We start from the raw sequence: 72,089 nt of genomic DNA, 5'->3' as shown, positions 1-72,089 counted from the left end.
GCTGTATGAAATGATAATTATCCATGTATAACCTCTGACACCGGTGAAACTATAGGTCATTAACATGTGCTCTAAATATTTCAAGGAAACTACCAAATGACATATGATTATTTAGGGTGAGAAGGATAGATTTCAAATGTGATTATTCTCATCAGAGACACCAAAATAAAATAAAGTTATTCACAAAAATCAATGGGGTATATGGGATATTCAGAGAGACCTAGCACCTCTGATGTGAGGGCTTACCCAGCACTTTTCAGGGCTGATTATCCACCATTGATATCCCCTGTCACCCAATTCTCACCTGTGGCTCTAAGAATCTGTAGCATGTGAAGCAGCCACTCTCCAGTAAAACTTGACTTGGCAGAGGGGTTAAACCAAGTTCAGTGTAACCAACAGGCCTCAGGCCTATTGTTGAGTTAAGGAAATGTCTACTCCAAGCCTGTGAAGACTTCCCCAAGTGAAAATGGGCAGACGAGAACAATGTGTCCCAACAACCACAATGGCAGCTGAAGTAGAGACTGTGGAGCTCTTAGAGCTTGGTCAGATATTGAAGACACCAAGGACATCCACTACATTCCAGGACATTGCTAGTTGTCCTAGCCATTGGATTTGGGTGACTCTGGAAGAGAGAGTGAGGCTGACGATTTTGTGCAACTCTGCCTCACTGAAATCCAATTTACACACAAGTCATGATATGACTCTGTGATATCATTGGTTCTCTTAGAAAATGGACAAATGACAACAACAGGAAACAAGCATTTGTTTGTAAATATTCTTCAATATTATGAGCTAAAGTCAACCCCTGTTAACAATCTGGATGATTTCAGATTACTTTATGATTTATCTCCAGAATTACTTGAATATTTATGAAATTCTATTTCCTTAACCTTCTTTCCTCTCACATGTTTCTGCTTCCTAAAAAGTAAAGGAAACAACAACAAAAAAATTGGGATCACTCAATGTCTACTTGGATTATTTACACTGTATCAAAGAGAACTAAACAGGCCTTGTATTGATAAGTATTTGGTAAATATCCTTTTCAGAGGAAAGCTGCAAAGAGGAATAAAACAACATTAATTTGACTTTCATGAAACAAGAGTAAGAAGTAAAGCAAACATCTAAGAATAATTAGCTAAATATGAGTAATTTCTACACATCTAGTGATGTTAAAATACATTTTTTTCTATTTACTTGGGTTGGTGGCTATGAGAAATTTGGGTATTGATAATACTTCTAGAACTGATATAGATAGTATTTGGGTTGTAGAGCAGTAACTCCCTATTATTCAGGTTGTTATATCATAATTGGGGGAATTGGTTTGCTTTTGGTTTTATAGAAAGAAATAATTAATTAACTAACTCATTCACCAACATTTATTAAATAAATTATGTGTCCAAGTAAATCACTGTGCTAAGGGTTGAGCAAGACTTATTTCCTGCCCTTAAGAGAAGACAGATTTTAAGTGACCTGCCAGGGTCACACAACTAGCAAGTAGTTGAATCTGGAATTGAACTAAAATCTTGTTGACTCCAGCTTCAGTACTCGATCCACTGGACAACCAAGCTATGTAACTTTCCTCTATTGTTGGATGTTCAATACACCAACTCACAATAAAAAATGACTAAAATATCTGCAAAATAGCCTCAAAGAACAAGACAGTTAGGGCACAAATTCATGTAAAATTTCTGGAAGCTATGAGGAAAAAGGTTTTTGTTGTTGTTGAAGCTTAAAAGTGAATTTATAAATGAAGTGATAATACTAGAAGGAAAAAAGAAATTCTAAGGAAAAGAGAAAATAAATAGGAAATATGGAACAATGAATTGAGAAGAAAATTGGAGACAGTAAGTTTTAAAAATCTTATCCAAGCTACAGAATCCTTAAAAAAATATGAATGTTCCAAATAGGAATTAATGAGCTCGCAATACAACAAGATATATTAAAACATAATCAAATGACTTTAGAAATAAAAAAACAGAGTATGGCATATTTTAAACAATTCACTTGAAAAACGCATCAAAGAGAGATCATTTTAGGGAGTGGTAAAGATATTCAGCCTTACTAAAATATATGCATGTGTGTATGTTTGTTCGTATGTATGTACATATATATACATAAATGCATATATAAACACATTAAAGGTGATTTCTATGAACTAAGGCTGAAAAATTTATTGAAAATACATTTTTAAAAAGCCTTCCTTGAATGTCAGATGATTATATATATATATATGTGTGTGTGTATGTATACATACACACATATACACATAAATGTGTATGTATACACACATATATGTATGTGTATGTATATACATGTATATATTTGTGAAATAGAAAGCAATAATTTTTTTAGACAGCAAAATGTTGGAATAAAACCTGTATATTTGAAAGGTGAAAATGGAAGTTATGGCCTGAACAGAAGTGTGAAAATGTGAAAGTGGGGAGACCTGTTAGGAAACTAAATAGTACAGACAAGAGATAATGGCGGTTGAACTAATGGAACTGGAAAAAGAAGGATGTGCTAGTCCTTGTAGAGCTAGAAACAAGGGGACACAGGGATTTATTAAAAGGGGAAAGGAACAGGAAGGAAAAGGAGTTGGAAAAGTCAAATATAACTCCAGATATTTAAATCTGGGTGAGTGAAAGAATGGTGCATTGACATAAATAAGAAACTTCATGGCATATACATATTTCAGGGGAAAAATATTTTACAAATCAATAGGTTTAGGGCATCTGGACTTTAACCTATGGCATCCATTCCTGCAGAATATTCTGAAGTCATGTTGGAAAATATCTATGACAATCACTTTCATTATCGCATTAATTATTGATAACTACTTTTTGTCTCATCCCTATAGGGATTTTTTTTTTCTTTTAACAAGCAAAAATACCTTATTCACAAAGAAACGTTTAATAGTGGGTTTTCAGATACTATAATAAGCCAGTTGAGGAAATACTTTTGGTTGGGAAAGATAAAGTATGCAAGTGGCTTATTCCCTTCATATAATAATACAGAAGGGTAGTGACCATCTACCCCCTCTTTATCGGGGTGCCTGGATATTATCTTTGCTCTTGAAATTTGTTATGATGATGATTTTAATGTAGCATAAAATTAATGATCTGAGAGCCATCTAGCTGATTGGGTACTGTAAATATAGGACTGGGTCTAATTTCTATCCACCTTATTTTCTTGTGCCAGGGAGATTTGAAGGGGAGATGAATAAAAAGTGGGCATATTTACTGGAAAGGTGTGTTATTTGGGATATCTTTGGATATCTTCATTCATTCCTGAGACATGGATGTGGATATAGCTATACTAATAAACTACCAAATGAATTGTCTTCATAGTTAATTGCATTAATACTTTCAGCAAAAGAAAAACAAATCTATCATTCCTTCCTTCAAAAAAGGGATGCCTCCCCATCAAAGAGATGGCATATTGATAGGGCAAGGTAGGAATAGGCAGTGGCTGGGTTAACCTTGTTTCTAGAATGTTGGAAGACTTGGATGCCTTGACTGGTTTGCTTTTAGACATACACATTTATGAGATTTTTCATTATGTTGAAATCAAATTCAAAGGATAGTGTCTTACTCATTGGGACTCATACAGCTCATTTAAAATAAGTTGAAATTTTTGAACTACACATTGAATGAACTGGAGAGCACTTGTTTTACAGATGGTGACTGGGATATTTCCTTTTTTTCTTTTTCTGCTTTATGAGTACCTTCAAACATTTGCAAGCACCTTTTACATTGATTCAGCCTACTGAGAAACGAAATGTTTATAGATAAAGCACTTTCTCACTTTTTATGAAAATGATGAGCTATCAACATTTTGCTTGAAGGCACAAGATACAGCCCCATCTCCATTCAAATCCATTAAATATGCCTGAGACTCAGCTGTCAATAGCACTGTGGAGTAAATTTAATTTTCAAAGTCAATACAGAGCACAGCTGCATTAAGCATAGGATAATTCTGGCACATTATTAATTTGAATGGCCATGTAAGGCATTGTCTAGACAAGATATAAGCCCAAGTTTTCATAGGCAATCTGTACATAAAATGAAGTATGGCAGGGTTGTAAAGAATACTAATAACACAGATCTGGCCTATTAACCAATATTGATTGCTCTTACTCTGACATGGTCCAGAAGCTTTAGAGGTGAAATAGGGAGATGTTCAGCACTGGTGCTCTTGTTCAGATACAACAGTAAATATTCCACGTTGACTTGCAAGATATGAAGCTTTTTTTTTCTCCCTGTGATTCCATCAGGATTGGTGATTTTCAAAGCAATTGTCACTTTACTTGAATATATTCCTAAGGATATTGAACTTATTTCAAAATAAGATGATAAATGTTTTCATTCTCAGAAGGTCTAGCTAATTGATAATATTGCTACCAATATTAGCAAGAATTTCAACCACTATCAATTTCATTGTCTATGCTGTACTTTTTAATCATAAAAATACAAGATTTCATGGCTTTTTTTTCCTCTTTAGATTTTACCTCAATGACTAATGCTAGAAGCAGTAGAGCCTGGTAGGAAGAAAAGTGGGTTAGGTCTTAAAGGGTTTAGTTTTGAATCTGCTGGTATGTCTATATTAATTTGAGGAAATCACATAACAGCCCTGAGCCTCAGTTTCCTAATCTATCAATGTTGGGTTTCCATTAGATGGTTTCTATGTTTTCTTACATTTCTAAATCCTGAATACTGTTATCCTTGGACATAGATAATTATTAATATGATTCTATTCTGACAATAAATTTCTATTTCTATGAGTCTGTGGCCCTTCCAGTAATCATTCATATGAAAAATGTTGTTATTTACAGTAATTACAGAGATCCATAACTAAGATTAGTTTGTGGCATGACAGTCTCATTATCACCAACTTATGCCTCCCAGTTAACTAAGAACTGGGACTGAGCAGCTGAATTATTACTTAATGAGGCTGGTGGGAGGATAACTACAGAGAAAGGGTTATAACATCTGGGGCCTTTCTCTGCAGACCTAGTAGTCAGGAATTGGCTTTTGCTGACAGCTCAAATAAAAAGTCTACAAGAGGGGATGAGGAAGCATTGATGAGTTCCAAATAAAACTAGCCAACATCTTTTTGACCATAGTTCATGGCTGTAAACTTTCCCTAGTGATAGTTTATTGTCTTCTTTTTTAAAGGGAGTATTTGGAAGGTACAGATTTGTTGATAGCAGAAAGGCAAGATAGGGGATGCAAGGAGTGTGCTTACCGTTTCTCAAACAGGATCCTCTATTCCAAATTATTACCTTTGTCTATGCCATTACTGCTTTTTTTCTTCACCTCAGCTTCCTAGGTCCTCTGACTTCCTTCAAGATTCATCTTAAATCCTATCTTCTGCAGGAGACCTGTGCCCCCTTCCTTCAATACCTTCTGAAAATATTTCCTATTGGCACTCCATGTATATTATCTGTGGATTGTTGTTTGCATACATTATCTCCCTCTACAGAGTAGAATATCAACTTCTTAGGAGCAAGGATTACTTTTTGTTTTTATTTCTACATACTGCTTGGCTCATTGTAGGCACTTAATAAATGTTTGGTCATGTCTCTTCACTTGTCACCATTTGATTTTGAGCTCTTTGAGGACAGAGGTAGTATAGTTTTGCCTTTATTTCCCTAGAACTTAGCACAGTGCCTATGTTGTAAGCATTTAATAAATACTTACTCATTGAGAGACCTTCCAGACATTTAACATTTAACGTTACATCTCTTTATGTGCTCTGAAGTCCAATCCAGGTAGACTACTAAAATTCCCTGAAATCAACTTTATATATTTTCCCACTATTCATTCACAAAAGGCTATCCTTCAAGGCCTGAAATAAATCCTCTTCTCATTTCAGTTTCTCTGGATCCTTATTTAACGTCAAGTCTCAGTATAGGTACCACTTGTAGCTTTACCATTGGTCAGCACTTTTTCTTCTTCTCCCTAGACACATTGGTAAGCCCCTGTCCCCAAGGGCTCTCCAGGTTCATGACAAATGTAGCATGGACACCCAATTTACCTAGATTAATACAGTACAGAACACCTGATCTTAAGAGACCTACCAATATCAGCCTCCCTGGTAGAAGGCAACTATAATTTTGTTCTCATATCATACTTAAGGCCAGTGCTGCAGTCTTTTAGTATATCCTAAATCAGGAGAACCCTACAAATTTGATGTACCTCATTTTCTATAATATAATTCCTCCTGAAACATACAGTGTAAGTAGAATTGTAAAAATTAGGCATTATTTATAACACTCAGAGAGCTTGTGATTTTAAGCACTCACCCTGAATCATCTTGTAATATTATTAATGTTTTATGACATTAATCACAACACCAAATTAAACTACTTTTATAAATTTATATAATGCTCTTTTAAAAATGTTTTTATTGTGAAGTTATCATCTGCAAACATAAAGACTTTTTATGCAAATATTTGTTTTAAAGGATGATTTCTTCTGTGGTGGGGCAGGGTAACTTAATGGATACTGGTAGATATTAAAAAAAGAAAGATAAATAGAATATTTTAAAATTCACAGATGACTATGAAAAAGTAAAAAAGGAGACCAAATAAGTGGATTGCCTTTGTTAAATTATGTGTTTCCTTTTAAAAGCCACTCACATTAATGAGTGTTTTAAAATGAAGCATACCTGTTCTTCAATCTTTCCTAATTTTTGAGCACCACAATGAATAAGGCAGTATTCAATGGAATATTTCAACACTGATCATTGATTTGTAGCAAGTGTAAGATTTAACCACTTGCTAATTCAAACATGGCTTTTTTAAGCCTTCTTTAGTACAAGAAGACAGATTCTTCTTAGAACTCTTTCACAGGATTAAAATTGTGAAAGTAGCATAAGAAGAGTAAAAATTGTCATCCTGACATTTGCAAAACACTAAAGTACTTCAATAATGAAAATCAATTAATAGGAGACAACCAAGTTATCAATATGTCTATTTAGAATAAACTTTGGAGTTTGAAGAATTCTAATAAATAAAGGCCATTGACCAACAAATGAAGTGGTGGTAGGATGTAGTGATATTTAAAACTTCAGAGAAAAACAGGAAGAATTTCATTGAAACATTCCTTGAAGCTTTTGCAGGGATTCTCAAATAATGTCAGTGGCAGTTTGGACCAGCCATGATCAAATTAAGCTGCCAAAAGCTTCAATTCATATCCGCAGGGCTTCTTGAAGAGTGCTCCAGTTGGACAGGTTAGCCAATCCTAAATTTACCTTGATTCCTTTTAAGGAAATCTTCCCATCATTTCATTTATATATATATTTTTTTTCCTTCTTGGAATTCCTTGACATGTTTAGTCATTTACAATTTTATTCTGAAAGAGGATGACTGAACCTGACTAAAGCCTTTTAGTTGAAACTATTCTATGTGTTACTGGTTATAAGCAGGGAAAATATGGTTATAGATGGCATTTCCTTTTTTTTAATAAATGTAAAAGTAGCTTAATATATGCATAGCTACTAGATTCCAGTTACATTTTCTCTACTTTTTATGTTTTCTTTTCTCAGACCTTAAAAAATGATTATTAGGGGGAGTTTCACAATAATGACTTTAAATCATTTCATGCATTTTTTATCCCCTTCTTCACACAGCCTGACATCTTGTTCATTTTTTTGACTGCTACTGTGCGTAGAGCAGATGTTTTCACTGAGCTATGATGGTTTTTAGATCTCATTCCTAGGAGAATACAACTAATTCAGAAGCCATCAGCATATACGAGGCATTTAATTTATTCCTTCCAGTGAGTATTACCTTGCACTTGTCTACTATGGATTTCATCTGCCATCATGTTTCCCAATCACCTAGCTTTGTTAGGTCCATCCAGGGTGTCTCATAATCCTCTCTGGTCTCAACTCACCTAAATAACTCTGTATCATCAGCACATTTTACCACCTTGCTCATATTCAGTCATATTTAATGCCATTAATAATAGATACTGAGCCATCTTCCTGATTCTGTATCTCTGAGTGTAGGAAGCGCTAAAGAGTCCAATAAAACATCTAGAAATAGAGTCTTTGATTTGTTGAGAAGTTCAGATTTTCTGAGGACAATGTTTTGACTATTCCATCTATACTGTTACTTATTTTGAATCCAGATGGCTGCGGGGGTTTCAATCTCTCATTTTTTTTTAATTGTTTAGATTTTTTTTTCTTTTACTTTCCTTCACACTTTTTTTCTTTTTTTTTAAATTTAATTTTAGTTTTAAACACTCATTTCCACAAGATTTTGAGTTACAAATTTTCTGCCCATCTTTCCCCACACCCATCCCAAGATAGCGAGCCTACCGAATACCCCTTCCCCCAATCTGCTCCCTCCTGTATCCTCCCTCATGCTCCTCTAACTTTCTAGGAGGGCAAGATGGGGTCCTATTCCCCGGGGTCCATATATCTTATTTCCCAGTTGCAGGTACAAAAACAACAACAGTTTTTTTAAACATTTGTTTTTAAAACCCTGATTTCCAGATTCTTTCCCTTCTTCCCTCCTCACCCACCCCTACTGGGAAGACAAGCAATTCAATATAGGTTGTACATGTGTAGTTACGCAAAATGTTTCCACAGTAGTCATATTGTGAAAGACCAACTACATTTCCCTCCATCCTATCCTTCCCCCCACTTATTCTATTTTCTACGTTGACTCTATTCCCTTTCAAAAGTATGTGCTTCTAACTACTCTCTCCCCCAATCTGCCCTTCCTTCTATCATCCCCCCTCTGATCCCCTTCCTCCCACTTTCTTTCAGGGTAAGATACACCGATGAGTGTTTATGTTATTCCCTCCCTAAGCCAAATCCAATGAGAATAAGGTTGACCCATTCCCTTTCTCCTTGCTGCATCTCCCCTCCAATGCAACAGTTTTATCTTGCCTCTTTTATATGAGATAATTTACCCTATTCTATCTTTCCCTTTCTCCTCTCATTATATTCCTCTCTCACCTCTTAATTTTATTTTTTAGATATCATCCCTTCCTATTCAACTTATCCTGTGCCCTCTGTCTATGTATACATGTACACCCATATACACACACTTACATATGTATTTATATACACATACCCCCTATACATACATATATGTATGTGTGTGTATACACACACACACACACATTTTCCCTTCAACTATACTCATACTGAGAAAAGTCTCATGAGTTGCAATGATCATTTTTCCATGTAGGAATGTAAATAGTTTAAATTTAATAAGTTTCTTATGATTTCTCTTCCCTGTTTACCTTCTCATGCTTCTCTTGTTTCTTGTATTGAAAGTCAGATTTTCTGTTCAGCTCTGTTTTTTCATCAAGAATGGTTGAAAATCCTCTATTTCATTGAATGACCTTTTTTTCCCCTGAAGCATTATACTCAGTTTTGCTGGGTAGATGGTTCCTCATTTTAATCCTAGCTTCTTTGTCCTCTGGAATATCATATTCCAAGTCATGTGATCACTTAATGTAGAAACTGCTAGATTTTGTGTTATCCTGATTGTGTTTGCACAATACTCAATGTGTTTCTTCCTGACAGCTTAACCTGGGATCTCTTCAATTTGGCTATGATATTTCTAGCAGTTTTCTTCTTGGGATCTTTTTCAAGAGGTGATTGGTGAATTATTTCAATATTTGTTTTGCCCTCTGTTTCTAGAATATCAGGGCAATTTTCCTTGAGAATTTCTTGAAGAATGATTTCTAGGCTTTTTATTTTTTATCATGACTTTCAGGTAGTCCAATAATTTTTAAATCATCTCTCCTGGATCTAATTTCCACATCAGTGGTTTTTCAAATGAGATATTTCACAATGCCTTCTAATTTTTCATTTCTTTGCATCTATTTTATAGTGTCTTGATTTCTCAAGTCGTTAGCTTCCATTTGCTCCAATTTAATTTTGCAGGAATTATTCTCTTCAGTGAGTTTTTCAAATTCCTTTTCCATCTAGGCAATTTGGCTTTTTAAGGCATTCTTCTCATTGACTTTTTGGGCCTCTTTTGCCATTTGAGTTAGTCTATTTTTAAGGTGTTATTTTCTTCAGTATTTTGGGGGGTCTCCTTTAGCATGCTGTTGACTCACTTTTCATGATTTTTTTGCATCATTCTCATTTCTCTTCCCAATTTTTACTCAATTTCTCTTACTTGATTTTTGAAATCCATCTTGAGCTCTTTCATGGCTTGTAATTCATATTTTTCTTGGAATCTTTTGATGCAGGAATTTTGACTTCATTGACTTCCTCTGGTTCTGTGTTTTGATCCTTTTTGTCTCAAAAAAGGATTCTATGGTCTGATTGTGCTTCCTCTGCTTGCTCATCTTGCCAGCCAATTAATTGACTTTTGAGCTCTTTGTCACAGTAGAACTCTGCTTCCAGAGTGGAGAGGTTTGTCCCAAATTGCTGGGGTTTTTGCAAATGTTTTCAGAGGTCTGAGGAGGGTGCTCTCTCTACAGACACCACAAGCTCTGGCCCACTGGCATTTCACTCTAGGACCACCACCCAAGAGTCTGCCCCAGATCAAAGCAGGTGAAAGCAAGAGCGATTACCCTCTGAATGGTACCCCTAATATCTGCAGGCCACTCTTCCCTCACACAATTCCAACAGAATTCCCCACTGACCTTTTACTTACTCTTTTGCATTTATGGGTTGAGATGTCTGGAAATCGTCACAGCTGCTGGTGATTCACTCTCCTGAAGTCTTCTTTGGCCAGTCGGAGCATCTGATGAGGGCCCGGGGCTGGGCTCATATGGCTCACACGGGACTGTGCTTGGCTGCCGGTCTGGTATGACAGACACTTCCTGTCAGCCTAACTGGCTTCCTTCAGAGGGAGATTTGTTTCTCTCTATCATTGTGTGTGTTCTGTAGCTCTAAAATTTGTTTTGAGTCATATTTTACATATATTGGAGGAGGCTGGATCAGGAACTCAGACAATTTCTTGCTTTTACTCCATCATCTTGGCTCTGCTCTCCTTCAGACTCTTAAAGAGTAAATTGGCTGATACATTTTCTGCATTGTATTTTGACTTCCCACCATTTTAACCACTTTTTAGATATGTCTTATTCTTTGGAATAATTTTACTTAAAATAGCTATAATTTTTTTTTCCACAAATGATTTCTAAACCTTTAAATTTTATTATAAGCAGTCAAATGACTCTAGCTCCCTCAACCCTGGATATCAATCCATTGTATGTAATTTGTGGTGTGTAGTTATATGGACCCCCCTCCCCAAGAATGCATGACTCTAGATGTGTATTATCTTTGTGCCTCAATGGTAATACAATCTGGGATAAGTTGTACAAGAATTATACTGGAACTGAAGAAAACTGCCCTCTACTATGACTTAGAACAAAGCAAAGCAACTAATCTATTCCTTTACACTGTTTAAGAAGTAGGTATCCTCACTTTCTCCTCCCCATTCCAAACATTACATTTGAGCTCACCTTCCCCTGACAGAATTATCATCCTCTTCCTGCAAATATACCTAAAACATTTGCATACCCATAAACAAGAAGAAGTTCATAATGTTAGTGCAGAGCATGTCTTCTCTGGTTTAGGATCTGAGGTCATAAGACTATTGATTGGCACTGCCTCAGCCACTAATTTGTTCCTCTTTACTTTTTTGTGACCTTTAAGGACTTTATACTTGATGTATTTATGTTTACCCATGGTAACTGCCTATGTTTTTCTCCCTTTTAAAATTATCATGATTCTAGCCATTGATCCTAGGGTTTAATCCCATAGTGTTATTGCATGTATCTAATCTTTGCACAGTGGGACAGCTAGGTTCAGATCCAGCCTCAGACACTAGCTATGTGAACCTGAACAAATCATTTTACCTCTGTTTGCCCTATTCCACTAGAGAAATAGCCAACCACTCCAGTATCATTGCTAAAAACACCAAGTTTGGTCCATGGGATCACAAACAGTCAGATATGACTGAACAGCAATCTCTATATACCTCCCAGCGACTCTTCACACAATAGGCACTGAAATTTTATTTGCTGAATTTTATTTTCCTCCATTGTAATTTATTGAACTAAAATTAAATTAAATTAAAAGTAATTCCCAATAGATAGGCCTCCCAAATATTTCCATTTGTGTATGGTATTGTCATGATTTCTCCCATGATAATATCGTGCCTCTATACAAGACTAACCACTACTTAAAAGGGATGGAGAAACAACATAAACTACAAAAACCAAACAGATGAATGATGTCTATTGCATAGACCTTTGATATTAATCAGAAATAGAAATGGGGTTCACTAAATCATGTATAAGCATTCCTGCAGACTCCATGTTGACTTGGAAAGCCACACATTCACATCCTCTATATTCTATGATTTTTTTTTATTTTGTTAAATACTTCTCAGTTACATTTTAATCTGGTTTAAGCTACATTCCATGTTTTTGACACCTCTAGCTTAGATTAAGATGTTTAGTTGCACAGAGAGCCCACTTATGATGTCTATGCATATATTTTTGAATGATGTTAGGTGATGAAATTAGAACTATAGTTTCATTGGCATACCTCCCAAGCAAGGAACCACTCCCCTCTGCCCTAATCAGGTTAGTATCGTCTTTGCTATTATCATCTCATAGAGTTGTCTAGAGCACTGAAAGACTGTGACTTACTTGATCAAGGTCACATAGTCAGTATATTTACAAGGTTGAATCTAAAACCAAGATTACTAGACTTCAAGTCTATCTTTCTATCCTCTACACTACAGTCTCTGGAACCATGAATCATGGCACTGTGGTGTGAATGAATAATAATATTGGTCTAGTAGTGAAAAGGATAATGAACCATACTGGGGAAATTCTTCTGGTTTTCAAACAATTTGGCCCCCCCCCAAAAAAAAAGACAAACAACCCATCTCCTTATCCATTATTCTTCTAGCGATTCTATATGACTGAAAATCCCAGAATATGACCATTTCTAAAATAACCAAAATTGTGTATGATCCAGAGGGCAGTTAACAAATGTATATAAAACATAAGGGTATCTTAGCCTTTTACTAATTATTACTTGACAACCAAAGGTTGAGTAAAATACATCATCAATTGGCCAGAAAATGATGCAGACCAGTCATGTAACATGTAATATTATTTAAATATCCATAGAATATTAAAAGCCCTAGAAGTGAACAAATAATGAGGTGGTAAACAATTATGAGAGGATTATTGGAGGCCAGAGAGAAAAGACAAACAGGGTGAAGAGTAAATGTGTTGCAATCTGTAACTTTGAAGGGAATTTTGACAAAGAATTGCTAAATTCAAATTTCCTTTGAATATTGAAAATATAGCAGTTTCCATGAAATTGGCCTAGTACTTTTAGAGCTGTTATTTGTTATATTCCTGATATTCTGGCGAGCTTTTGCTTTTGTACTTTGAGATGAGGAGAGAAGGAAAGAGGGAGAGGAGAAACAAGATGGACGAGAGAAAGAGAGGGAAAGAGAGAGAGAGAGAGAGAGAGAGAGAGAAAGTATCCTTTAAGACTTCTTAGGGGAAAATATTAAGAACAAAATTCCTTGCTATAAGGAAAACAAAACAAAATTTTGAGATGGAGGCTGAAATGTAAGTGGAAGAGTCAACACAATATGCACAGTGCCTACCGCAGCTATGAATACACTGGCGTAATTCTGAATGGCAAAATATAACAGACTCTCCACATGTAAGACAGAACCAAAATATTTATTTTTTTTAATTTTTCATTTCTAACAGCTTTTGAGTTATAAATTTTCTCCCTGTTTTCCCCCTATCCAGTGCGCTAAATAGCAGTCCCACAGGATATCCCCTCCTCCAATTTGCTCTCTCCCATATTTTCTCCTATACCTCTTTCGACTTTTCCAGTAGGGCATGGTGGATCTCTATGCCCCAGTGCCTGTATATTTTATTTCCCAATTACATGTAAAATAGCATTAATAATAGTCTGTATATGTATATATATATATATATATATATATATATATATATATATATTTAAACATTTGATTTTAAAACTCTGAATTCCAGAATCATTCCCTTCCTCCCTTGTCACCCACACTTTCTGGGAAGATAAGCAGTTCAGTACAGGCTGTACATGAGTAGCTAATGCAAAACATTAACATAGTAGTTATATTGTAAAAGACTGACTATATTTCCCTACCTCCTATCCCACCTCCCACTTGATCTATTCTCTACTTTGATCCCGTACCTTTTTAAAAGTGGGTGCTTCCAATTTCCCTCCCCACCAGCCTGCCCTCCCTTCCATCATCCCCCCCATCCCCTTCCCCCCTACTCTCCTGTAGGGTGAGATACCCTATTGAGTGTGTATTTCATTCCCTCCCCAAGCTAAACTCAATGAGAATAAGGCTGAGCCATTTGCTTTTGTCTTCCTATCACACCCCTCCATTGTAGCTATTTTCCCTTGCTCTTCTATATGAGATAGTTTACCCCATTCTGTCTCTCCCCATCTCCTCTCATTATATTCCTCTCTCACCTCTTAATTTCACATTTTAAGTATCATCCCTTCCTATTAAATTGGTCATGTGCCCTCTATCTATGTACACCTGTAAATATATATATACACACATTCGCATATGTATTTATATGCCCATATACCCTCATATATAGAAAAATATATCAACATATATATATATATATATATTCCCTGCAACTTTTTTCATACTGAGAAAAGTTTCATCAGATACAATTATTGTTTTTTCCATATAGGAATGTTAATAGTTCAACTTTGATAAGTTCCTTATGATTTCTTTTGCCTGTTTACCTTCTCATGCTTCTCTTGCTTCTTGTATCTGAATGTCAAATTTTCTATTCAACTCTGCTTTTTTCAACAAGAATGCTTGAAAGTCCTCTATTCCACTGAATGACCATATTTTCCCCTGAAACATGATACTCAGTTTTGCTGGGTAGGTGATTCTTTGTTTTAATCCCAGCTCCTTTGACCTCTGGAATACCATATTCCTTTGCTCCCTCATTGTAGAAGCTGCCAGATCCTGGGTTTTCCTGATTGTGTTTCCACAACATTCAAATTGTTTCTTCCTGGCTGCTTGTAATATTCTCTCCTTGATCTGGGAATTTAGGGAACCTGGCTCTAATATTCCTAGGAATTTCTTTTTGGCATCTTTTTCAGGAGGTGATTGGTGGATTCTTTAAACCTCTATTTTGCCTTCTGGTTCTAAAACATCAGGGCAGTTTTCTTTGAGAACTTCCTGCAGGATGATTTCTAGGTTCTTACTTTGATCATGGATTTCAGGTAGTCTAATAATTTTTAAATTATCTCTCCTGGATCTATTTTCCAGGTCAATGTTTTTTTTTTTTCCCATGAGGTATTTCACATTGTCTTCTATTCTTTCATTTGTTTGGATCTGTTTAACAGCATCTTGATTCCTCATACAGTCATTAGCTTCCATTTGCTCCAATCTAATTCTGAAGGAATGATTCTCCTCAGTGAGCTTTTGAGATTCTTTTTCCTTCTGGCAAATTAGGTTTTTAAGGCATTCTTCTCCTCATTGCCTTTTTGAGCTCCTTTTGCCATTTGATTTAGTCTATTTTTTAAGGTGTTGTTTTCCTCAGTCAGGCTGTTGACTCTCATTTCATAATTTTTTTGCAGCGTTCTCATTTCTCTTCCCAATTTTTCTTCCACTTCTCTTATCGGCTTCTTAAGGTCCTCTATGGCCTGTAACCAGCTTGTATTTTCCTTTGAAGCTTTTGTTGCAGGAGTTCTGACTTCACTGTCTTCCTCCTGTTCCATGCTTTGATCCTTTTTGTTCCTAAAATAAGAGTCTAATGTTGGGTTCTTCTGTTTGTTTTGTTTCCTTTGCCTGCTCATGTTGCCACTCAGTTACTTGACTTTTGGGTTTTTTGCCACAGGAGGACTCTGCTACAAGACAAGGGAGCTTCGTACCAAATGCTGGGGTTTTCTCAGCTGCCAGAGGTATTAGTTGGGTTCCCTTGCTGAATCCTCCACACACTCTGGCAAGCTGGCCATGAACCCCAGGACTTCCACCCTAGACTCTAATCCAGATTCAAGCAGGTTAAAGCAAGAGAGATTTCCCCTCAGACTGGTTGCTTGGTCTCCCTACACTCTGCAGGCCAGGAGCTGAAGCTGACATGTGGGGTGACAGCTGCAGCTCCTCAGAGGCTTCTCACCCCAGGGGCAAAAGCCGACTTACTGGGTCCCAAAGTGTAGAGTGCCCTGACCTCTCACTTTGTCCTTTGCATCTATGTGTTGATAAATCTGGAAATGGCCACAGCTGCTGCTGATCTGGAGTCCCTCTGGCCCGCGGCTGGTCAGGCCCTCCCTGGGGCTAAAACCTCTGGCTCACACAGGCTCACCAGCCTACCAGGCTGTCCTCAGTGGGAGGTTAACTCCTCTGTGTCATTTTGTGGGTTCTGTAGCTCCAAAGTTTCTTCAGAGTCCCCTTTTACATGAATTGGGGAAAGTGGAAGTTGGAGCAGCATGGAGGACCTGCTTATTTCCCGCCATCTTGACTCCAAGAACATTTATTCAAACACCAGAAAGTTGAATCCCATTACCAGAAAGCCAAATCCATTATAGTAACAAAGAAATCTATACAAAATGATACTGCAGAGGGCACCAAAATCCCCAAGCCTTTCCCCTGCTAGAGATTTCCCATAAACACTGTCTGACTCACAAATCACTGCCTGCTGCCCCTCTCTTGCTCAGCTCTAACTGCTCTGACAAACTTCCTCTGGGTTCTGCTCTACCCTTCCTGCTCCACCTATTCAGCAAGCTCCTTCCACCACAGGCTTCATGTGACTCAAACTAATAAGTTTTAGACTGCCACATGACTTAAGCTGGTCAAATGAACCTGTTAATGGATGAAAAAGTTCTTCCCATTTACATTACCATTACAGTGCCATGCAAATATGATGACACTGGTATAGGTCCTATGCTAATATAGGTCGCAATTTCTAGTTGGTAGTAGATGCAGTCTGTATTCTTTCAAATATACAAAGGATTGAAGTTTGTCTCAATATTGCCAATTGACAGTATTTTGTGCCCTAGTTTGCATATTTGTTTGTTTGTTTTGCTTTTTTGGAGGGCAATTTGGGTTAATTGACTTGCTCAAAGTCACACAGCTAGTAAGTGTGTCACGTGTATGAGGCTGGATTTGAAATCAGGTCCTCCTGATTCCACGGTAAGTGCTCTATTCACTGCACCACCTTGATGTCTCTAGTTTGCATTATGGTTCATGTGAAATGTTAGTCTTCTATGAAGAAAGTATGAGCATGAGTGCCAGGAAATATAGAGTTATTAATCCAGCTTTACTCCCAAACAGCTTTGTGCCCTAGAAAAAAAAAATCACACAGTAGGTGCTTAATGCATGTTTACTAATAGATTGATAGAGATCACTTTTATCAAGCTCAGTTTACAGTGAATGGAAGTAACTAGATAATATTCATGGTTTATTTTTGCTTTATTGCCCCATAATTCAGAGAATATACTTTGCCATTTATATGGACTACAAATCTTATTGTCGTAGGCATTCCATTCAGTGGTACAAAACACATACACACTGTGACCATATATCCTATGTGATTATTATCCCCCTCTTTATTAATCAACCACTAAAAAGCTATGCCAAACTCGTATTTTTGAGGTGCGGGGACCTTAGCACCACACCTAGTATTGTAAAAATTCAGTTCTAGTTAGGCTTTGCCACATATTAGCCATGTGATATTGGTCAAGTTCTGCAAACACTCTAACAATCTCTTTAGAAGTAAAATGAAGAAAACAGTTTAGCTAAGATTTTTTAAAACCTTAGTATACAATATAAATGCTTTTGGCTGTCATGTGCTTTTAAATTAAGTTCACTAGACTGGAAAATTAGAGGAAAGGCATAGATATCTGCTATCATACTTTCAATATGGAATTTGACAAGAACGCCCATGATAACACTACGGACAAGATGGAAAAGTACGAGCTAGACGAGCATAGGTAGGTGAATCACTAGATAGAATACTCTTAAAAAGGCTAATTTATGAATTACTGAAAGCATGGAGATGGATCCTACTGATATATTTAGTAAAGCTCTCTCAGAATTATTTTCAAAAACTTGAATATAAACATTTTCAAAATACTTTGAAAAATCTGCAGTTGAAACAAAACTATAATAGATAGATACATTATATCTTAAACAAAGATCAAGATTTAAAACATTTTCTTTGAGTTATGAGTTGAAATAAGGTAAGATTTAATAGGAATAGACTTATGTAAATATACATATATAAATATGATAAATTATGAGGCATATACATCCATGTAAAGTGTGTGTGTGTATATATATATAAACACACATACACACACACACACACACACACACACACACATATATATATATACATATATGTGGGCAGCTAGGTGTCACAGTGAATAGAGTGCCAGGACTGGAATCAGGAAAACTGAAGTTCAAATTTCATCTCAGACACTTACTAGCCGTGTGCCCCTAGGCAAGTCACTTAATCCTATTTGCCATACTTTTCTCATCTGTAAAATAAACTAGAAAAGGAAATGGCAAACCATTACAGTATCTTTACTAAAAAAACCCCAAAAGGGGTCATAAAGAGTTGGGCACAACTTAAATGACTGAACAACACCATACACATATGAATATATATATGAATCTGAAATATAAATTATATGTGAAATCTGAAAATTTTATAAAAGATCATACTTTTAGAAACTATGTTCATCCACATTTTTGCTAATCATATCAAGTACTGAAATAAAATTACTGAATTTCTTAATAGATCCTATCTCTCTATCATCAGTAATACATAAATTAACCTTGTTTGGAAATTTCTGCTTAGTTATAAACTTACCCCTGCCCACCTAGGTCACATTTTTCCATCATATCTATGATGTTATTATGAGAATTTTTGTCAAATTCCATGTTTAATGTATGATAGCAGATATTTATGCATATATACGCATATGTATATATTTGTCCATATATGCATTCATACAACATAAATATGTGTATATTATATTAAGTTGTATTTCTATATTTGGCTCAAAACTCAGTTGCCAAAGGACAGATAGGCAAAGATATGATTAGAGAACAGTTCATATGAAAAAGAAAAGACACAGGTCTTGATCATTAGATTATATATGATAATAGTATAGTATGGCTTTAAAAATTGAGAACGCTATAAATGCTAACAGAGACTACATCTAAAGAAGAGTCAAGATCAGTGGAAGCAATATCCACATTGTAATTTCACTTCTTTAAGTATGGTAGTGTAGCAGCAAGCACCCCAAGCGTCCTCAGGGTTTGCCGCCCATACAGGTTCTTGGATCTGCTTTGATAAAGGACAGCAACTCAAAATGGGTTAACAAGCTTACTTTAATCAATCAGACATATATAGTTTACCTTGTTCAGGGGAAAAAGGTCAGCACCCCGAACTTCAAAGCATACAGGCAGAATTATCAAGACAGAAACAGATCAAGTAGACAGATTTCCAAACTATCCAACCATTACATCCATACCCAGTCAACATCTGGGTTTCCACATCTGGGTTTTTCAAAGCCGGGGGACTCTCAACAACGGCTTCCCAGAATTCAGATCAAATCACAGAACACTTCTCAAAGTGAGTCCCAAAACAAAGCTACACATCAGGGCTTATATAGCCTTCTCCTGGCTCAGAGAATGTAACAACCTTATTGACCCACTGGCCAATCAAAAAGTATCTACTGAAAAACAAGCCTCCCTCCCCAGGCTTCTGGTGCACTTTAGCCTAGGGGCAGGGAAGATCTTTAAAATTTACATTCGCATTACAGGTAGTTAGCACTGCTACCCATAATTTAGGAGAGACACTTGTTCAGTCATTTCATTTATGTCTGATTCTTCATGACCCTTATTTAGGATTTTCTTGACAAAAATACTGGAATGGTTTGCCATTTTTCTCCAGCTCATTTTGTAGGTAAAAGAACTGAAGCAAACATAGTTAAATGACTTGCCCATGGTGATACAGATAGTAAGCCTCTGAAACCAGATTTGAACTCAGGAAGATAAGCCAGTCCCTGTGCCACCTAGATGCCCTGAAGAACACTAGGAACACTAAACCAAATGCACCTGATATAAACCAGGACAGTAAATTCTTTGAATACTGTGTCAGATATGGAATGATTTTGAAAATGTGAATGTTTAATCCTGAGAAGAGAAGGTTAAGCTATGTTCAAATATCTTAAGGGCTACTATGTAGGAATATGATTAAATTGGATCCATTTTTCAATAGTGCATTTCTAGGGTGAGGGACAGATTTTGAATCAACCTAGTAGAGAAGTTTCCAACTTAAAGTTCTCAAAAAGTAGGATGGGCTTCCTTGTGATATGCTGAATTCTTAGTTATTTAAAATGTTTCATCAAAGGTTAGATTGCAACTTGTTATTTTGTTTCTCAGAAAATATTCTTGCATTGTCTGGAAGACTGGACTGGCTAATCTCCGAAGTACCTTCAAAAATGAGGATACTATAAATCTGTTATATAATGCTTTGGTCAAGTTTCAAAATAGTAATTTTGAATTGCATTTCTCATTCTTGAACATATATCTTTTATGATAAAACGTAAGCCATGCATGGAGGTGAAATGAATCTCAACATCCAAATTCTACAATATTGAGTCATGGTGATGGCTAGCATGTACATGGCACTAGAAGGTTTACAAAGCACTTTATTAAAAAAATTTTATCTTCACATCAATCCTGGTTGGTAGGTGTTGTTATTTTTTAGATGAAGAAACTGAGGCAGAAAGAGATTAAGTGATTTCCCCTCATATTTTAGAAGTGTCTGACATAGGATTTGAACTCAGGTCTTCCTGACCCTGGACTCAGTGCTTTATCCACCATACAACCTAACTGCCTTTTTGTGTGGCATAGGACAAGATACTTCACCTTACATTTTTCATTTGTAAGAATGATATCATCCGACTCAATTTAAAGTACTACTATCTTGAGAATATTGGTAGATAAGATTTGTGCAAATGCTTTGGAAGTATGCACAAATTTAAGTTAATATTATGATATTGACTCTACTTTTATTTCCACCCCTGGTGGTGGTAAGGGAATAAGGTTTGTCTTGACATAAGATTTCTATTATATACAATCAATCGATGAGCAAATATTCATTCAGTGTCAAATATGTTCCATGAAATATGCTAGATGTTGAAGATATAGCTGTCCTGATTCACTTAAAAATGCTCTTAATTGTCTGGGAATATTTAATCAGATTTATTAGACAGTTGATCGCAGTGCTTCTATTTTAAAAGAAAGCATTCTGAAGAGAACTCTTTCTTAATTCTTAGTTCAGGTAAATATAAGTGAAGTGGCACAGCTTAATCATGGCATAGGAACAGAAATCGAGAGTCACCCTGTAGCTTGGCTTTCTTATTGAAACATCATTGATCACAAATGGCAGTGGGAAAGATTTGTTCAGACATCAGTGTTCCTTTCTTCTTTATCTGAATATAGGGCAGTGCTTCCTGTGTGGTACAAATTGTCCAACCTCAACAATGAAAAATTGGGGTTGGGGGAGGGGATAGAAGTATCTTCTGACACACATTTCAACTGAATCAAGTGCTGTTATTTCCAATTACCTCAGGAACTCTATCATTAGCAACACTTAATGACCAGCTTGAGGCAAAACTCAAGGTTCTTCTCTCAAAAAAAAAACCATCATAACTTGTAGTAGTGACTGCTTGAGAGGATATTAGTACAATTATGAAATGCACCCAGTGGCTTGAATGGCAGTAAGGAGACAACTACTATTCATAGGTACTTGACAATAGCCCTGAATAAAGATTTGTGCAAGATCTGCTGTACTATTTCTATACAATTTTTTCCCCATCACCCATCTCTGTTCTATTTGAAGATGTGCTGACATTAAAATATCTTATTCCATTCATTTAAAATGAGAGATGTTTCTTAAATTAGTATGAATCTAGTAGCATCATGTCACTTCATCCTTAGGTAATATCAAGTCTCCACAATACAAAATAATTTTTCCATGTTGAATGCCTTTAAAAATGATTTTTGTAAAAATTTACACATTTTCATATGGAAGGAATACATCTTCTTCATTAAGTGATAAGCAAACTTTTCTTTGCCATACAAATTATAAGCCAACAAGTAAAACAGACTGATTTGGATTTCTATGAGCTAACTCTCTACCCTACCTCACACACACACACACACACACACACACACACACACACACACATGTCATTCGCTTAGCTTTGCCATCACCCACAAAGGTACCACCACTATGTTCAAGAAATCTGGAATCCCTATATCTGACCTTAATAAATTGACTTTTTACCTCTCTGACTTTTCTTGGAAAATCCTACTCTTCTCCCTTTAATCCCTATATCTCTCACTTCGCTCTCAGGCCATCACTCTGCATTAATCACTCTTCTCTTATCTTCTCTCCATCTTGAGCCCTGGGTAAACCAATTCAATTCTACACTGTCCTCCTCTTTTGAAACACTAACCCCCTTATCATATCATCCATTATAAAACCAAGCTACAGCCTTGGATCATTCCCAAAATTTGTTGCATTTATTTCTATAGATGTTCTGCTAAATGAAGATGGAGAAGATCATGCAACCATTTTGACTAAGTCCACTAAAATTTATGGTACAACCTCAGTTGTGCCCTCACTGCTGCTCGGCAATTCTATTATACCTTCCTCATCCACTCCCTGTCACACACTCCCCCATGGTTCTTCCAAGCCTTTTGATCCCTCCTCAAACCCCCCTTGACTCACCCTCTCCACACTCTGAAACCTAAGATCCTTGCCTCATGTTTTACAGAAAATAATAGTCCATTCACTGTGAGTTGTCTCCTTTCCTCTTCCTCACCTCCTACCATTCAGATGCCTTATTCCACTTTCTCCTGCTTTACTGCTTTCTCACACATGATGATGTGGTCATACTTACCAAGCCTAATTCCTCTATTTGTTCAGGTGATCCCAGTCCATTACATCTCCTCAAATAGATTGCCCTCTCTGTCATCCCCCTTCTAACACTTATTTTATAGCTATCCCTGTCTACTTGCTCATTCCCTCTTGCCTTCAAACATGGTGAAGTCTCCCCCATTCTCAAAATCTCTCACTTGATCCTATTTTACTTGATATTGCTATATCTCTTCGGCCTTTTTTGGCTAAACTCCTTGAAAAGGCTGTCTGTAATAGGTGCCTATACTTTCTCTTCTCCTGCTCTCTTATTAACCCATTGTCATCCAGCTTCTGACTTTATCATTCCACAGAAACCAATCTCTCCAAAGTTACCAATGATCTCTTAGTTGTCAAATTTTTTTTCCTCAATCCTCATTCTACCTCTCTGCAGCCTTTGACACTGGTGATCACTCTCCCCTTCTTGACATTTTCTTTTGTCTAGGTCTTTGGGACACCATTTTCTTCTGGCTTTCCTCCTACCTATCTGATCATTTCTTTTCTGTCTCCTTTTTTGATCCCCTTACAGATCATGCCCTCTAGGCGTTCCTCATATTTCTGCCCTGGGCTCTCTTCTCTTCTTCCTCTATACTGCTTCTTTTGGTGATCTTATCAGTTTCTATAGCTTTAATTCTCATCTTTATCCTGATAATTCTTAAATCTACTTTTCTTGTTCCAACCTCTCTCTTCACCTGCAATATCAGTTCTCTGGTTGCCTTTCAGACTTATTGAACAAAGGATGCAGTAGACATCTTAAACTCAATATGTCCAAAATGGAGTTCATTATCTTTTCCCATAAAAACTACCCCTCCTCTTACATATCCTATTATTGTAGAAAGTGACACCATCCTCTCTGCCCTACCCCTCAAGCTCACAACCCAAGAGTTCTCCTGGATTCCTTACTATCTCTCAACTTCCATATCCAAGCTCTAGTTAAGGCCTGGTAATTTCACCTTTGAAACATCTCTCATATGCTCCACCATTTCTTTTCTGATTCACAATTCTATTATAGGCCCTTGTCATCTCATGTCTGGAATATTGCAGTCACTTTCTGAAGGGAAGGAGGGAGGGAGGGAGGGAGGGGGAGGAAGGGTGGAGGCATAGAAAGACAGATGGAGAAATACAGAGATAGAGAAACAGAGAAAGAGATGGAGATAGACACATACACACACACACAAAGACAGAGACAGAGAGATTGTTTTATTTGGCCCATTTTGTATTTCAAAATGTGTAGATTAAAAAATGCTATGTTGTAGGTCTTAATTGACTTAAATATGTTCATTCTATTGAACTTTGATTTCAGGATGCTAGTATGACTCTTACCAAATTCAAAAGGCATTCTTCTTGAAGAATTTATATTCCACTTATCTAGCAAGGACTATAAAGTATTTGTAAGGTTCACCTTCATCCATTATTTCAATTTGAGGTCTACACTCAAGTCTGCATTGAGATCTACATTGAAGTCTTAGTCTATAATCCTTTTAAATACATTTTAAAAATTATGGCAGTTTTCATTTCATAGGATGTAAGTGGTTTAAAGTGTTTTATTTTCCCATGGAGTCATAAATTTTGTTGCCATTTATATAATGTAAATAATGAGATGTTTTGGTGATACTGTCTCTTCAACTTGGAAAAAATGCTTAATTATTTTTATAAGTGATAATAGATCTAAAAATCTCATTGAGTTTAATCTAACTCCCTGAAAAGTTGCACTTTTTATTTCAATTACTTTTCACATTTGTTTCGATGGCATATTTTAAATCACTATTACTGGTAGTTGTAGAAGTACTAGTAGTAGTAAATAGTGATAGTTGTTGTAGCTATAGTTGTTATAGTAGAAGAAGCAATAGCAGAAGTAGCTATACTTCTATTTCTCCAATTGGTAATATAATCTTTGTCCTATACATGGAGAACATAGAAATACACACACACACACACACACATATATATATATATATATACACACACACATAAATTCAGTATCTCTTGGCACTCTTCTCAAATAAAGGCTATATTAATATATCAAAATATGTGTAAATTTTTTATTTGAGAATAGTATCATGTAATCCTCTACATGGAGAGCATCATAATATATGTGTATGTATGTATACTTATACACATATACTATGTGTGCCTACACATTCATAAGTATTTGTGTGTATGGATGTATATACACATACACACAGAGAATGTGCTGGGTAGGAAGAGCATTGAAAAACCCCAACTCAACTTTTTCAGTTACTTCTCCTTTCTGACTAGAAGAGTAGAGCAATAACCTCCTCCCAAAACCTCCCTTTATAGAGGACTCAGAATTTTCCAAGTAACCTTTTATTTTCCACCAATCATTTAGCTTGGTTTCAACTCCAAGAAAATTATGCCCTAATCTCATCTGTATTGGTAGTGACATTTTTTGTTACTGAGAGTCTTTCACATTATAAATATCACAGCTCAGCCCTATTCACCTACAGCTCCACCCCAAACAAAACCCAAACCAAAAACTACACTTCATTTCATTTGTTAAATCACAATACTATTATAATAAGAATTCTAATTTTACCAATCTCTCACTTGTAAATGTTTCTTATTTCCAAACTGATACCCGAAATATATAATTACAAGAAAGTAGTGGCGATAGCATTCTACAGAAATATTATTTTTAAGTGTAACTGCCATATTGCAAAACAAACAAACATACAAGCCATTTAAGTTTTTGCTTATTTTTGGGAAGTACTTATTGAATGAATTACCCTTAAAATTATTACTTTTTAAAATAAACAGCTAGACTTAGACTATAATAATAATTATTTATACCATAAGGATGTTATATTTCTGTAGTGCTTTATGGTTTTAAAATTGTTTTTCTTACTACAACTCTGTGAGTTAGTGAGTTAGGAGTTAGCAGTAGTTAGTACAAGTGATTTCACTCTATACTCTCCTGTACTAATGAGGAAGCTCAAGATCACATCTGTTAATTGACTTGTACATATTCAGAGAAATAGATAATGGCCAAACTGTGAATCTCGATCTTATGACTCTAAGTCCAATGTAAAGGTATCTTTTCCTACTGTGTGTAGTATATTGCAATGTAAGTTGTAAGAGTGAATTATATCATTAATTGGATAATTCATCTCTCTTTGGTAAGAGCCAATTGGGACATAGTAGTTCACATGAGACAGCAGAGGCCCTCTTTTTACTTTCATTATTTGCATATGTTGAACCCACAAAGACATTGATTATTTTAACCATGCTCAATTTGTCTTTGAAATAGACATTTTAAAAAGCAAAAGAGCTTAAACAAACATGAAAGTAATCTAATTCGGACATAAACATGAAAGTTAATAAGATTACTATGAATTGATCTAAATATTACTTAAAATAATTAGAAATGATTTTCTTATGGAATGCCATTTAAGTTAAGCTGCTTTTTATGTTACATTAGTAAGCAAAGGGATTATTGCTTTCTAGAATATTTTCTTGTTGTTTATGACCTTCAAGAAAAAAATCAGTATTGGCAAACATGTCAATCATTGCTTTTTTTTAATTGCTGAATGTATATTCTACATCCTTTGTAGCTCTGATAGAGCTAGTTTTATATGGAATAGAATTGTGTTAATACCAATATTGCATTTTTCTTCTGCTTTACATACTCAGCTGGTTTGCTTTCCCTTGATATGCTGTGTCTTTAATAGTCTAACATTTCCATTGTTTCTCATGAGCAGATTGATATTTTTAAAAGTTATTTCGAGTTTTATCCCCCACCTAAAATGAGATTTTAAAAATCAGATGGGAAATTTATTAAAAAGACCTTCAATTAAATATTTAGGATCAAACTTCATAAAACTAAATAACGTATCAATAAACTATTCATGCGATGTTTTACAACTACAAAATTATATATATATATAAAAATATACCATATTTTTGCAGTGTTTTATGATTTAAAATGTACTTTTCTTACTACAACCCTGTGAGTTAGGTGGTAGAAATAGTTAACAACAGTGATTTTATTCTGCTGTACTAATAAGGAAACTGAAGATCACAGATGTTGACTCACCCACAGTCAAAGAGCTAGGTAATATCCAAACTGTGAATACAGATCTTATGATTCCAAGTCCATTGTTTTACCCATAACAAACAATTAATGAATCCCAATAGTTCCATGTGGTGAGTTGCACAAATATTTGTTTATATTTTCTTCACTTAACATATGAAGAAAATAAAGCTTAGAAATATGGACTTGCCCAGTTGCATATCAAATAAATGATAGACCTGCAATTGTAAATGAAGTCTTCTCTTTCTGGTCCCAGTACCTTTTCTACTATACTGTATTATTTCTTAAGAAATATTTATTACATTCCTCCTACTTACTTAATACTCTGATAAATAATAGAGTCAATATAACTGTATTGGGGTGGGAATTATTTTTTAATAACTTTGGTTTTTGCAATACAATTTACAAAGCTTGCTAAAGATAGACAACAGAAGGGGTGGCTAGGTGATGCAGTGAATAGAGCACCGGCACTGGAGTCTGGAGGACCGGAGTTCAAATTTGGCCTCAGACACTTAAAACAAACAACAACAAAAAGCACTAGCTATGTGACCTTGGGCAAGTGACTTAACCCTAATTGCGCTCCAAAAAAAAGCTAAAAAAAAAAGATAGACAACTGATCCCCAAATGAATACAAAACTCAGAATATCCTTGAGGGTGCAACCAATAAACCATTTTGCAATTGCACCATTTTGAAAGACCAAGCCATTTCCTACAATTGCTTGAACATAACATGGATGCATAAAGACTTAATAACATTATCTTAATAATGTACCTTCAAATCAAATACTAATAATCTCCAAGCAACATGGGATTAAGAATTTCAAAATACAAAGACCTTAAAGTAATTGAAATTCATCATGTGGGAAGATGATAAGTTGTGTGTCATTTATTTTCCTATCTTCTGCACGAGTTGTTATGAGTAAATCTTCAGTGAGTCTATAGAGGATGGGGTTGCACTATAATTCTTTTATTCAATTACAAAAATAAGTTATTCTCTACAACACTCCAATTATCCCTATGACATTTAATATTACAAAATATAGCAGGATCACAATATGTTCCAAGGCCATTTTTAACAAAACCTAAAAAAATATGAGTAATGGGATGATAATGATGATGAAAATGATGTTGATACACCTACTCCTATCCCTGCTCCCACTAATCACATCTTAGAGTCAAAATAGGGGAAGGAAAAGAGTAAACTCTTAGGTAATATATAGGCAGTGTACATTCATAGTCTGAAATATACAATATATATGTACACATATATAAACACATCTATATATGTACATGTTTACGTATATGTATATTTCAATAATATATAATAAATAATATGTGTGTATTTGAATAAATTATCTATCCAACTGCATACCATGCTTAGTCTGTGCAAAAAACATTTTTCATCTACTTAGTGTTCCCTTCATGGAACCCTAGTCCAACATCTTATGTATGGTGAGAGATTTAATTTAGAAACATTTCTGCAAATTTTCAAATCCTGAAGCAATTAAGAAAATGTCACTCACAAAGAGAAGCATCTGGAGAACTTCATTTTCTGTAGGAAATTCCTCTTTGACTTGAACTCTGAGCTGGATTTCCTTCATGATGGGGGAGAATATCTTTGGCTAGTGTAGATTACAATGTTTTATGGCTTATTTGATATTTATATTCTGAACAAACTTTTACAATTTTCCAGACCTACAATAGTGTTTCTTGTGTTACATATAAAGCAGTTTTTTTAATTTAGTTTTAGAGTTCCATTCTCCTACTTAAATCCAGAAGCTACATCAAAACTAATTCCAAAGCCGTGAGGAAGAAAGACTCCATTGTTTGCTTCCATTATAGGGAGAGCTTGCATTCAATCCCATAAGAAAATTAACTTGCTTCACAAATACAAATACCTCACAAAATTTGAGTTCATAAAGAATAAATCAAACAATGGGGGTGGCTAGTTGGCTCAGTGAATAGAGTACTGGCCTTGGAGTCAGGAGGACCTGAGTTCAAATCCGGTCTCAGACACTTAACACTTACTAGATGTGTGACCTTGGGCAAGTCACTTGATCCCAATTGCCCTCCAAAGGCAAAAAAAGAAGAATGAATCAAACGTTAAGTATATTTATGACTTGTTTCCATTTTATCCTCTCTCCTTAATACAGGAACACTCAAATTTCCTTCTCAGTGTTCTGTCAAAAAATAATTTCAAAGTACAGGATTATTCAGATATATCAATACCCAAGAACTTATACTCATACAATTGTTTAATTAGAAGGGATATCAGAGATCAATTTGACCAATGTTCAATTCAAAGAATGAATCCAATATGGCTGAGAAGTGGAATGGAATGGCAAAACACTTATTGAATGATCCTTGTACGTCAGGTAATGTGCTAAGCACAAATAGAAAAGGGAAATAACTTTGTTTCCCAAAGAGGATGCATTTTAATTGGAGGAGACAACACATACAGAAGAAGGATTAATTTCCAGTGGAAAGTCCTGGTTGTCTAAGAGTGCACAGAAGGGAGGTTGATAAGAAACTTAACTTACATTGTTGAGAAGAAGGGATCTTGGTAGAATCTGAGTTTGTAGGAATGAGAATGGAGTGAATGGATGAATGGAAATGGGTTAGTTCTGATGCCTATGGTGCCCTCTCTATGGTGGCTTTTGGAGAGGAGAGGACCAAACCAATGATTTCATCAGTAAAAGAAATTCCCAGTGAAGGAACTCTTTTCAATGCAGATTGGCATCTGTTTTGTCATTTCTTTTCATTGTTTTAGACAGTCCCCTGGAGCAATGAGAGACAAAGCGACTTGTCCAGGATCACATAGCTAAAATATGTCAGAGGCAAGACTTGAACCAGTTTTTTGAGTTTTTTTGTTTGTTTGTTTTTGACTCTGAAGCCATCTTCCTTCCTATAATATTAGAGGGTTTTTAGATTAAATCAGTTTGATCCAAGATCTGATTCCCTTTAAATTCAACCTATTAGTTTGTATTCTAGTCTGTATGTCTACACAAAATAAATCCAATTCTTCTTCTACATGAAATAGCTTCATATATTTGAGAAAAACCATTATATTCCACATTAAGTCATCTATTCTACTGAACAAAGAATCTCATAGTCTTTAATTTATTCTTGGATGGCATGATTTCCAATTCCCCCAACTTCTTTATTGGTCTCTTCAAAATACACTTCTGTGGACTCATGTCTCTTTGAAATCAGAGCACCCAAAACCTCATATAATATTCGAGTTGTAGTCTAAATAGACAACATTAATTTCCCCTCCTAGATCCTGACCATTACTTAAAATGATTACTTTTAATAAGTATAGCATTAAGCATCACATAGCATGACTTGTAATTACTTAAAACAATATACTTAAAAAAATTAAAGGTTGATGCATTTTGCTTTGTTTCTCCCCTCCCCCCAGACATTTCCAGTTATATCCTCTGATCCTTGCCTTATCCCTTAATGAATCTTGTTTGGAATAAATTTTAAAAACTAAGCAAAAATTATAATATATCCACCATCTTATTCACAGGAGAAGCTTCTAAAATTATAATTAAAATAAAGTCATTAATTTCCTCATCACTTTTCTTCAATCAACATGTTGTCATTCATTTGTTCAATCATATCTGACTCTTCGTGATTCATTCCATGGACCATTCTGTCCATGGGGTATTCCTGGAAAGATAGTGAAGTTCTCTGCCATTTCATTCTCCAGTAAATTAAGGAAAACAAAGGTGAAATGAGTTCTCCAGGGTCACACAGCTAGAAAGTGTCTGAGGCCAGATTTGAACTTTGGTCTTCCTGATTCCAGACCTAGCACTTTATACACTAAGCCATCTAGCTACTTATGTTGAGCCAATATCAGTCATTCTAAATGCAGTATTTGACTTCATTTTCTTTTGTTTCTTTATGTTTACATTTACAGAAAGGCAGAGGGGCTTAATATATAGTAGACCAGCTTCAAATCAGGAATATTTGAATTCAAATCCCATTTATTATGTATGCTCACTGACCTTGAACATATCTTTTTACTTTTCAGTACCCTTGGCAATTCTAATATTATAAGTTGCAGATAAAGTACCAGCTTTCATTAGGTAGAGGAAATATTCTCACACAGGAGTATCCTATTCTGAAAGGATGAAATCTATCTATTCTCTTTGCTGAAGTTTTCATTTACATTATTGTAGTAGTGTTCCTGTTCTTGATTACTTCACCTTCTACTAGTTCATATGTATCTTCAAGTATTTCTTCAGTCTTTCTCAAATATTTTCCCAGATTCTTCATGCTTATTTTTATGTACAATATGCTTATTTATGTACAATATTCTTACATTTTATTCATATATGCCAATTTGTTTAGCCATTTCCCAAACATTAGGAACTCTTTTTATCCCAGGTCTTAAATATAGTCCAATATTGCATTAGCTATATTGGCTGCCACAATATAATGGTATTATGTTAAATTTCCAGTATACTATAAAGCTCAGGACTCTTTTTCATCTATTCCTTACCCATTATGTTCTTTTTTTCTGATGAATTTTTCACACAACTATAAAACTTTATATTTATCCCTCTCCGTTTTTTTTTTCTGTATTAGATTTAGCCAGCATTTGAGTCTAATGTATGTTTTGGAAATCTTGAGAATGTCATCCAACATGATACCTATTCCTTCCATTTGGTATCAGACATAAATTTTATTAGCAGGTAATTTATAATTTTATCCAAATCAATGAAAACAATATTTAAGTGTGTCAAGAACAAATTTCAATATCAACTCAGGAGAGAGATTGCCCTAAGTGACTCTTAATCTATTAATCAACACAATTTTACTTTGGCCATTCAACCACTCTTAAATTCACCTATATGTACAAAAATTTCTACCTGTCTATCCTGTTCACAAATATGTAATGAATTAACCTTATTTTATACTTTACTGAAATCCATATATAATATGTGTATGGTAGGATGTGGATGATTCCTAAATCCATAATTACATCACCAAAATATATCCTGAGTTTCAGTACCACAATATGAATGTTGACTAGAATGTTTCCTTTATATATCCTACTATTGCCTCAAACTCTATATATATAAAATTTGACAGGTCTAAAAGTTATGTCTTCCAAATTTATTCTCTCTCCCAGCTTCACTATTTCCATTGAGCTAATATCATATTGTCAGGATCCAAATTAGGTGTTAAATATCTCTATATGTTTTTATTAGATATAGATATCTGTTATATATACTTCAGATTAAACTTAAAATTATGATATGCTCAATTTATGGAAAGCTAGTCATTAAACATTTTTAAGCATACCACTGCTCTAAAATATGTGTTTTGAAAGTGTGGTTTTAAGGTTGATTATTTTCATTTAATGTCAGCTTGCATTTCTGATTTTCACTGGAGAGTGTCAAAGAGCCATAAAATTGCCATTCTGAAAAAAAATTGCCATTATGAAAGTATTTATGACTTCTATGAAATGAGCATAGAAAATATCTCACCATGTTGTTGTTCAGTTGTTTTTCAGTCATGTCTGATTCTTTGTGGCCCAAATTGATGTTTTCTTGAAACACTTCTAGAGTGGCTATTTCCTACTCCTACTCTCATTTTATAAATGAGAAAGCTGATGGAAACCGAGTCACATGACTTGCCCAGGGTCACACAGATAGAAAGTGTCTGAGACCATATTTGCACACAGTTCTTCCTGACTCTAAGCCTGGCACTCTTCCTAGCTGCATCCCTAAAGACTGATAAATGCCTTCTCTGTAGGGAATAGGCTATGGCTTGAGAAAACTACATTATCATACATACAGTATTTTATTTCATCATTATTAATGTTATTTTTATTTAATATAGTAGATTTTTTAGTTTATTTGCTATTTCATCTACTATGAATTCAATAATGAAGTTTTTATCACTTTTTTGGCAATGGTACATTGTTATATGACTTGGAATTGAGGGTGCCATTGACAAAAATTCCCTCTGAAGTCTTTGTTTATAATCAGTGAGATGATTCTATTTTTATTATGATAAAGTGTTGGCATGCCATGACATTATTCATGTCTTCAGTGTATTTCATGGGCGCTCATGATTTGCTTGCTAGTAGTCATCATCATCTGTGTCCAAGTATTTCCAATAGATAATATATTGGTATTGGTATTTCAGATTTGTTCAAATTTTCCCTACCTTCTTATGGCATCAAAACATGAAGCATTTTCATTATTTACCACATGAAACTGATCATCATGACAGTTTCCAGTAGGGTCAGCCCACAACTCACTCTTACCCCATATTTCTTAGATTCATAGGAACAGTTTCATCACCTTGGTCAAACTGATAATGGATAGAATTTCAGAGTTACTATCAACTTTTTTTTCCAACCACTTATAGTTGACTTAGGAAAATGATAAGTCCTGATATACTTCACCCTGGTTGACAATTTTTTTTTCATTGTCTATTGCAATATTCTTATGCCATGTAAGCATATAAATGGTCTCCAAGATAATTATTATTATTTATGATAATAGTAAAAATTTATATTAGTTTATCTTCTACTAAAATCGTCCTCTAATGTTTCATGATGACATGGATATGACCTTAGACTTTAATTTGTTAAACATAAAAAGTTTTGCATATTAACCTAAAGAAAGCAATGAGCTTTCTTTCATCAATGTCTTTAATCAATTATAAGACTTAGCTAGAGACTAACTGCACAGTGATGGACTTATTTTTTATACCAATTTTAAAAGCCACATACTAAGTAAGAGAGGTGCTGCTATCTGCATTAGAGGAGAGAATTCAAACAAACAATGATGAAATCTATGAAGAATATGTTTTGTATTATCAAGTCACAGGGCTTTTCAACTCAAATCCACAGCTAAAACAAACAAAATTCTGGAAGATAATGATAACAGTCTCAGGTTTTAAACTTAGCATTCAACACTTTTAAAATTCATATTAATCTCAGATACCTTGATTTTGTTCACTACTTAAAAGAACTAGTGACTTGTTCACGTTAGAAACAGACAATATGAGAATATACATGAATATACCCAATAATCATAATTTTTCTGTATGTTTATGAGCAATTTAAATCGAAATTCAGATTTAAGATAGGTTAAATAATAACCCACATTGCATATATCATAGGCAGTTATTGGTTTTAATGTTTGTAACATTTTCAGCAAAATGATGGGCTAATATATGAATCTATAGAAAGTTTTGATGAGTAGAACCAGAAAACATCTGTCCCAAATCTGTGTTGTCTTCCAAGTATAATGTTATGTCAGAAATAAATGTCACCATTCAAATGATGACAGAACTTCAAAAGTTGAAGTTAAATGATAAATGAAAGGAATCAACCTGATGAATATACCTTTCTCAGGTGGCCCATTGAATACCATTGAATAGATGTAGTGTCATTTCATGATTAAATTTCATAAACCTATGTAGGTGGTTTGAAGAAAATCAATTAGTCAATGAAAACATCCTTGAACATTAATTTCTATCAATCTATTCAAGAGAAAAAGAACAAATAATGTCATATGACGGATGCTCTTAAACTCTTGCCTACACAAATACAATTCTATGACAATAGAGACTGTAAAAAAGATTCCTTTTGCATAAAATGAAAAAAAAGATAAGAATATAGTTGGCAACTGGATATAGATGTCCCTATTAAGAGAAACCACAAACACACACCCATACACACACACACACACATACAGCCCTTGAAACCTAGTAAGTGCTCTTGTCGTATTTTATCCCAAATAATTACTAGAACACTCTCTGAAATTGCATTGTTTTGTATATCTAAAAATAAATAATTATAAAGAAAATCTTAAATATACATATCCACTTAAGAGTGTTCCTAATAAACCAGTGAAGTGGATAAAATGATGTCCTGGAGGTCTTTTTTTTTCCTCTATCAATTCAAATGAGCATAAAGCAATCCCATTTTCATAAGTGGATCAAAATAATGGAAATATTGTAATAATTGATTTAATCTAGTTTTGTGCTGCTTAAATAAGAATAACATATTGTCATTTCCTGTTTACGTTGAAAATATATAGTAATAACATATTGAGAAAATGTTATGCATAATTTTAAGAAAATACCTTTATGTGATCTAAAAATGAGTTTGCAAGTAGATAGTCTTTAGGACAGCCTTGCAAATACATCACCCAAATCTACTAGCCAACAAAATTTTTAACAATACTACTCTTACCACCATTCAATTTGTCTCTGGAACAGAAATTTTGTTAGTAGCAACCCAAGAAATGTCTCACTGTGCATTATGATAGACCACAAGTTTTTCATGTAGTCTGGAAACAACTGCAGTGACACTGACTCTTTGCAGAATCCTAGCTGAGTACAGCAGAGCTGACAATTTGTCTAGGGATCACATCCCAAACTGGGAACTTGAAAAGTGTATTGAAAAAATAATGCAATGATCTTAAAGAGTTAATGCTGCTTCTCAAATTACTTAATACTTCTCTTCAATATGTAGATTATTGCCTGAGAAAACTACATTAATGTATTTTTATATGATTATTATTACCTAAATATAATAGATTAAAATTAGGGTTTTTTGCAAAAAAAAGGATTCAAATGTTGCAGTATAAAAAATACTTATGATGGACTTTTTTGTAAAAGAAGTAAATTATACATAAGAAGACATGTTTCATTGCTAGGATCATTTAAATAAGCATAATTATGTTTTACTAGAATGCTGTTTTTGCTGTTCCATCATTTTTCAATTCATGACCTCATTTGGGATTTTCTTGATAAAGATACTGAGCTGTTTGCAATTTCCTTCTACAGCTCATCTTACAGATGGAGAATTGAGGCAGACAGGGTTAAGTGACTTGTCCAAGGTCACATAGCTAATAAGTGTCTGAGACTATGCCTGAATTCAGGAAGACAAGTCTCCCTGGTTCCAGACCCAGCACTCTATTCACTGCACCATCTAGATGTACTATTTTACTGGAATACTTTTGAAAAATATTATATGCAATTGCATGTAATGAGACAACAAGACTCCTTTGAAAAAGAGTGCTGAATTTAGATTTGCAGGCCCTTAGGTTGAATTACTTCTAAACTTACTCCTTTTTTGACTATGGGCAAGTGATTTCACCTCTTAAAGCTTCACTTTCAACATCTGTAAAATGGAGTATGACTAAATGACCTTTCCAGTTCCTTCTACTTCTAACTATGATTTTAGCATGATAAGCTTAATAATGGTGCTGAAAAAACAAATAGGTAAAGCAGCACCAATTAATTTCATTTCTTCATGCTCATATTCCAGAATATTAGGGTTGGAAAAATCTTTAGTAATTATGTAATATAACTGTCTTATTTTACAGATGAGAGCACCAGGCATTGAGAAGATATTTGCCCCAGAGATTCTGAACAGTTGGCTGTAAAGCTGGAACTTTGAAAGAGATCCTCTTCCTTTTCACTGTATTGCTTCCCTTAGTCAAATACATTGATTACATGGAATTCATTAAGGAGATAAATTCAACAATCAGTACGGCACAGAGAAAAAACAAACAGAGGAAGTTATCCAAAGCTGCTCTGAGATTTACTTAAATCTTGCTTTTACAACATAGTCCTATGAGGCAAGACAAAGATTACTTCAAATCACAGACACGTTCAAAGGAAGTTAGAGATAATTTTATCTGTTCTTTTATTTTATAAATTAATAAATCAAGGCCTAGAAGTGACATATTTCACTCAGTTTCATAGAGTACGTTTCTGAGAAAATCTGATGATAAACTTGAGGGCTTTTTTGTGGCAGTTCTGTAATCTCTTCTCATTATTGTAGTTTATTACAGATTATGATATTTAATAATAATGTATTATTACATTTATTATTTTGTATTAGCTATATGGGACAGTTCTTATAAGTAGAAGTTGAGTGCAAATATATGAGTTATTCACACTTGTGAAGCCAAATATAACAACACACACAAAAAAATATGTGGTCTGGAGTTTGTCTTGAAAATGAAAAATAAGATTCAAAGGTTCTTTCAATGTATAACTGATAAATCCTCTAATGAGCTCATCAGGGCCATGTTTTTTTAAATTAATTAATTTTATTCTAAATTTAAGAAATAAAATAAGCATTTCCATAACATAGTAGAATAAGGCGGGGTGGGGGGAAGCTGATTGATCATGAAACTGCAAATCTATTATGTATAACTTGCTATTCTTTTCAAATATGTTATAGTTATCATATAACTTTTTCTTTTTTTCATCCCCCCTAAATCTGTATAAATGGTTACCATTAGACACAAATAGTATCAACAATACTGTTTTAAGGACCATAAACTTTAGTCCTTGTGCACTAACCTTTCTTCTCCAGTACTTTCTCTCTTGACTGTGAAATATTTTGTCTGTTGCTCCATCAGAGAGATGTTATGAGGTAACACAGAGTACTGGATGGAATGTCATAAAAATTTTGCTCTGGTCTTTCTTCTATGATTGTCTGTGTGTCCATCTAAAAACAACCTGGTTCAGTAGAAGACCACTGAACATAGTGGGCTGAGTTCCAATCTTGTGTCATACACTTATAAGCAATGTGATGTTGTTCAAGGAACTTCACTGCCCTAATCATCACTTTCCTCATCTTTAAAATGAATTGGTTCTCCTAGCTTTAGATCTAAAACAGCTACCATTTCCACTAAGGAAAAAATAGCTTACACTTACATTGAGCTTTAAGTTTTGCAAGATGTTAAAAAAAACACATTATCTAGTTTATCTTTACTATAACACTTTGTTGTAGGTGCAATTGTTATCCCCATTTTATTATAGATGAGGAAACAGAGGCTGAAAGAAACTAAGTGATTTGACCCAAGTCACATAACTAATAAATGTATGGTGTAGGATTTGACCTCCAGAATTTCAGACTCCAAATCTAGTACGATATATAATTCATCTCTTAGTTATACTATGATTCTATAGTATCGTTATTCCCCCCACCACACTATATAAATATACATAAACATACACACATACATATATATGTACGTATATGTGTATACATATGTATATGCATATCTGTATAAAGAGATATTCATATCTCTACATCTATTTTTCATGCCCATGGTCATTGATTCAGAAGCTTTTAACTGCTTTTTCCTCTGAATGTTTTTTTCTTTCTCTAAGTGACCTTTGACATGAATTTGGAATGAAGTAGGCAGAATAAAACCCACAGGAATAATTTGTCCTCCATGCATCTAATTACCATGTAGAAATTTGAACTCCTATGCCAACATTACTATTTTAAAAAACACCCAATATTGTCTTTATTGTCTCAAGACATTGCTTTCTTATTTTTATTGCACTAGTAAGTCAACATTTTCTAGTGAGGAATTTGGGGACTATGGCATATGGAGGAAAAAAAATATCAATCAAGGGAATAGTCTATCTTCTCTTGCCACTGCGAATACTTCTGTCTGTGACATAATACACACAAAATGATCTCGCATTCATTTAATTTCTTCCTTACTTTAAAAAGAACAACAAAATTTTTGATGCCTTTCATTTTTATATTATTGTCAGGTATAGATTTATATATCATCATAGCCAGATAAGTACTTCCTTGTAATAAAGAGTAAACAATTCATTGAAACCAGTTGACACAGTGACTATATCTTATCATGTATAGAATTTGAGAACTGGAAGAGATCTGAGTCACCATTTAGTCCAAATCACATATGAAAGAAACTCACACTATAGCATGTCCGACTAAGTAGTTGTCCAGTCTCTGCCTGAAACCCTCCAAAAAGGAGGAACCCACCACTTCTGAAGTTATCATATTCCACCTCAGATGATCTCTAATGGTTAGGAAGTCTATTGTTGTTTTCATGGCAGGGAGCTCAAGTTTGTCATTTTTTTAATGGAAATTTTTTTTAAAAATGTGTTCCTGGTTCTGAGATTCTGTCCTCTATGGTCAAATGGGAAAAAAAAAAATGTAGTCCCTACATTCTAGCATGTATGTGAAGACAAAGGGTACTACCCTCACTTCCAGAACTTCCTGATGCATCTGAAATCCTGCAGAAACAAAAATGACCAGCTTGTTCAAGAAGTTGGATGAAGTTGTATTCTATGAACCTGAAATTGAGTCTCAGGAGAAAGTAATTCTCTAGTCTCTAGATGCTAACCTTGTGGGGATCCTAATTCATATTTAACATGCATACGCTCATTAAAGACAACTGTCATGTGCTCTTTCTTTTTTTTCTCCCAGCTAAGAAGACCCAGTTTCTTCATTCTTCATATGATATGAACTCAGACCCCTCAACTATTCTGTTTAGCTTCCTCTAGAAATTTTCTAATAACATTCTTTACTCGTGATGTCTCCTTCCTGCCACTGCAAGGAGAGAGTTGCTACTTAAATCTCCTTTCTGGATCAAGACTTAAAATTCCACCTATTAAAAGTATTCTTTCAACTTTACATTATAATTATTCATCCTATTTCTCTATGTCATTCATTTAACCAAAATTAATATACATTCCACTATGTTTCTATGAATATCTCATATCCATATTTTCTTGGAGTGTAATAATATTACATTACATTCATATACCACAATATACTCAGCTGTTCACCAATCTATGGACATTAGATTTATTTTGAATTGTTCTTTTTTTTTGGCTTTTTGGAGGGGCGGTTGGGGTTAAGTGACTTGCCCAAGGTCACACGGCTGGTAAGTGTGAAGTGTCTGAGGTCATATTTGAACACAGGTCCTCCTGACTACAGGGCCAGTGCCACCTAGCCACTGAGTTGTTCTTTTAATATTTTTTAATAACAACAAATTATTTATGTGGGAAATAATTCAAATTCATGAATGATGACATAAAGACATCATTTAGAAAATTGGTGAATTGATTTAATTTTTTACATTTTATCAAAATATTATAGTATGATGTAGATTCATTATCAGTGAGCTCATTAAAATAAGAAATGAGACAGAAAAATATTTTTTCTTTAAAACTGGTAATAAATGAAAATCCTTATTTCATTTAAGTTTTGAAAAGTGCTCCTCTATCACTTTGCTTCACATGGAAAGAAATGAAGCAAAATGTTTATATCTCTCTTTGTAAAATGTTTCTCCTCCATGATTACTCAATTTTTAGGAAGTGGCCCATTACTTCATTTCTTTCATGCAATCCATCCCAATTAAATGCAATTCAGTACATAAGTTTCTACTATGTGCAAAGCATTGTACTTGGGACTGAGAATTGAAAGATTAACTAAATGAACTAACCAAATAAATAAAACAAATAAGTAAATAACACCTGGTCTCAAGAAATATATTACCATATAATATTTTCAACATCCTTCTAAAATTAGACAAATAATAGTGGAGACATTGAAAACACTTAAAATCTTAAAAAATGAGACCTTTACATACTGAGGATGTCTAGAAATAGACTGTTTAGCTGATAGTTCAGATATATAAAAGAAACCACAGTGTATCTATTAACATGAACAAAACCATGTTATTATTATCATCAATAATATATACAATAGATCTCATTTACAAAGCATTGTACAAATTACAAAGGTAGGAACTGGGACATGCTCAGCATCACAGCACATTCTTAATTGATGGAGAAAGGGCTTATGTTATTAGGCAAATGCCTCCTGTCAGAGAAGTGTCTGCTCACATCTCTACCTTCACTTCACAGACAGTTTCTTTTATCCTTTTCATTTCTCCAGGTCAAGAAGAATATTTGTCCAGAAGAATAAATGCTGTCGTTTCTAGGCAAGAAGGTGCTTGTGGATCTGTATCCTTTCCCTTTCAACTGCTACCAAACACTTGTTCTCTGGATTGCCTTACCCAGGAGTGCTGTTCCCTCCATTCATATGGACCACTTATTTGCTGATTATTTGCTTGACATTTTAACCCTTTACCTTGTAGTCAGTTTTTTAGGTCTCATCATTACTAAGTATTTATGTATATTTTGGACCTCCTATCTTTTTCTACTGACTAGCAACTCTGTCCTTTTGATTTACATTTGCTTACCTAGCTTCTGACTTTACTACACAACTCACAACAAGTGCCAAGAGCCTATATACACAGTGGTTGCTATATAAATATTCACAGAATTAAACTGAAATGGAAGTTTGAGTTTTTCTTCCTATTCTTGTCTCCTCATTTGATTCTCTTGAGTTGATGTTGTCTGTGAACCAATGTGGCAGTCAGCCATGTTACCTTTCTGGATCTTAAGAACTTTTCATCATTTTGGATATGAGTCCTGGGATTTCTAGAGAAGAGGCAAGAATTACTAATGTCATATGTAATGGACCATGCTTAAGAAGCAACAATTACGAGTATTTAAGGGAGGCTTCTACAAAGTAAGATACTGTTTAGTAACCAGAATTGCTGCCTATGGGTCTATGTAAAGGTCCCTTTTCCATGAGATTTCAGTCTTAGGTTTGCTACATCTACCCAATACCCAAACAGACAAATGATCATAAATGTTATAAAAAAAATAAGCATTTATCTTGATTAACAGTTCTACAAAAATCCTCACAATTGGTCCTAATGATTTTACAATGATACAAATATCAAAACCAATATTATATTGTCATCACTAAAAACTTAAAAGCAAATTTTTGAATGTACTATGAATCAATAAACTGTTTTTTGACTGGATTTTTCAGATTTCCACTCTTGTGTTCTTATTATGTAAACACAAACATTGCCCCTTGCATTTATTATAATAGCAGTAATAACAAATAGCCTTTATATAGTGCTTTAAAGTTTTCAAAATGCTTTACAAGTATTATTGCATTCAGTTCTCACATCTCTGAAAAGCGTGTGCTATTATTATCATCCCTATTTTACAGATGAAGAAACTGAGGCACTGTGATAGTAATGGCAATTAAAGATTCCCCTGTATTGGCTTGGTTTTCAAATTGATTGTGTTAAAACCCAGAGTTTGTTAATCCCACCTGTGGGATGGGCTTGTTGATGTGAAAAGAAAGTCCTGAATTGGGAGGAGCTGGTGACGTAGATTTGGAGACACAAGAGAGAGGCGGAAGATCTTTTTTGGTAGCAGCACCTCGTGGAGAGAGAGAGACTAAGAGAATTGCTGGTGGCCGCTTTGAATTGCCCTGGACTTTTGAGACCTGCCCCCTGAGCTGCCAAGGACTGAGGAGACATGGCTGTTTTGCTGGTACTTTGTCTGTCTGTTTTGATGTTATTTTGCCAGATTTGTCCACTGGTGAAAGACTGTCCTTTTGTTGAAGAAGTCCTGGAACCTGGCTGTTCGCTAAGAAGGCCTGCGACTGTCCTGCAGACAGAGAGTGAATACTGTCCACTGGTGAGGGACAGTGCTGTTGTTGCAGGGGTCTGGGAGCCTTTCTGTTGGTTCAGAAGCCCTGAAGAAGGATTTTCTTGTTGTATGTTTACAGAAATCCTGGGAGAGGGCTTTGCTAATGTGTTCAGGGGTTCTAGGACTGTTCTACAGACAGAGGATAAATTCATGAAGGGACTGGCAATGTATCTTATGGCCTTGCTAAGCCTTGTCTCCCCAGGAACTAAGATTGCTGAGAACTTGCCTCTTGTCAAGATGAAGAAAAGACCTCCATTTGGGTATTAAGTGCTGTGTTTAAACTTGATGTAACTCTGGGGTAGATTCAATTGTGATCCTAGGGGTGGGGAACTTTTGACCTTATTGTGCTCTGTGATTGACAAATGAAGGTACTTTACCTATGTTTGGAAAATAATCTCCATTTGAGAAGAGGGGTTTTGTGGTGGACCAAATGAAGGTATAGCCTAGGGGTGGAGTAGTATTTAGAACAGGGACTTTGTAATTGATTGAATGATTGGAAAGTCCTGGGGTGGGGTAGTCCTTGGAGATTATTTAATCACACTTAGTAAATGCTGTATTTTGAATGATGTCATGTTTTGATCTTCTCTGTTCTGGGTTTGTTACTGAATAAAATAGAGAGCACCTATGCTGGTATTTTGAACCTGGGAAGTTGCCTTTGCTTGATATTACATTACAGGCACAAAGAGGTTAAGTGACTTGGCCAGAGTCGCACAATGAGTCAGCATCTGAGGCAGGATTCCAACTGTGATCTTTCTGACTTCAGTTCTCGTGCTCTATACACTATGCCATCATGGCTGTTGTGGTAACTTGAAATAATAAGACACTGAGGCAATGTTACTCATTCTACACCAAAGAGTGATCAACATATTTGAAAATATGTAGTTCACTGTTGATCAATACATGATCGAGCTGGACCCAGTCAAAAATCTGGCCAATGTTATTTGCATAATCCTTATTTTGTCACTCTAGTACTACTGAGCCATGGAACGTTGAAATGATTTACTCCGTTAATTACTGTTAGGCTAAACATCATTTAAATTTTAAACCCACCCTCCTCTTCCTGCCCCTACCCCCACAAAAATGACATGGAGCAGCAGCAAAATCAGTGTCTAAAATGAGCCATTCCTTTCTAAAATTGTATTCTTTGTCTGATTTTGTTGTTGTTGTTAATGATAAATTGTCCTTAAAAGTGACCTTTGATTGCTGTCTCTTTTAAGTTTCAGAGGGTTCTTATCAACAGACATTCCTGTTATATAAAATCAAGTTTAGGAGGGAGTAGTTATGAATGGATGAGAATGATGCTTGAGGAAATTTGATTCATTTCTTTAGTTTTTGGTGTGCTGAGATTAGGCTATTGGTCGCATTATTTTCAGTACTTGGTTTTTTTACCATTAATAGACCATGAGTTGTTGAAGAGCATAACCTTGCAGTGTAGCACCTGAAATTTCTGATATCCCTGTGGCCTAGAGGCAGGTTAAGCAATGTGGCTAATAGGGATTGGAATGCAGTCCAACACAGCAAACAAAACCTTCTCACAGTTGAAGGCAGCAATTCTCAGCTCTGGACAGATTGGGACATAGCTGTTAAATGAGACATTCCTATCTGCTATAGTAGCCATTGGGCTTTCTCTGCAATTCTTATCTTTGGTATCATAGTCTTCAAGGCATTCTCAAAAGTTTTCAGCTAAATGACATCTCGCCTTAGAAATATGGCTTAGCTCATGGCAGTTCCAGGCAAATTGTCACATAGTACTAAAGATAAAATATAGCTGGGCTACTTTTGGTCCGAGTCTGTAACCAGGTTTCAGAGCACCTCCCCTTTAGGAAGGAAAGATACAGCATTCAAAGCCTATAGACCACAGTTACACCCCAATATAACATATGTTTCATTGATCATTATTTACAGGCTTTGCCTATTTCATAATTTCTTCATGAGGAGAGTGATTATATACAAATAGAAAATTTAAGGAATCATATATATATATATATATATATATATATATAGTAACACAGGAAACTAGTCCATATCTGATAATAAAGAATACTCTAATCATAAATACATTGATTTAGTAGGTAATACAGCACAGCAAAGGCATAATACATACTATATATACATGCAAATTTATACGTACGCATACACACATATAGGTATATACACACATGTGTATGTATACATATGCATATGTACATGGAATTATGTACATATTTATATAAGTATATTGAATAAATGTACAGTATACATATATGTCTATGCAGATATGTGTATATATATAATTTTCTCTATTACATGTATTCTGTATATTGTCAACCTTTCAAAGTAATAGTAATTTGTCTAATTCAGCTATTTTAAAGGCTCTTAAAAATATTGTATCCAGGGGTCTACCATCTAGATGTTTTGCACATTAGATCAAGGAAACACTACATAGCCAAGTATAAGAGGAGAATAAGCCATAGCAGAATGAGCATTCATTCATAGGATCATAGATTTAGAACTAAAAGAAACATTAGAGATCATGTAGTTCAATGCAAAGATTAGGAAACTGAGACTCAGAGTTTTAAAGCTACTTGCCTGGAGTCACAGTGGTAGTTGCAGAAGCAGTGTGAACTCTTGTCCTTTGAACTCTGGCCCTCTGACTACCAAGGTAGTGCTTTTCCCATTGTAGCATGTTATTTCTTAGGTTCTGGCACTGTCTATTTTGCACTATGTGACAGTGCTCTGCTTTACGCTTAATTCGGCTTTCCCCTTTTCCAAGAAATCTGCAAATCCTTTCTCAGAAATTCTTTTTATACAATATGGATTTGTATTTTTAAAATGTACCTTATGGATCATTCCTATGGTATATATTGACATGTCTTCTAATGGTAATGGAAGAAACACATCCCTATTCTTCCAGATAGCAACACAAAGACTATGAATAGACAGACTACTGGGGTCTTTTGCTCTTAAATGAGAATGCGTGCATATTTGGGGGTGCTGTTATAATACAATATTTGGGGATGTACCAAGAAGTTTATTTATAATATCACAAGGAAAGACCAAGAACAAACATATAACTATGCATATAGCATTGAAAGCCATGATGAAAGGAGTAACAGGGTCTAGAGCTGCACAGCAAATTTGAAAGATCATAACAATTTTGGTTACTAACCTAAGACAATATGAAATAATTTGACTGTTGATATGATGAGGTCAATTTATGAAAAATAATGTATACCTCAACCCCTTCCAATGCAAATGCATTCTTTCCTCATGCTCTGATAGTGTTTGCATAATTTAACATGCATTTTATTTACATTTGTCAAGATATTACTGTTTTACTTTATGCTTACTACTCCTTCCTAATCATTGCTTTTTATTATTCCTGTTTAGTATAACATAGCCTCTGAGCATAAGCAATGAAATGGAGTAAAAAAAAAGAAAGGCAAATACTGTATTATATCATCATCTGGGGAGCATGATTGTTTCTGCTGTGTTAATTTACACTAAAATCTATGACCCAGTGAGCCTGATTGATTGCCAAGGGCAGAAATCCAGCCCCTGGCCTAGTTTATTTTGTGAACTGTAGCCTCAGATATCGCTGCAAGCCACAATGATATTGATTTGATATACACTAGATGGCTCTTTATGCTCTTTGGGAAATTTATTGTGCAGAGTCAGAACTCAGGCAGACGGGGAGAAGCAGCTCTTTAAATTGAAGAGGGTTATCATGGTTTGACTCCTGGGTCACTCAGGTTACCAAGTGGCCTGAGTGTGGCTGGGTTGGAGCAGGCCCCAGGGATCAGTGCTCATCAGTTTTGAATGTCAAATCCCTTCAGTGGACCTGAGTTATTGCTAATAGGAACTTGCTTGGGTCTATGACATTTGGATGCCCTATAAGTTAAACATCATAACCCCTTCCTTCATGTCACAGTCCTTTAAATTATGGCTGAGCATACCACCTTTGCTCTGGATGTTTAGCATTAGACAGTACTGTGATAGAAGGCAACTTGCCTCCAAGGTGGATGGCATCAGTACAGCTATTATCAGCAAAAGAGCTACAACTGTACATTCCTGACTTCAAATATAAATTAGTAACCTTGTCATGTGGTCTCCAATTGCTAGAACATTGTTATCATCTTGTTTTTCTACAATAGAAATCTAGTTGCCTTTGGCAACCAACACAATAAAAGTTAAGATGCAATTTTGGTTTTGATGGTATTTGCTATTTTTCTTGGGGGAAGCTAGGTCTGCACTGGATAAAAGATGGACAGAGGGGGAAATATCATTCTTCATGGGTACCTCATGTGTGAAAAGGAAAGCAGGTCCTTGCTTTTAGTAGAATCAGCAATTACCTCTCTTCTGATGTAAGGATGATATGCTCATAATTTATAATTTTAGGATCTAGATATTATTCATTTTGTTACACTGGCACTTTGGTGACCGACTGTCCTGATCTATCTCAATTGATCCATCAAGAGTAATGTCAACTTGTAAGTGTTAATACATACACACCATTTTCTCTAAGCACTGGGGGCGCTTTAAGGTTTCTGACAAATTCCAAGCTCTGAGAAAGTGGACTAAGATAAGTAAATTTTGATAGAGGGGAATGAGAGAACTATTTAGGATTAAAATGGGATGACTAGGGTTAGTCCATTAGAGAAGCATAATCTGGGGAGACGCTGGTGATTAGAGAAATGAGAAATGGTAAAAGAGGGCAAAGGAAAGTGTCAAATAGAGAATAAGAAAAGGGAAGCAAAGTCTCAATGACACATTTAATTTCAGCAGTTTGACATCAGCTGGTCTTTGTCTATCTGATCTTTATAGGCATAAAATGTAAGAGTTGAAAAGATAATGTAGAGGTAGTCCTATTTCTCATAACATTTATTCACTCTCCTATGGGAGAAAAATTTCTACATTATTATCTGTAAGACATCTTTGAGTTCCAAGTTTACATCCAATGTTCAGTAGAAAAATAACATTATATTTACAAAAATAATTTATTGTGACATAACCAAAGTCAGAAAATTAAAGTTGACCTATTTTCTAATTTATCAAGGCTATCAATAAACTATTTCACTGATCAATTTGGAAATGGGAATTCTAATGCAGAATTATGTTGTTTGTAAATTCATATCTAAAAATCTTCCCCAAACTATGAATTTAAATTCTCTACATTTCTTCCTAGCCCTATACAGTGCCATATTAATCCAATCCCTTCTACCTCCATTACTCTATAAACAGAGGAATATTATGAATGTTTATTTATGATGTTATTTGTATAACCTTTTTCCCCCTTTTTTAATAGACCTATGAATTTTTTGGTGCAGGGAACACTCAGTGAGGAAACTTCTTCCAATGAAGAATGGCAGCTACTCTGATACAGTCTCAGAAACTTCCAGGCACAAAGGAAAGGAGTTCTGAACTTTTTCAGGTTAAAATATTTAAGTTTAATCCCTGGACATCACTCCTCTACATGTGTCATTTCTCCTATTTAGAGTGAAATTTCCTCAAGGGAAGGGATTACTCTTTTTCGTATTTGTTTTTCCTGTCATAACTACAGCACTAGCACAAGGTATACATTTAATAAATAAATGTAGAATCTTAAATTGGGCCAAAAAACAATCCTCATATAGGGGCAAATGTTTTGGTTATGAGCTTCTCCTTTCATCTCTGTTGATCAACTGAACGTTTCCTATATAAAGAGTCCATCAGCATGAATGCAATCTAAATTTATTTTTTCAGTTTGGTTGGACACACACAATGTCTACAACATTTCCCATACCTGAACCTTTTTCTTTACTCAAACAAGCAGCATATTCACACATCTGTCAAAGTTATCTTTATTAAGGAGAAATCATACCATTTTACTCCCTTCTCACATACATAACTCCAGTGGTTTCCATTTGCTTATGGGATCAAATGTTTAGCTCTAAAACACTGTCTATGTATAAGGATTATTTTTGACCCAGCCAATCATAAAAGTGTCTAGTGAGTCATAAGGAAGTTGGGACCTCTGTTTGTAGAAGGATATTACATACAATAAAAACCATAAGATTTTTTAAATATTAAAGCATTGAAGTCAGACTTAATGGTAATTTAGTCCACTATCTCCATTTAAACTGCTTTTCTATATCTTCTTCTTTCTTCCTATTCATTCTGATATAATTCAATGATAAGGCTAATAGTAGCAGAAATAATAAAATTAGTTATTGTGTAATAGGCTATACTTAAAAACACTGTATGTAACTTTTTTTTCTGATCTTCACAAGAATATCATGATATAGGGGTACCAAACAATTAGTTTTGTATCATACCAAACTCTCAACATATAATTATATATGCTAAGGATTAGAGACATTAACTCCATCACAGTTTCATGATGGATAGAAAAACTTAAGTTTAGTTTCTAGTGATCATCTCCATCAATGCTTAGGACTCCTTATTAGGCAATTTAGAAAATACTTTATTTTTTGTTTGAGCTCTACTTCTCTTTTCTCCTATTAATTAGAGAGCAATCTCCTATTGGTGCCATGTTGCCTCTTTGTCTAAAAATCTATATACATTTGAACTTGAGAGTCTCTGAACATTGACAAGAGTGTGAAAGCCAGTTCAAAATTCGACATCCAGAAGCCAGCCCACTGTATACGACCCTGGGCTATAATGACAATGCAAGACACAGGCTAAGCATATTCCCCATTTCATCTGTTCTCTCATGGTAGCAATAAATGGTTTTTTTTGTTGTTGTTGTTGTTTGTTTGTTTTAACTACTCACACTGTGTGACTGTACTCTTCTTCATCTAAACTCTCGTTCACTAAAAGGTACAATTACATCTACATTTGACAGATGAGGGGACAGTATCTCAGACAGATTAAATGAATGTCCTAAAGTTACAGAGCTAATAAGTCACAGAACCAGAACTATATCCCTAGTTTTCTATCTCTCAGTACATTTTTTCCTACTGTGCTATGATGCCTCCAAATTACTAACTGTATATTTTAATAATGAGTATTATCACCCTCATTTCATAAATATAATCACAATTTATGTTCATTTTCTCTTCTGATATACTTTGAACTAGTGAGGTATTTTATAATCAGTTATTGTGTCATTATTAAGTATGTATAAGGTTTTCTATAAATTTTCAGTCAAATAATTGTATTACTATAACGGCTAATTTTACAATGTGGAAATGGGGACTGGATCTGTACTATCTTTGAAGTAGAGAATTTTCAAATGAAGAAATTTCCTCAATCAACGTAGGTCAGACCCTTCTCTGTAACTTAGTTTCTTATCAACACGGGACACTGAGAAGTGAAGGTTTGCCCATGATTGCACAATGAGTCCATGTCAGTGTCTGAACTTGAACTCAGGCATTCTCTGGTACTGAGGTCAACTGTCTTTCTTCTTCTCCAAGCTGTCTCTTATTCTAACAAAAACAGTAAAATTGGGGTGGCTAAGTGGCACAGTGAATAGAGCACCAGCCCTGGAGTCAGGAGGACCTCAATTCAAATCTGACCTCAGACACTTGGGCAAGTCACTTAACCCCAATTGTCCTGCCTTTCCCCCTGCAAAACAAAACAAAACAAAAACAAAAACAAAACAGTAAAATTAAATCTAAATGACCAAATAAGAAATCACTGGTCATATCTTTTTTCAGTACGCCTGGATCTGTTAAAAATGAAATTCACAATAATAATTAGCTCTTAGATAACAATTTATCTTCTTCTATTATTGTGTTGCTTTTCTGGGGGGGGCAGATATTAGACTTAGGAAACAATTTTTAATCAACTAGTAGTTATCTAATCTTTGAAGAACCAACATAATCTTTTGTCAATGTTTGTTTTCAGTGCAATTTCAAAAAATGTTATAACTGAAATAGAAAAGCATTTGAGTTTTCTTCCTAGGGCTGTCACTTTCTACCCATGTGACTTCAGGCAAATTCATTTGCTGGTAGGGGCTTCCATTTCTTCCTATGTAAAATGAGGATATTGAATGGTATCATCTATTTGATCTATTCCATTTCCTGGTATTATGACTGAAGAAACCAAAAAATGTTGATTCTCAGAGAGATTTAGATCAGGAAAGAAACTTTTTTTTAAGCAATTGGGGTTAAGTAACTTGCTCAAGATTACACAGCCAGTTATTTCTGGGTGTGGTGCTAAGTATCAGAGCCTTGATTGGATCCCAAGTCATCCTGACTCTGGGGCCGGTGCTCTTACTCACTGAGCCACCTGGACACCCTTAAGCAATTGGGGTTAAGTAACTTGCTCAAGGTTTCATGGACAGGTGTTTCTGGGTGGGTGCTAAGTGTCTGAGCCTGGATTCAATCCCAGGTCATCCTGACTCTGGGGCCGGTGCTCTTACTCGCTGTGCTACCTGGCTGCCCCAAGGAAAGAACTTCTAAAACCATCTAGTGCAACCCTATTATTTTTTTCAGAAGGAGAAAGTGAGACCCAGAGAGATTGTAACTTGCCCAGTCATATAGAAATTAACTGGATACAACTAAACCCAAATCATTTGGTTTCAAAGCCCACTAAATCAAAACACCCACTCATTTAATCAAATTTTGTCAGATAAATTATCCAGATTTAAGCCATACAAATTAAGTAATCAATCCAAATAAAGTTTTTATTTATATATTCTGTTGATTCTTAAGAAATGAAAGTTGCTTATATGGTTTCCCAAATCATGAAAGGGTCATTTCTTCAACAGCAAGAAAAATCTTGGTAGCCATGGAAAACATTAAATTGAAAGTTTGAGAAGAGTCTCCTTAAAATAAAATATTTGAAATGGAAAACATTTATGATTGCATAGTGATTTCTTTTTATAAACACATTGAATTGAACCAATGTGCATTGAATTTAAGTGATGATTGCAAGTTCTGACAACTTTTATTTTATAGTTTTATCACGGAGAAACTTTACCATCTTAATAGTAATATATGGGAAGATTTTTTTCATGTTTGCTTCTACTGCACACTAAGTTGCATCATGAGATCTGTTTTGTAATTTATTTTGGGAAAAAATAATTTTAATTACAGAAATAGATTTTAATTATAAGTAATGTTAAGTAAGAAAATACATTTTCTAATTATGTCCAACTCTTTGAGATAAAATGTGGTGTTGTAATGGCAAGCAAAAAAATAGTTTACACTTTGTTTCAACTATTGAATTAACACCTTGTTTTAGCTATTTCATTAACACAGAAGTAATTAACACTTGGTTTCAGTTCATGATTGTATCAAGTCCTAAGATCCAGAACTTGTGAATCCCACAGTGTGTGAACCCTAGAAGTTGTGAACTCCTACAACAGGAAGGGGAGGAGCTAATGACCATATATACTGAGAGGCCCTGGCTGGAGAGAGCAGAACTGAGAAGGGAGCTATTGTGGTGGATAAAGAGAGAACTTGTGTTATCCTGGCACTCTGTCTCTTCTGTCTGGGTTGATGTTTATTTATGATACTTTCTACAGAAGCCCTGGGGTCTTACTGGAACCCCTGAAAGAGGATTTCCTGGTTGTCTGTTTACAGAAGTCCTGGAGGACGTTTTCAGAGGTCCTGGGACTGTACTGATGATTTGTGTTGAGTTCTCAGACCTTGTTTATGGGTCTGTGTTGATTTCTATGTTGATGATTTGTGTTGAGGTCTTGGACCTTGTTGGTGGATCTGTGTTGATTTCACAGGCAGATAGTGAATTGATGATGGTGCCAGCAATGTGAATGAATGTTGTTTTGGCTCTGTTAAGCTTTGTCTTCCAAGAAACAGGAACTGTGAAGGACTTGAGAGGTAGACTGGACACTGAGCTTCAATATATAACAGGAACTGGACAAGGAACTGAATGAAGAACTAGACAAGGAGATGGACAAGGAACTGGGAGCTGCCTACCTTTGAAGCTAGGTGACAGTTGTGTACATTTGGGCAGCAACTGAGACCATGAAAGAGGAACCATGGAAGCTGAGAGCCAGCCTCCAGTCAAGATGAAAGATCTCTTCTTGGATACCAGATGCTAACTGAGAAGATTAAGATTTACTGTGATCTAGGGGTGAAGAACTTTGACCTTTGTACTTTGTGTCCATTAAGGAGACTACTTAAGGATTATTGAATTAAGGATTTACTAAATGATTGTACTTTTTTTAAAACTATGTGACCATTTTAGTGATAAGTTGTTATGTCATAACATTGTGAGTGCTGTACTTTGATTTCTGTGAATGATTTGCCTTAATTTACTACTGAATAAATAGAGTTCACTATACTATGTAATCAGAACCTTGAAGCTGTTCACAGCAGCAGTCCTCTGGAAAGCTGCTCGTGCTTGGATTTACAGGTGTTTTCATGGAAAAGATAATAAAGTAGTTTGACATTTTCCTTCTCAAGCTTATTTTACAGATAAGGAAATGACAGGATCACAAAATTAATCAATGTCTGAGGCTACATTTGAAATCAGGTCTTCCAATTTTAGTCCTTGGCACTCTATCCACTATACCACCTAGCTGCTTCAAAATTAGAAGAGTCATTAAAAAAATTAAAAAGGTAATACATTATAGAGAAGTTGGTAAATCTTGGTAGTAAAAGAAAAATCATTAGCAAACTATAGTGACATATGTAATTTTTTCCGATATGTATGAACAAAATCAATGACATTGAGACTCCATCACATTGTTCTAATAAGCATTAATCCACTGTCTACTGAAGTTGTTTTTTTATTACATGAAACAAAACAACAACACTTTTTACCTGATAGCATTATCTGATGTACCATTTTCCCACCAATATATCGTTAATTTTGTTGTATGGCATGTCTTAATATAATGCACTTGCTTCTTTTAGTCAGTTTTTGATTAGGGGTTGTAAGTACAAAATGGAATGATTTAAAGTAATGATATGCAAGGATAATGTTTGTGAAGCATGGTCAGGGATATTAGGTGGGAGGCTCAGCTCTCCTTGATATGGGAGCTGGAGATCTATTTGGGAATACTGCCTGAAATAGGAAAGGGTGAAGGGCATGGCAGGAATATGTTCATGAATCATCATTAGTTAACTGTGGATGGCCCAGAACTTTAAAGGTTTGTTCTATAGTGGGAAGGTAGAGGACCATACATACTTGTTCTATTCTCTCAGCTTTTGAGACGAGGCTTATTCTGGAAAGTAGGAGATACTGACATCCTTGGCATATACTGTAGTTATTCTTTAAGGAAAAAAAAACAAAGAAATAGCACTGAATTTGGAATTAGGAGACCTGAAATGGAGCCTGCTACCTTTGGGTAAGTCATTTTTTCTTCCTAGTTCCTCATGGTCCCTTGGTTGGATAAATTAATTTCTAAAGACCCTTTCATAGCTTCATATTTTTTTTTAAATTCTGCTGTTCAATTCATTAGCCTATTCTCCTCTCTATTATGGGTGAGTTGATTCCATTCACATTCTCAGTTATAAATGCAAATTCTGTATTCCCTCTCTTCTATTCCCCTCTGTTTATCCTTCTTTTGTATTACCTTGTTCCTTTCTCAGTAGCCTGTTTTGATTATGACTACTGCTTCCCTTAATCTACTCTCCCTTTCTAATCACCCTGCTGTTTTCTTACATAGCACTCATTTCTTTTCCTCAATTTTCCTCTAATCCCTTTATTTGATTTTTGAAATCATTTTTACTTTTTTTTTTACCTTTCTTTACTCTTCTAAGAATTATTTTGGGCTTTTGTACAATCTGGATTTTTATTTGAGATTTTATTTAATTTTCAAATGATAGTCTCCTTCTAAGTTTACACATTGAACTTTCTTGCTCACCAAAGTAGATTTTTATGATAAGGTTATATTTTGCTATATACCCATTTTTCCAATCTGTTTCATGACTTGGATTTCATGTTAGAGTTGGGTTCTGTAATCTGAGGGATACGATGTCTGTCCTGAGCTTCCCTTATATGTTCTTCTGTTGTTTTCATAGCTCAATTGGTAACTGTAAGTTTAAATGCTTCCCACACGGTGTGATTTGGTGAGAACTACTCCCTTTCCTTCTGGTCTATGCTCTGTTACTTGCACATAGAGGGCCCCAGTTCCCTCCTGACTATAACAACTTCTCTTTGCCCTGGAACTGTGAACCTGGAATTGGGCAATGGGCAACGGAACTGCCAAATGACATATGATCCTGTGCCCAATGATAGTACATAAGTCCTCTGGGATAATTTTCTGACCAGGTGTTCAATCTACTTATTATCTGTAAGTCCTACTGCTGCCCTATAGCTTACAGTCCACATTATAGCTATGCTATTTTCCCAGCCAGCCCCTACCCCAGTGTCCACAGACCTACTTTTCTGTCTTTCTATGCTTCCTTGGACTGGAAAAATGACTTACTGTCATCTTGTATTGTTTTTCCCTCTCAGAAATTGATTTGGCAGTTAAAAAAAAAGTTTTTTTTTAATAGAGGCAATGTGTTGAGAAAGCTCAGCAAAAAAAAAAAAATACTATCTTTAATCTACCACATTGTATCTACTTGAGATATATTTTCTAAAAAGCATATTTACCAAAGAAAATTCAATTTGATTCACAAAACTATTATAAGAACACTACAGGAATATATCTAATTCATTTCATTGAGCCAAAAGTCAGGAGTATAAAATAAATCTATGAAAATGACATAATAACTTATGTGGTTGGTTTAGGTGTTGGTTTCTGTTCATGGTCTTTAACCACCAATGAAAGTTGATTGGGTAGAGGGGGAGCAAAATGTTTTCCCCCATATTTTAAGTTTGTGTCACTTTTCAATGACTATAAGTTTTTGAGGGTGAAAATAAGTTTTTGTTTTTAGTTACCTCTGTGAGATGTAAAGCAGTGTTGTTCATACAGTGTGCATCAGAACTTCTCTTTCTTAGGTTGTAGAAGTGTTTTACTTTTCAGAATGTGACATCATGGTTATTTGGTAATGAATTTGCATAGACTAAGAAATTTTACATTAGAAGCATTTTGCCTGTAGTTGAGTTTATGGAATTCTCAGTGAATAAATAAACATTTATTAGGTTTTCCTGGTAGTCTTAGGCATGAAGTGAGTTATACTAGTGTCAGAGAAGAAGAAATGAATACAGAAGATATTACATAGGTGAAATTGATAGACTTTAGCAACAGATTGGATATGAGAGGTGAGAGATAGTGGGGAATGAACACTGACACCTGGGTTGTGAACCTAAGGGCCTGGGAGGAAGCTGTTCTTCTCTCCAATGGTAAAGAAGCTAGGAGTCCATGGAAGTATTAGGTGCATACATAATGAATGTACTTTTGGACACTTTGATTTATTATGTCTACTGAATATCCAGTTTCAAGTAACTGAATGGCAATTGGAGATCTGATGCTGGCAAAGAGTTGAGGGTAGGATAGGTAGATGTGATAATCATCAGCATGGAGATGGTAATTAAATTAATGGGACCTGATGAAATAACCAAGTAAAGTAATATGAAGGGAGAAAAGAAGAGGACCCAAGACAGATCCCTGTGGGGCATGTGAAGTTACAGGGCATGATCTGGATGAGGATACAATAAAAAAATCTTTAGGAGTGATCTGATAGATAGGAAGAGGACCAGGAAATAGCGATGTGAAAAGAGAGTGATCAACAGTATCAAAGACTTCAGAGAGATCTAGGGGGACAGTTTATATAATTATAAATTTGGACTGCTCAATAACAGTTGAGAATCTATCTAGATACATCTCAGCATTCACATGTACTGCTATTCAAGGCGACAACCTTTGTAGAAAAGTATATAATTTGTAAAATTTTATTTTTTCATATTGTTCCTACTCAGGAATCTGAAGTACAGTCATATAATGTAAAAACTGGAAGAAAACAATGATATTCTGAATTAAAATACTGCCTATGGGTATTGAGTTGGTGATTGGGTGGTTAAGGGTGCAGAATATGACAAAGTTTGTGGATTTCCCTTCTTAATGCAAAGAAAGGATAGGAATCCAGTGACACTGGCTAACTTTGAGAATAAGATCAGAATTCATGTTCTACTGTTATGATCCATGATCTCCAACTGACCTTTACAAGATGATTGGAAACATTTTATACTGAACAATAAAGAGATTTGCAAGTTCAGTTCCTGGTCGGACAAGAGATTTATTAATACACTAGAAACTAATGATTATTATCATCTTAGCAAGCACTGACAAGAAATGAAAGAAGTCCAGGAACAAAAATAAAGCCTTATGTAACATTTATTTGTGTTATTTTTTAAATTTATCCTAAGTTGGTGCCTTATTCTATAAGCCCTTGTACATCCTCATAAATTGTATTTATTCCATAATGAACAAAAATGGCTCCAAAGTGGCTACATGGCTCAGTGGATGGCATAATATATTTGTAGTTAGGAAGAACTGAGTTTGTATCTTTCATCTCACTTATCAGATGAATGATGATCAAATCCCTTAAATTATTCAAACTTCATCTTTCTCATCTTTAAAATGGAAATATATACATACATGCATACATATATATGTCAAAATTTAAAGGGCATAGGAAAATTTGCAGTTATTCCATTCCTCAGGGGAGAAAAATGCATAAAGCTTAGTAAGAGGCTACTTCTTATAGTAGCTGGATGCAAAATGAGCTCCTTTTCCTACCAGACAAATACTCTACCTTCATAAATAGGATTATTTATTTAGATGCAGAAAAGACCCTAAGGGCCATCAAATCTAAAGCCCTTCCTCTTTCCTCTCATTTTAAAGATGAGTAAATGGGGCATATGCATTTAAATAACTCGCCTAGGATCATAGAACTAGTAAGTATCTGAGGTAGATTATAGCTCAGTTTCCTGCCCCTATGTACACAGTGTATGTTAAAAAATTTCAGAGCATTCTTGAGGGAAAAAGTTCAGCTGAGGACTCATTTCTTTACACTTGTCTTAGACATATTTTTGCCCTGAGTGCAGAAATCGCTAGTTATGAATCCAGTAGAATCTCTTATATGGTTGTCGTGAGGCTCATGAGAAATAATAGTCTCATTATATATGCACACATATCAGTTCTTATTGTGCTACTTAGAAGAGTCTTATGCTCAATAAACCTTAAAATCTCAACTTGTCTGTGTTTACTTGTACACCAAAATGCACAGCAATAGTTATCTCCTACTATGAAAGCAATTATCCATATGTGAACACTCCTTTTATATTGCCCCTTTCCCTCACATGTTCTCACACTCTCTCTTTTAAACTTCAATCTGGTGTTTCACCCCCACCCCCACCCCCCTCAAAGTGCTGGTGTACAAGCCATTCTTGTTATATGGGAACTGTCTGAATTACCCACTCTAGTTGTGAGGAGTGGCAAGGTCCTGGTCTCTCCCTCTGTTTTAACTTAGATTTAGTTCTAAATTGATCTTCCAACAATAGGTCATGTGGGAAATACTCTTATTTTCATAAGAAAAATATTGCCTACAGACACCATTTTCCTCTCTACCATGGATTCCTAAAGTTAGGGTATGTGAATTTTTTTAATATGTTGATAAACATATTTAATATGATTGCTTTTTTAGTACCATTTATTTTATTCACTTATAAAAATTATTCCGGGGTGGCTAGATGGCACAGTGAGTAGAGTACCGGCCCTGGAGTAAGGAGGACCTGAGTTCAAATCCGGCCTCAGACACTTAACACTTACTAGCCATGTGATATTGGGCAAGTCCCCAATTTCCCTGCCCTCACCCCTCCATAAAGCAAAAAAAAAAAAATTCCAGGAAGGGGTTCATCAGTCCTTCATCAGACACCAAGTGAGGAATACTGCACAATAAAAGATTAAGAAGCCCTCGCCTAGAAGTCAATGTTTCCAAAATCTTAAATTTGAATTTACAATGAGAGACCAGGAAGGTGGGGTAAGGCAAGAATTCACCAGAATTCTCCCAAATTCATGTCCAAACAACTAAAAAATGGCTCAAAAATTATAACTGTAGCAGCAGAACCAACAAAAGGAGGGGGTTAAATGCCCCCAGACAAGTTAGAAAGTTGGCTGGAAAGATCTGACTCACTTTTATAAAAGGGAAGCAAAGTTCAGTGTAGGTGACATCCAGGCAAGACAGAAGCAGACACAACTAGCAAGCTACATGTAAGGCCCTGAGCCCTTGACTAGGTGAGTAGCAAAACCCTGTGCCCCCCTTACATAGCAAGCCAGACGTAAGGCCCTATACCCTGAAGCAAGAAACTTGACACAGTACTCCATGAGTTCCAGAAGCAAAGGTAAACCTTAAAATATAATTAAACATCAAGAAATAGGCTGGGAAATGTGCAAAAAACAAACAGACAAAAATAATCTGATAATAAAGATCAAAACAAATTCAGAAACAGATAACAGTGTCAAAACAATTACATGCAAAGCCTCAAAAATGTGAATTGGTCACAAGGATAAAGAAGAATTCCTGGAGGACCTCAAAAATGATTTTTAAAATGACATAAAAATGATATAAGAGAAATAGGAGAAAAACTGGGGAAAAATGAGTGATGCAAGAGAATCATGAAAAAGAGTCCACAAATCAAAAAATGGAAAAAGAGATGTAAAAAATTCACTTAAGAAAACAGTCCCTTAAAACGTAACATTGGGCAGATCCAAGATGGCAGAGTAAAAGCAGGAACTTGCCTGAGGTCACACCCCAACCACCTCCAATATCTGTAAAAAATGACTCTAAACAAATTTTAGGGCAATAGAACCCACAAAATGACACAGTGAAATATAACTTCAGCTGAGAACAGCCTGGTGGGCTGAAAGGAAGAGTCTATTGCACCGTGTTAGGAGCAGAGCACAGTCCCACATGGGCCAGGCTGGCACAGATTAGTGGCACAGATTGTCTGGAGTAGACCTCAGGGGACTGGATCACTGACAGCTGTGGCAGTTTCCAGACTTCTCAACCCACAGATTCCAAAGAGAATGTAAAAGGTCAGTGGGGAAACTGTTGGATTGGGTGAGCGAAGACGGCAGTTTGTGCCCTCAGGGAGACACAGGTGGGGGCTGAGGCAGCAGCAGTAGCTGCTGCTTCCAGGGCTCCAGGCCCACTGATAGTGGGGGGACAAAGCAGCTGACCAGAGGACAATTGCAGGAATCTCTTTCCTAGCTCCGAAGCAGGATTCTCTTGCTTTGCCCTGCTTGGATCTGGGTCTTAGTTTTGGGTGGTGATACAGGGGTGATGATGAGAACTGGCTTGTCAGCACTTGTTCAGTCTGTGGAGAAGCAGTCCTCACAGTTCTGAGGCAGGTGCCTAGAAAAAGCCCTGACAACAGCTGTGCAAAACCCAGAAATTTGGGACACAGCACTCTCCACCCTGGAAGCAGAGTTCTACTGTGGCAAAGAGCTCAAAAGTCAAGTAATTGGCTGGAAAGATGAAAAAACAGAGAAAGCAAAATCAGACTAGAGAATTGTTCTTTGGCAACAAAGAAGATTGAAACATAAAACCAGAAGAAGATAACAAAGGCAAAACTCCTGCATCAAAAAGCTCCAAGACAAATATGAATTGGTCACAGGCCATGAAGGAGCCCAAGAAGGATTCTGAAAATCACGTAAGAGAAGTAGAGGAAAAATTGGGAAGAGAAATGAGAATGATGCAAGAAAAACCATGAAAAATGAGTCAACAGCTTTCTAAAGGAGACCCCCCAAATACTGAAAAAAATAACAACTTAAAAATATAAACTAACTCAAATGACAAAAGAGGTCCAAAAAGCCAGTGAGGAGAAGAATGGCTGAAAATGTTGAATTTGCCAGATGGAAAAAGAATTTCAAAAGCTCACTGAAGAAAATAAATCCTTCAAAATTAGAATGGAGCAAATGGAAGCCAATGACTTTATGGGAAATCAAGATATTATAAAACAGATCCAAAAGAATGAAAAAATAGAAGGCAATGTGAAATATCTTATTGGAAAAACCATTAACCTGGAAAATAGATCCAGGATTGATAATTTAAAAATTATGGACTACCTAAAGGCCATGATCAAAAAAGGGGCCTAATCATCATCTTTCAAGAAATTATCAAGGAAAACTGTCCTGATATTCTAGAACCAGAGGGTAAAATAGAAATTGAAAGAATTCACCAATCACCTCTTGAAAAAAAGATCCCAAAAAGAAAACTCCTAGGAAAATTATAGCCAAACTCCAGTTTCCATGTCAGGGAGAAAATATTACAAGGAGTCAGGAAGAAATAATTTGAGTATTGTAGAAACACAATAAGAATGATACAAAGATTTAGTAGCTTCTACATTAACAGACTGAAGGGCTTGGAATATGATATTCCTAAAGTCAAAGGAGCTAGAATTAAAACCAAGAATCACCTACCCAGCAAAACTAAGTATAATACTTAAGGGGAAAATATGGTCATTCAATGAAATAGTGGACTTTCAATTATTCTTGATGAAAAAAAGTAGAACTAAAGAGAAAATTTGATTTTCTTACATAAGAAGCAAGAGAAGCAAGAAAAGGTAAATAGGAAAGTGAAATCATAAAAGAAAACTTGCTAAAATTAAACTGTTTACATTCCTACATGGAAAGACTATATTTGTAATTCATGAGACTTTTCTCAGTATGAGGATAATTAAAGGAAGTACATATATGTGTGTATACACATATATGTATATATTTGTATGTATGAATGTATACATATATGTATGAATAGGTGTGTGTATGTATATATGTCTGTGTGTATATGTGTATATATGTATACATAGAGAGCACAGGGTGAGTTGAATATGAAGGGATGATATCTAAAAAGTAAAATTAAGAGATTAGAGAGGAACATATTGGGAGAAGGAGAAAGAGAGATAATAGGTCAAATTATCTTACATAAAAAAGGCAAGAGAAAGCTATTACAATGGAGGGGAAGAGCAGAGAGGTGGAAGGGATCGAGTCAACCTTACTCTTATCAGGTTTGTTTTAAGGAGGGGATAACATACACACTCATTTGGGTATCTTACCCTACAGGAAAGTAGCAGGGAAGGAGATAAGAGGAAGTGATGATAGAAGGGAGGACACATTGGGGTAAGGGGTGGTCAGAAGCAAACACTTTTGAAAATGGGTGGAGTCAAAGGAGAAAATAAAATAAATGGGTAGTGGGATAGGATGGAGGAAAATATAGTTAGTTTTTCACAATGTGACTACTATGGAAATGTTTTACATAACTACACATGCATAACCAATATTTAATTGCTTGTCTTCCCAGTGAGGGTGGGTGAGGAGGGAAGAAGGTAGGGAATCAAAGTTTTAAAAAGAAATGTTAAAAAATTGTTTTTACATGCAACAAAGAGATAAGATATACAGGCAACAGGGTACAGAAATCCATCTTGCCCTATAAGAAAATAAAGGGGAAAGGGAAGAGAGCAGGGATAGAGGGGAATATAAGAGAGGGAAGACTAGGGGAAGGGGTAATCAGTATCCTTACCATCTTGGGGTGGGGGGGGTAGGGGAGAGATGGGGAGAAAATTTGGAAGGGGCTTATAAAGAATAGCTTCTCTGGGGCAAACCTGTGTTGAAAGAATCCTTCATTTGGGCAAAACAGAGGTAATGAAAAGGATTTTATTGTAAGTGTGTCAAGGTAGCAACATTGACCAGCTGGTCTCTGAAGATCAGAATGTCTTCAATGTGGGAACAGCTTTTAGAGGCAACTTCAAGAAAATGTAGATAGGTCCAACTCAGCAAAAGAGGTTGGGCTTTTACATATCAATTCTTCCCTAAGGTAGCAAGAATCTGATAGTTTACAGGCAGGTGTATGTGACAAACAACAGGTCATACAACAATGTGCAAACTTGGTGTCTCCTTCCCCATCAGAACCTCCCCCCACACTGATTGATAAGCAGGGCTGGGAAAAATGCAATACTGAGTCAACATAACTTTCACCACCTGTACCTGGAGACACCAAATATGGGGTCTCCATGGGGGAACATGAAGCTGAAGGCCACTGGATAGTCTTTTATTGCTTTTTTAAAATTATTGCCTTTTTGTTTCATTAAAGCAACCAATTGCCTTTGGAAAAAATAAGCATATTTTTTTAAGTAGAATTGGCCAAATAGAAAAGCAGGTACAGAAATTTCCTGGAAAGAAAAATCATTCCTTACAAAATTAGAATTGGGCAATCAGAAGCAAATGATTTCATGAGACATGAAGATACAATAAAAAAGTCAAAAGGATTTTTAAATATTAAGAAAATATGAAATATTTTATTGAAAGAGCAACTGACATGGAAAATAGATACAGGAACAGGAATTTAAGAATTTTTACCTCCCCTGAAAGTCATAATGAAAAATAGAGCCTTAATATCTTATTTCAGGAAAATTTCAAGGAAAACTACACAAGATATTAACATCAAAACAGTAAGAACCCACCTGAAAGAGATATAAAAGGAAACTTCCAGGATTATTATATCCAAATTCTAGAACTGTCAAATCAAGGAAAAAGGTACTACAAGCAGTCAGAAAGAAACAGTTCAGATATTGTGAAGCCACAGAAAAGATTACAAAGGATTTAGTAACTTTACATTAAAGGGTTGGAAGGCATGAAATAGGATACTCTAGAATGCAAAGTAACTAAGATTAAAATCAAAGATTAACAACCTAGCAAAATTAGGCATAATCCTTCATGGGTAAAAATGGACATTAAATGAAAAAGAGAGCATTCAGGCATCCCTGATGAAAACACCAGAGCTGGACAGAAAATGTCACCTTCAAATATAAGTCTCAAGAGAAGCATAAAAAAGGAAAAGAGGAAAGAGATAACATGCAGGATATAGTAAGGTAAAACTGTTTGCATCCCTATATGAGAAGATACTTGTAACTATTCAGTTTTACCACTATTAGAGCAGCTAGGATGAATATACATAGACAGTCGTGCAGGTATGAGTTGACTTTAATGGGATACGTTAAAAAAAAAGATAAGAAAGAGGATGGTACTGGGAGAAGAGGCAAAGTAAAGGTAGGATGGGGTAAATTGACTCACATGGAGAGATGCAAAAGATCTATTACAATTGAGAGGAAAATGGGAGAGGGGTATTTCTTGAACATTATTATCAATGGAATTGGCTAAAAGAGGAGCAAATGTACACATTCAATTGGATATAGAAATTTACCTTAACTTATGGAGAAGTTGGAGGTAAGGGTTACAAGGGAATGGGAATGGTGAAAGAAGGATAGATTGGGGAATTTGTGGGCAGAAGAGATGAAAGGAGAAAGAAAAAGAGAGAGACAGACAGAGACAGAGAAAAAGAGAAACAGAGAGACAGGGAGAGAGAGAGACAGAGAGACACAGAGAGACAAAGAGACAGAGACAGATAGAGACAGAGAGACAGAGACAGAGAGAGGGAAACTAGGAGGCAATACATAATTGTGAATCTGAATAGGGTGAACTCACTCATAAAATGGAAGTGGAGAGCAGAAAAACCAGAATCCCATGGTGTGCTAGTTACACAAACACATTTGAAGCAGAGAGACACACAAAAAGTAAAGGTAAAAGTCTGCAGCAGAATCTATTATGCTTTAACTGAAGTAAAAAAAAAAAGCAAGGGTAGCCATCCTGATCTCATCAAAGCAAAAGAAAAACAATAATCTAATTAAAAGAAATAAAGAAGGAAACTACATCTTACTAATAAGTACCATAGACAGTGAGGTAATATCAATATTAAACAAATATACATCAAATGTTATGCCATTTAAAGGAGAAATTAAATGAGTTACAGGAGAAAATAGTTTAATTGAACTAGCTGGGGACCTCAACTTTTCCCCCTCAGAAGTAGATGAATGTAAACCAGAAAAAAAATTAATGAGTGGAATCGGATTTTAGAAAAGTTTGATATGACAGATCTCTGGAGAAAACTGAATAGGGATAGAAAGGAATATACTTCTTTTCAGTTGCACATGGCACCTTCACAAAAAGTGACCATATTTTAGGGAATAAAAACTTCATTATTAAATGCAGAAATACAGAAATATTAAATGAATCCTTTTCAGATTATGATGCATTGAAAATTGCATTTAATAAATGGTCATGGATGGATAAAAATTAATTAGTAACTAGATAATCTAATCCTAAAGAATGAGTGGGTTAGAAAATGAATCATAGAAGCAATAATTTCATTAAGGGTTATGGCAACAATGAAATGCAATACCAGAATTTAGGAGATACAGCCCAAGCAGTACTTGCAGGAAAATTTCTATCATTAAATGATTACATCAATAAAATAGAGAGAGAACAGATCAATGATTTGGATCTAGGGTTGCTTGTCTTTTATAATGTTATAGCTCATGAGTATCATATATTTCAATTAATTTCCCAGTTTTAATTAGTGTCTAGAAAGGGATATTTACTAAGGCTGTATAGTAATATCACTTGGTATAACCCCTCTGTCCCCACAAATATCTGTGATGCCTCCTCCCACAAGTACTTACAGAGTTCTGGTGAAAGCAAATTCAAGCTTTGATGGCACATGTCAAAGATTTTTTTTAAAAAATAATATTTTATTTTCCCCATATTATGTGTAAAGATAACATTTAACACTCATTTTAAAAAAGAGTTCCAAATTTTCTCTATCTTTCCCTCACCTCCCATCTCCCTGAAAGGATAAACAATTTCATATATATTATACATGTTTAATCAGGCAAAGCATATTATCACATAGTTTGATTGTTGTCCTTCGTTCTTGAAGAAGTTCAAAATGACATAACTATTATAGGATCAAATTATAGTGTGTCCAGCTGTGGCTGATCTGGCCATCATGGGCTTGGAATACTCTATTACATGTTGGACACAAATAATCCATGTGAACATTTAGGGTGGATTCTCTAAATTTGCATATCATGCATTTCATTTGAGCTGCTTCAATTCTGTTTTGATCATATAGCATAGCACTTACTTTGATGAGGGCACGCCAGTGGCTCCCATTGTCACACAATCGATTCCAAAGTTAAGAGACTCCTTGAGTGTCTTTGTATCATTTCTTCTGACAACATTAGGCATGTTGTGAAAGACACAGACCAAAACAAAATACAGAAAGTTAAAAATAGTGTGCTTCAATCTTAGACTCCATCAGTTCTTCCTCTGGAGGTGGATAGCATTTTTCATCTTGATTTCTTTGGGATTGTTTTGGATCATTATATTGCTGAGAATAGCTAAATCATTTAGAGTTGATCATCATGCATTATTGTTGTTACTGTGTACAATGTTCTCCTGGTTCTGCTCACCTCACTTTGTATCACTTCATGTAAGTCTTTCTGAAATCAGCCTGATCATCTTTTCAAATAATATGATAATATGCCATTGCAATCATATGCCACAAAACGTTCAGCCATTCCTTAATTGGTAGAGTCCTCTCATTTTCCAATTTTTTGATACCACAAAAAGAGTTGCTTTAAATATTTTTGCACATGTGGATCCTTTTCCTTTTTTATGCTCTCTTTGGGATACAGACCTAGGAGTGGTATTACTGGGTCAAAAGGTATGCACAGTTTGGTTGCCCTTTGGACATAGGTCCAAATCACTCTCCAGAACGGTTAGATCAGTTCACAATCCCACCAGTGCATTTGTTACAATTTTCCCACATTCCTTCCAAAATATAACATTTATCTTTTCTGTCATAGTAGCCAATTTGATAGGTGTGATGTGGTTATTTTAATTTGTATTTCTCTAGTCAATAGTAATTTACATCAGTTTTTCATATGACTATAGGTAGCTTTGATTTCTTCATCTGAAAACTGCCTGTTCTTATTCTTTGACAATTTATTAGTTAGGGAATGACTTGTACTCTTATCAATTTTAATCAGTTCTGTATATATTTGAGAAATGAGGCCTTTATCAGAAATGCCTGCTATAAAAAAAAATTCCCAGTTTTCTGCTTTGCTTCTAAACTTGGTTGCATTAGTTTTTGTTTTGTTTTGTTTTAACAAAAGCTTTTTAATATAATCAGAATTGTCCATTTTACATCTAGCAATGCTCTTTATGTTTTATTTGGTTATAAATTCTTCCCTTCTTCACAGATCTGACAGGTAAACCATTCCTTGCTCTCTTAATTTGCTTATGGTAGCAAACTTTATGTTTTAATCATGTGCCCATTTTAATCTTATTTTGGTATACAACATAAATCTTTCCTGGGGTGGGACATTATATAAATTAATAAATAATAAAGGATAATTTGAAGGAAAAAATACTTTGAGGAGAAAACACTAATGGGGAAGGGATCAAGAAGCTCTTCTACATGAGATGGTTCCTTAAATGTTTCTTGAAAGAAACTACTAATTCCAAAAAGAGGAAATATATTCTAAGCATGCATGTAAACTAGGGAAAGGCACTAAGAGAGCAGATGGATGATTAATTGATTTTAGAAAAGGATCTCTGCATTTTTAGCATTTGTGATAATTGATTTTTAATCAGTCCTCAAGGTGATCTGCTTTTGGTGTTCCTTTATTTTAAAATTAGATCCCATGGTTAGAAATCTATTAACAAATCCTCTCCCAGGAGTGTCTGAGATTGTAGGTAAAAATATTGGATTATAAAGGCTACTTTTTCTTAGTTATTTTTTATTATAGCATATGCTGTGCAAAATTACTCAACTTTAAATTTTTTTTCCAGAATTTTGGAGGTTACCCAAACATTTTCTTAGTTTGTTTCCTCATTTTTACAGACTATAGGAAAACTTCAGTCATGTCCCCAAACTCACATTTAAATAAAAATTAAAAACTTTATTTTATTCCTACAGTTTTGGTAAGAGGTTAAAATATACTTTGAAAGTCAATTACCCCCAAAACTCCTTCAGAAAACAATCATAAAGGAGTCTGTTGTAGTAATTCTTGTGGTTGCATTTAACTTTAATTTGCTTCATTTGAAAATCTTAATTACGACCTTCAGGAACACAACTTAAATATGACCATAAAAATAAATATTGAGAAGTCCTGTAGATTTTTCAGGACCAGTGTTATAATTCATATAGGGAATCAAGATCCCTTACTGCTGAAGGAGAGCTTGGTTTGTAAGGGAGGATTTTTAGAAAGAAAGGGGATCTCTTTTTTGTTTTGGGGAAGATCAGCTGTAGAATTAGCATTGATTTATGATTCTGTACCACAAGTAGGGTCCCCAGCTGTATGAATCATACAATAATTACCCAAGTTGCTTCCTAAACTGTCCTTGATACTTCTCTAAGGAAATCATAGCCCTTGTCAATGACTTCTGCAGCCTTAGAAATGTAATGATATCATGCCTTTAATCTATTTTTAGATATTTCTCTTGAAATAATAGTATTCAAGAGTCTGTTGACATTGCTACAAATAAAACAAATAGCAATAATGCATGCTTAATTGTGCCTAACACTCTCAAATTGTAGGATATTAGTCAATTCAGCTCCATTTTTTTTCTCTTTGGTCAATGTCTATTTGTCCAACTTGTGTCTTTGTACTCTCTTATTCTGTTCTTTGTTTTTGTTGTTGTTCTGCCATTTCAGTTATATCTGACTATTCCTAACCCCATTTGAGGGAAACATAGAGAATGAAGTGAAAAAATAAATGCCAAAGTACTCTGAAGCTTGGAATGTATTTAAATGTGCAAAATAGTATTATTCTCACCAGGAGAATGCAGTTCCCAGTTTTGTGGACTGTACAGGCAGCTAGGTGGTATAGCAGAGAAGTGCTGGGCTTGGAGTCAGGAGATCTGAATTCAAATCCAGCACCAGCCACTTACTAGCTTGTGACACTAGACAAGTTACTATCTGCCCCAGTTGTTTCCTTAACTATAAAATGGGGATAATGATAACACTTGTTGTTCAAGCATTTTCAGCTGTCTCTAACTCTTTGTGACCCCATTTGACATTTTCTTGGCAAAGATATTGGAATGGTTTGCCATTTCCTTCTCCAGCTCATTTTACAGAGGAGAAATTATGGTAAGTGGGCTTAAGGGGCTTGCTCAGTGTCTCATGGCTAGTAAGTATCTAAGGCTGAATTTGAATGAGAAAATGTGAGTCTTCCTGACTCTAGACTCTGAACTCTACTCACTATGCCACCATTATTACACATTGAGAGGAAATTTCATCTAGCTAGTCCTATTTGAACTTACAGAGAAACAAATAAATTGAATCATAAAAATTATAGTGCTTTTAATTATTTTAACAATAGTACACCAAGTACTATACACAATCACACTTAGACATATACATTCTAAATTCACACAAGTTCAACAAATATATATCAGATTCTTAATATGTCCAATGCACTGTTTTAAGTCCAAGGAATTTGCTCCTTGCCCCTTTAATGCAGAATAGCAACCATCCTGCAACTTATCATTTTAAAATTTCCTGATCTGATAGGTTAAGTAACTTGCCCAGTGGTGGGATGTGGACCAAAGTCATTGCCCTATTAACCATCTAGCTGCACAGCTTATTAAAGTCACTGAAGATAAAAAGGAAATAAAAGATAAGAATAAGCAAAACAAAACCAAAAAAACAACAACAAGAAATTCCCAATGTCTACACTCAAGGGGTTTACCTTAAACATATATTGATATATATTGCTAAGCAACATACAAGAAAAATCAATTGTTGATAAGTAAATACAAGATACTATGGAGAAGGAATAATCAGTGTGTATGTCAGCGTGGGGAGGGGAAGGTAAAGAAAAGTTTCTTGTAGAAAGTGTCCCCTAAGCTAAACCTTAAAGGAAACTAGTAAGAGTCCCAGGAGTATCTCTCTGGCTTGTAGGGTAGGCACATATAACAACTTCTGGCAAAAATGATGCTGGGTTAGTTCTCCTACCTTGGAAAAAGAGGAAATTATTGTAAGTGCAACCTTTAAATAAGAGAGCAGAAATCTTTGAGGTACGGAGTTCTGTTGATGTTAAATTGTTTCAGTCATGCCCAATGTTTCATGACCCCATTTGAGTTTTCTTCTCAAAGATTACTGAAGTCATTTCCTTCTCCAACTTATTCTACAGATAAGGAACCTGAGGCAAACAGGGTTAACTGAATTTCCAAGGGAAGAATAGCTAGTAAGTGTCTGAGTGCAGATTTGTACTCACGAAGAAGAATCTCCCTGACTTTGGGCCCAGCGTTCTATCTACTGCACCACCTAACTGCCTTCCAGAGTTCTAAGAAACTATCAAGGGAGAACAAGGAGAAGGAAAGAGGCAGTTGGTGGTCCTCCCATGGCAGCAGTGCTGCTCTAGCAGCCATTGTCTGCCACATCTATTTTAAAATCATGAGAAATGACTTCTAAATGGATAAGTGGAGAGATGCTACTTTTTTTTTTAATCATGGATATTTTCAGGAGTGATGAGAAGAGAAAACAAAATGACCCTACCTTTTTTCTGTTCAATTGTATTTTAAAAAATTCAAATAAAGAATAAATCCATTTGCTGGATTTGATATTATATCTTACATCTACCTGTGAATGACTCTAGCCTTATGCTGCCTAGTGTCTTTTTGTTTACATCATTAGGGCAAATGGGAGACACACAGGAAGCATTCCTTACCTAATGCAATACTAGAGCACAATCTGCAGCCCTTTCTTAGAGTATTTTGCTCTCTGATTGGGGAGTATAAGAACAGGTCATTGCATAACTGCCTTTCTAAGTGCAGAATTACTACAAACAGGGGTGTGTATATATATATATGTCTTACAGACAAGATCCTTAGAATAGCTGGACATGACATTAGAGGAAAAAAAAGCAAAAATAACATGGAAAATGGATTATTAAATTTGGGAAAATGAATGGTAAGCTTATTTGATTGTAACATAGAAAGTGTGAAGGGAACTAGTGGGAAATAGGTCTGAAAAGGTAGACTGGAGCCAGATTGTGAGGACTTTAAAAGCCAGGCTGAGGAAATTGCATTTTTTCCCCCAAGAAGTAAGGAGACTATTATAAATAGGCTCATGAGTAAGTTTAAATGTCAGAAAAAACTTCTGTTATAGAGGAACCCCACTATTTGCATATTCATTCACCCAGGTTTCACTCTTTTGTTTTTCTTCACCTTTAATCAATTAGAATAGCTGTTTCTTTCACAGATATATGGACACCTAGTAAAACTTTGAAGAAGTTCCATAAATCCTACCCTTCATAATGATCATCAGAGATCCTCTGTGGGTCAGTAAGCCCCGTAAATATATGTTTGAGGCAATGCTAATGAAAACTTAAAGCTTTCCTTTTCAAAATTATTATGATAGATCTCTTCTTTAAATGGAGGAAGCTCATTTATATTCAGCGCTGCACGTTTGAAAAATAAGTAAAATGGCCCCTCTCCCACCCCACTCTGGGGCTGGAGTGAGTGCCAGTGCCCCAGAAGGAGAAGGCGAGGTTCGAGGTAGATCTCGGTGCCAAGTGGCCAGTTCAGCACCCGCACCAGCGAAGCCAGAACTTTGGGCCTCAGAAAGCCGGCCCCGCGGGCCAGCTGCGGACAGATGGGCACAGCTGCTGGGCAGCTAGCTCCCTGCCGGAGTGCGAGTCACGAGCAGCGGCCGCTCGGAGTTCAGCATCGATGATGCCTTTGAGTTGTCCCTGGAGCAGGGGGACCCGTGTGACCCCCCTGCGCTTTGGGGTGCTGCACTTTGAGCACAAGGGCCCGGGAGATGGGAAGAAAAGGGCGAGAAGCAGTCTTGTCTCAAGTCCCAAAACTTGGAGAATGATGCTGCCCGAATCCCCGCAGATGCTGATGGAGCCATGAAGCTCAGGGACCCTGGCGGATCCCACCCGAAGTTCTCAGTGGTCCTTCAGGACCTTCAGCAACAGCACCCTCCAGTCCAGAAGAATCTCTGGGGGTTCTGGCCTCCTTCTTGCTGTTGTTTCTGGGCCTCAGACTCAAGGTGAACCCTTCTCCAGTTCCATCTTCTTTGTGCCTGGCTTCCTCTTAGGTACACTCGTGTACCGCGTCATCTTCATTTACTGCGCTGCCAAGGGCCACCAAGGCCTCCAGCTTTTCTATTTGCCTTACTTTGAGAAATGAGCCCTGACCCTGCGCCTGGGATGGAGCTCCCCCTGCCCCGCAGCTGTTTCAGCAGCCACGAGATGGCCACAGCTGGCTGACAGCTCCAGGCCTGAAGGGAGGAAGAGGATGGGGAAGGGGGCCTGGCTGAGGAGAGGTGTCCCCTTCCGCCTCCTAGGCTTTAAAGCTGAAAGAGACCCCCAAGGCCTATTTGGCCAATGCCCCACTCCCCCCAAGTGGGGAGCAATAGTGCCTTGCCCAGAGATGGCCGGCTAGTCAGCAGCAGAGGCCGGATTCGAACCTTAGCCATCTACCTCCTGATCTCTACAAGGTGCCTCTGACCATGCCAGAGAGGCGAGCTGGAGCCCCAGCCCACCCCAGGACTCCTAGAGGTGAGAGTCTGAGGCTTTCTCAGGAATTTTACTGCCCCTATTTCTGCCCCATACCTCCTCCTCCAGTGCCCTCCTTCCTCCCTGGGTTTCTCTGGCTCCGGGGCCAGGCCTTCCTCAGCCCGACCTCTGCCCATCCGGGTGCCTTTAACTTATTAGGAGGCCCCCGAGGCCATCCTCAGGGTAGGGTCTTCAGTACCAATAAAATGGCATTTAATTCTGGCAAAAAAAGAAAGTAAAATGTACAAATCATAAAGTCGTATCTCTAGAATCATAATGTGAGTCCTGTGTGTCTAACCCATTATTTCCTTAACTGGGCCTCTCTTGAAATCTTGTTCAGTCATTTTCAGTCATATCAGATTATTTGTGACCCCTTTTAGGGTTTTCTTGGTATACTTTGTGATTTCCTTCTCCAGCTCTTTTTACAGATGAGGAAACTGAAGCAAACAGGGATAAGTGAC

The 72,089-nt window shown here is 35.6% G+C and overlaps 1 pseudogene; it reads left to right on the top strand.

The window, feature by feature from the left end:
• Positions 1-70,548: 70,548 nt before the first annotated feature.
• On the top strand, positions 70,549-71,260 carry LOC138153400 (transmembrane protein 134 pseudogene; annotated as a pseudogene).
• Positions 71,261-72,089: the final 829 nt, after the last annotated feature.

Source organism: Petaurus breviceps, unplaced genomic scaffold (assembly GCF_028583685.1).
Source record: "Petaurus breviceps papuanus isolate PSGF00001 unplaced genomic scaffold, PetGlider_PUasm1.0 151, whole genome shotgun sequence".
In the NCBI taxonomy this organism is placed as follows: Eukaryota; Metazoa; Chordata; class Mammalia; order Diprotodontia; family Petauridae; genus Petaurus; species Petaurus breviceps.
The sequence above is the reverse complement of the archived record's forward strand: the minus strand, read 5'-3'. Positions and strand labels throughout refer to the sequence as shown.